The 72,089-nt window shown below is 47.0% G+C and overlaps 1 pseudogene; it reads left to right on the top strand.

Moving 5' to 3' along the window:
• The first annotated feature begins 33,312 nt into the window (after positions 1 to 33,312).
• LOC147730571 (NADH dehydrogenase [ubiquinone] 1 alpha subcomplex assembly factor 2-like) lies at positions 33,313 to 33,803 on the top strand (annotated as a pseudogene).
• Positions 33,804 to 72,089: the final 38,286 nt, after the last annotated feature.

Consider the following 72,089-nt stretch of genomic DNA (forward strand, 5'->3'; position numbering starts at 1 on the left):
ATTCCAGTCTGGCACCTGCTTCCTTTTCTGTAATTTGCTTTCTGTTGCAGTGCAATTTTTTTTTCCAGGACCTTTGTAGCCTACTTGTAGCTATTCTATGAGCCTGCTGTGAGGGTCAGAGCAGGGTCATACAATTGTTGCAACTAGCAACTGAACTGGGAATTTGCGGATTTTTTTTTGTGTTCGCAAGGATTTCTGCCAGTTCGCGAGGGTTTTGTACCAGTTCGCAATTGCGAACTTACATGTCGGCTCGCAACGGTCGCGATTATGTTGTTTCTACGTCTGGTTCATCATCACAGGTTCCCAGCACCCTCTGTTTCACCCCTGCCACCCTCAGTTTCACCCATGCCACCCTCTGGTACATCAATGCCACCCTCTGGTTCATCATCACTGTAGATTATGGGGGGAAAAAGCAAGCACACCTGCCCTGCTTCGACTGACATGAATTAATTTGGGGTTGATTTATTAATGTGTCACTGTTTTAAAATTCCAGTCTGGCACCTGCTTCCTTATCTGTAATTTGCTTTCTGTTGCAGTGCAATTTTTTTTTCCAGGACCTTTCTGGCCTACTTGTAGCTATTCTATGAGCCTGCTGTGAGGGTCAGAGCAGGGTCATACTATTGTTGCAACTAGCAACTGAACTCTGGAGGGGCCCCAGTCAGGAAGCACTACAGGGAATGGTTACTAATGATGAGTTTGAACTTTTGCACCTGCTGAATGCTTTCACTTTTGCAAAACTCGTTTTTCTGCAGAACAGCATTACAGCAAGCTTACTTGTGAAAGTTGATTTCTAATCCAAAAGTGATCCAAAGACAGTCAAAAGGCCTCAAATCCAAAAAAGTGCAGGCAAATGTCAACCTGAGGAGTTATTCTGATAAAAATCATCATTTTCAGAAGGTCTATGCTGCTTGCTAGTGGATTTCTTGTGCAGAATTGCAATTTTTGTAATTTCGCGAGTGCGAGATTGTTGCTGCCCGCCGCACCTACATGTTCGCAATTGCGAACTTACACCGCACGCCGCAAAATTGTATCACCAAGAAAAAAAATCCGCTGCGTGCGAATTTGCGGATTTTCGGTAAATTCGCGAGCGTTCGCGGATTGCGAATTTACTGAAAATCCGCAAAATCCGCGAGCGTAACGGATTTTCCGCCCATGCTTAGTAGAATTTCCCCATCCTGATAACAATCTCGGATGGTGTAAACCCCTGCATCCCTCCATGCTCCCATATAGCCTTGTGTAGAGGACCCCCCTCGCCTTCTCTTGGAAGGTCCAGCGCATACAGTGGTAGAACCGTGGCTCATTTTACGCATCCGTCCCAACATTGCAGAGCTACATCTATCAGTACTCTTTTATATAATTAGATCATATGCACCAAACAGTCTAGGGAGATCTCATACCTCTCTCCCATTTGCCTAAAGTGTTACGCCAGAGGCTCCATAGCCAAAGCAAAGAGCAGCAGAGACAGTGGCTATCCCTGCCTCGTACCCCTATATATGGGGTAGTATTCCAACAGCAGTCTGCCTGAATGTACCCCTGCCACCAGGCTCGAATTTATTTCAATAGGAAATCCCATCGAAGGGAGTCAAAGGCCTTTTCTAGATCCACAGCTACTACCACTGTGTTAGGGAACCATTCCATGTCCGGGTGAAACAACACTTGGTATAATCTTGTCAAATAGTTCGAGGTTGACCTAGTCAGTATGAACCCTTTCTGATCCCCATGCTCTATTGGCCGCAGGTTGGGCATTAAACTGGAAGCCAGGACCTTACTCAATATTTTAAAATCTAGGTTGAACATCGCCAATGGCCTAAAGTCTGCTCTTCTTGGTGTATCTGACATGATTTTTAGGTAGCGGGACCACAAGCGCTACTCTGGTAGACCTTGGTAATTACCCTCTCTGCAGGGAAGGTGCATATAATTTTTCCAATCGTGGGGCTAGGGTAGTTGCATAGGTACAGTGTAAATCTGCCAGGAGACCGTCCGGTCCCTGGGGTTTCCCTCTGGCCATCTCTTTAATTGCTGCGCTAATCTGATGTGCCTTAGTCTTTACCCCTATGTCCTTTTGCACCACTCGGTCTATCAGCCAGAACTCCAACCCTCTAAGATACATTGTTAAGTCAGTCTCCTGTATATTATAGGTTCTGCGTATAATGCTGCAAGTAATTTCTAAAAGAATCATTGATTTGCTTGGGTGAGAAGAATAGTTGTCCTCCTACTGTTAGTAGGGACGGGATCAGGGCCCCCCCTGTCTCTGGTCCGATCAGCCAAGCCAATAACCTCCCTGCTCCCCCCTACATGTTGTTCTTCCCGGTAGGTGCTACCTCTCTCAACCTCTCCCATGTTTCATTGTAAGTACTTTTCAGGTCTGATACAGTTTTCTTGGTCTCTGCGTCTTGTTCTATAGCTCTATCAGTTGCCTGTATCTGTGTTTCTATTGTCTGGACTTTGGGATTTATTTCTCTTTGGGCACCCACTGTCTGTCCCATGCATTTCCCCCTAATTACCACCTTAAAGGCAACCCATTCTATCATTAGGGTGCTAGCAGTATTGTGATTTGTCTCAAAGTATTGTTAGACTGCAGTAGAAAGCCCTTGTCTAAAACTATCGCCCTGGGTATAGTCTCCACAGCGGGATCGCTCTCTCTGAAGTGGGAGCAAATCGCAACAGGAGGGGGCTATGGTCAGATAGCAATCTCCCCAGTTTCTCAGAGTCCTGCATAGTAGCTGCTAGTTGTCGAGAGCAAAGAAACATGTCTAGTCTGGTATGGAGGTCATATAGTGGCAAGTAGTATGAGTAGTTCCAATTTTGGCCTGGATGTAGCCGTCACATATTCAGCAGCTCCCATTTGGACATCTGGTCACGCAGACCCCTGGCCGTCACAGCCGCTGTCGTACCTTTCAAGGGAGGCTTAGATCTATCCATAGCGGGGTTGATTACACAGTTCTAATTACCCTCTACGATTAACTTGCCTGCTGCTAGCTCTGAAAGAGGGCCAGACAAACGCTGAAAGACCTGCCTCTGATCCTTATTCGGGTCGTATATGCTTCCTATTGTGATCTTTCTCCCTCTCAGTCTCCCTTTCAATAGGACATAATGCCCCTCTTTGTCTAAGATTATATCTGCAGCCTGGAAGGGAGTTCCAGATCAGTGCTCTTTTGGCGTATGCTGAGTAAGTTGTCGCAAATAGCTGACCCCACTATCTGCATTTGAGACTATTGGCTTCTTCTGTGGTCAGGTGAGTTTCCTGCAGCATTACTATTTGAGCCCCCTTCACCTAAGGTAGCTTAAAATGTTATATCTTTTGGCGGGAGAGCCCATGCCCTTAATAATCCAGGAAATCAGCCTAACCTCTTCTGCTCCTGCCATTTGTAGTACCACATCACGTACCACCCTCCCTACTCCCCCACCCCCTCTTCAGCAAGTGAAAGAAGGATTCCATTAAGTCAAACAGCAAACTCAAATATTGCAAACCACACACCCAAGAGTGGACCGGCAACAGCCAGCTGCCCAAACCTCGAGCCAAACATTACCACTCTTAGAACGCCACCTTCAACTTCTGAGGGGAGACACTGGTGGGTGGCAGTTCATAGGGATATAGTGATCACCAGATGTTGTGGATAACAAGAAAAGAATCTGGAAAAAAGAATGGAAGAGTGTGTCGCTCCTGTCCCAATTCTTTCATTTGTACAGGAGGTCGGTTATTGAGTTCGTTGTAGGCGGAATTGGTTGAAGTCCCAGCCCTCAGTCACACGAAAGTTGTTCCCCAGCATATGATGTCATCTGCTGATCTTGGAGTAATGTCCGGCAGTTTTGTGTCTGTCCCTACATTAACTTCTGATTCCGACGACCTCTCAAGCTGTTCCGATGATGAGCCCGAGTGCTTTGCAGAGGCCTGTGATAACATCAATGATGCAACAGCTTGTAGAGCGGCTTTCCTGTCCTGTTGTGTCTGCGATATCATTGTTTTTTTCAGCACACTTGGTTTCTTGAGTTGTTTACGTTTTAGGCCCTCTTTGCGTTTCGGCCTTCGAGGGCCTCGCTGTGGTATAGTCAAGGGAGCCCCCTTCTAGTACGCCTCAAGCCAGGTCCAGGCTTCCTGGGGGCTTAGGTAGAAGTATGTAGAACTGTCTAGTATGATGCAAAGCTTCACCGGCAAGATCAATGAGTATTTTAGACCCTCTTCTTGTAGTGCCATTTTTACTTCAATGAAGGATGCTCGCGGTGCCTGTACTTGGGCCCTAAAGTCTTGGAATATTGATACCTTACAGTTTTTTAGGGTGTAGGGCCCATTATTTCTAGACTGTTGGAGTATAAAGTCTCTGTCTTTAAAGTGTAGCAGTTTGGCCACCGCCAGTCTCGGAGGGTGCTCTGGGGCAGGAGGTCGACCCGGTACTTGATGGGCTCTTTCAGTGACTAAGAACTTGGAGAGGAAGTCTGGTGGCAGTAATTCTTCCAGCCATGTTTCCAGGAACGCCGTCATGCCTGCCTCCTCAGTTCCTTCAGGAATGCCTCTTATCCATATGTTACTCCTTCTATTTCTACCTTCTGCATCTTCTACTCTATGTTCCAGTCCGGTCACTCTTGCTGTGAGTTCGTTCAAGTGGATTTCTCCTTGTTTCCACTCAGGTCCCAGTTCCCAATGTATTCTCCACTTCCTTTACTCGGTCGGCTAGTTACTGGTGTTCTGCGCGCAGTAGACCCAGCACCACTGATACTGACTCTATATTGTATTGGAGGGCCTCTCTAGTATCCGCTATGGCATCCAGAACTTTGTCTAGGTGTTGATGCAGCGCTAAGTCTGTGGTTGTCAGATCTCCACCATTGGCGCCCAGCGGGGTCGAAGAAGGGCTCCCTCGTGGACGGCTGGGTTGTTCCTGTCTTGCTCTTCTGTTTCGGCATGGCCTCTTGGGACTCACCAGGCTAGTATTTGGGATTTTGGTATTTTCGTGATTTGCAGAAGAGCTTTCTCTCCTGGATCACCGGTAGCTGCGTCTTCCCAGCGGTTCATTTGTAGCTCCGGTGGTGTTCGACCTCCCCACCGATCTGGTCCAGGGGCCCTTAGGCCTACTCCATTTGCAGTGTCTTCTCTCTGGTATATGGGCCTGGTCTTAGGGATGAGCTTTCTGTCAGCTTACTCGGGCTAGCCCAATGTCTCTCTCTGCTGGTCGTTATCTGCTGGTCCCCGCAATCGTGCCCTGTGGGCCTTCAGTCTCGTTGTGCCTGCAGCTCCGGCCTCTCTTGTTACTCTGCCCTTGCCTTCTTGCATTGTCACTTCCTTTCTTTTATGTAGCTTGGGGGCTCAGTGAGCCGCAATGTTCTTCATCCCCCTCAGGGGTCCAGACAGTTTGTTGTGAGGTGTTCCTTCCCCATTGCCTCAGTGGAGCAGCCCTCTGTGACTAAGGAGGCTTGTCTCGTGTCCCCGGTGCCCTAAGTTCACGCCTTCTCAAGTCCTCTGGAGGTCTCTTGTCCACTTGCCCTGTGTCCGCAGTACCACTGAGGGAGTCCCACCCTCTCAGGGTTGTTCCCTGCCCTCAGGACTCATTCAGGGGGATAAAGAGCCTTCGCTTTGTCCTAGGCCTTTCCCACCATCCCTACTTCTTCTGAATTTGAGGCCTTAGGACTCAGGGGATCCCCCGCTTTTCTCTGAAGGAGTGCATCAGTCAGGCTGCGGGCACCTGTCCTCCCATAACCTTGAGAGCAGGGATGTTCCAGCTGTCCAACCAAGTCTTGATGGCAGCCCTCCTCTGGGTCCACTGGCCCCCGCTCCTGAATGGGAACGTTGCTGTCTCCTACCTCGTGGTCTTCCGATGCGTTCCGCAGTCCCATATGGTGCGTGTCTCTTCTTCCGCGGCCTCTGCTTCTCTTGACTGGGTGTGAGTGTTTGATTGATTCAGATGCTCCATCCATCACCACCCCCTTTTGTGCCGCTTTTGGCCGCCATAAGTGTGGCAGGGCATGCTCAGACGTGAGTCCCTTGCTCACTTTGCCACTGGATTCAAGCAAGCCGGCTGGAATGCCAGAAACCGGTCCTCGGAAGCTTGTTTCCAGTCCAGGGAAGACATGGCTTGGCAGTTCGGGCTGGACTGTTCCCATGAGGCACAGGGTCAGACTGATTTGCATATAGCCATGTCTGAACTGGGGTGGCAGAGTGGGCTAAAGAACGGTGATGCATTAAACCCAGATCTCTTGACTGGGTGTGAGTGTTTGATTGATTCAGATGCTCCGTCCATCACCACCTCCTTTTGTACCGCTCTGCTTCTCAAAGCCCCAGTTCCTATTCAGGGATGCGTATTCCTTAGCTCCTTTCTTGGAGCCTTGTCACTGCCATCTTAGATACGGACTTGCACTGCGGCCCCACGTGGATTACTTTTCCTGTGGTGGCGTCTCTTCTGAAGGTCTCTGGCTCATCCACCCCACGTCTTCCACCCATAGCTGTCCTTCAGCTGGAGAGGCTCATGGAGTGTCCCAGTCATGTTCTGCGCAGCTCCGCTCACTCATTCCCTTCTCAGGCCACTGCTTTCACTTTCAATCTCTCCGTGACCTGCTGTGCTAACAGACTTGGCCGGTCCTTCGTTCTCTGTTTTTGCTCCCTCCGTTTCTGATTTCCAAATTCTTTCTGCTCATGACCAGGTGTAACACTTCGGGTAGTGAATTCCGCTCCCCGTGGCAGGCAATCCTACTCTGTGTCAGGGATATTTTCAGGATTGTTGTTGGGTCAGGACAGAGCTCAACGATTAGACGTTCACCATGATGCCGCTCCCGGCCTAGCCGCCATCATTGCACAGTGTTGACACGTTGGATTGCACATTACATCATATGTCCACTACCTGAAGAGTCAAATGAAAGCTGTACACATGTAGTTTAGCTATGTATCACATTTAGCAGATAAAGTTCCCTGAAAACATTGAGGTCCAAACATGTGGTAGATAAATACAGCACAAAACTCCATATAGCCATATGAACATCCCTAATCCTGCTTGGTACAGGCCCTAAGGCTGATGGCACCAGTGGTGTTTGCAATCTCATTTCACTATATAATCACTACTGACCAATTGGAACTGTTGTACAGTCACTGCATGCACTGTGAACTCTATGTCATGCCACAGGCAATAGGTCCACCATCACATGAGAGGCAGTAGGGAGGGCACATCACTTTTCCTACAAGCAAGGAAAGTAGCCTGTGTGATACAATTGTCACACAGATTTACTGAGAACATGAGATGATTATTCACTTCACTCAGGCAGGTGTCTGCTCAAAATAAGTAAAGAAGACGTGGACAGGAGTCTTTTGTGTTCCAGGTCAGAAAGGCAATAGGAACAGCACAGCAGCATGCACCTACCACCACAAGTACACTAACAATGACTCATCCTGTATGTGGCACATGGGCCACCGCCAATAAGAGTTGGTGAAATGGCTGTCTGTAACACTAACATTTGCCAGTTTACCTGAGGTGCTGCTGTTGGGCGCTCAGCTGCTTATCATGCTCAGGGAAGGCCATCACCAGTATATGGACCAACAGAAGGGGTCAGGTTCTGGTGTGAACCCCTTCCACTTTGGAAAGACTTCCACAGCTGGACCTCTGTGATCTTCCAGGTCCAGCACTGCAGGCCCTCCCACCTCCTTCCACAGTTGGCACTATGCTGGTTGGAGACCCTTTGGGTCCACGCATTCCAGGCAATAGCTCTCCAAATAATCTTCTAATGGGCGTTGACCTGTATGGATGCAATAGATTGTAACTGGAAGTGTGAGGATAACTGTCAGCGTCATACACATTTTGTTGATATCTAGAACAAGCATTCATCAAAAGTCAACATATTACAAGTGTCCATGTCACAAGCTAAGCACAACTAAAGCATAGATAAGCACTTTTGTAGTCATATGATGACTAACCTCAACCCTGATCATGACCTACACTGACTAAGGCAGCCCACTAACATCATGCAGGCGGGGCCATTTTACATCAAATATGATGTGAAGTACCATGACTCCAAGCAAACCATTTGGACCTTCTGCAAAGTAAACTATCTGTGCATGACTGTCCAAATACCTTTACTGCCAGGCCCATTGCATTGATGCATATGTTCCATAGAGGCGAGTAACATAGTACTCACAACATTCCAAGACTAAGGGCTGGCGTGTGTGACACTGAGAGCTACCTTTCTGGGGGATGTGTGAACAGGTGGATTGCTTATTGGAATATCCTAGTCATTCTAAATATGTGTGTGTGGTTTGTACTGCCATGAAAAGACACACTTTTTCCAAATGTGGCTCTGTACCATGGATGACAATCAACATACCATTGTATGTGCTGTGTGATAGAGAATATTTTTACCAAGCAGATGCTTCACATATCTAAATCTAATGAAAAGTAGCCCAATATCTACACTGTGCATGTATCAGATGTGCTAATGCCTGCACAGTGGAAGTAACACTATTAGAAAAGCATCAACAAACCCTTGCGAGTAAGGGTACCGTCATTAGGGACAGACACACATTGACACTGTAGGTCAATGGAAAGAAGAATCAAGTCAGGTCAGAGGGTCACCTAATATTATCCATGAAACAGCTATCAGGGCTACTAGTGGTACTGATGACTCTTTCTAGGTACATCCATGGATCGGCAGACTATAGGGGCATTATTACTCCCTGCAACAGTTCTTCCACCATAGTAACTCTGGCCCAGGCTGGGCTATGACCCAGACTGCCCTTATATCAATGTCAGGCCATGCTCTCTGAAGGTTTAGGCTACTTATCCTACATGAAGCTCACATTTCCATCAATTCAATACATAAAATTGAAACTTCCGCCCATCTTATATGTAAACATATGGTTGTGTGGCACTCTCAAGGGGTCTGTGGGGTAAAGCTACCACCCAGACAACTGTCTTACAAAGTCTGATGTGGGCAGAGTGATCTGTGTGATGGTTCTCTTGGCTAACAACATCATCAAATGCAAATTCTTTTAACAGCATACATGAGCCCTTGATAGATGTATTAATGGAACACTAGTAGAAACCACCCTTATCACTCATTCCAATGGTGGCCTTCTCTCCACAAAGTACAAGGTCTCATAATCCCTTACATGTGTGTCCTATGTAGGGGCCACAAAATACATGCAATCAATATAATGCTTACATTCTGACACTCAGAGGCAAATTGTAGCCTATGGGAATTGAAAGGAAGTAGTTTAATAGAATCAAATATGTATTTGACATCATTACCTGTTCATCTGGCGATCCATAGAGCTAAGCATACAGGGGTGGATCCTCTACCACTAGGGTATCCAGCTCCTCTGGAGTGAAGGAATTGATCCTCTCCCCTGCAGTGTGTGCCATGATTGCTACCAGAGGTGGTAAGCAGCCACTAATATGGAGAAGGTGTTGATAGCAGCAGTGTCAGGTGAGTTATTTTTCCAACCACTGCATACATGTACACCATGTACACGGTCATCAATGTCGGCATACAGAGCCATTAGACTATGGCTGTTACTATCCCCAACGGTGGCCTGTGGCTGTGTACGCCATACATGCGACTGTCCACCGCATGGTTGACTTCCACCGGAAGCGTACGTTTGACATGTCTTATATGCGAGGTTAGGCACCCACCATGTTAGAGGTTGAGAAAACTGTATTGGGGACAATTAAGTGTGTCACCATCACTGCAAATGAAGGCAAACATGTTTACATTTGAAATGGTCTTTTCCCAGGCCATGTCCAGTACAAAATCACATCTGTGTAGTGCCTACTGTGCACATGAGAAAAATGTACGCAGTGCACTGTATGCCGTGGTTACCGGTTTATCACATGAAATGTTATGCTATCATCATTATAGTGGCAATGTAATAATTCTGATTATGTGCACAGTTCTCTTACAGACCTGTGAAGGCCACCTCAGGGATGACTTGTGGATGTTCAAGATTTGGCAATGATGAGGTGGAATGTGTAATGCTTTTTGAAATCACTGATTTACAGACACATGATTTTTGCCTTATTCTTATACTTGACATATGTTTCTCTGCACACTGTGACTACTGTGACTAGCATCCATTTTTGTGTTACTCCTCACACAGGTATCCTGGTAGAGAAGGAGATGCCAGGCTCCAGTGTACTGCCCATTACCAGACCTTCAGACCAGGGAAGAGTGACACGTGATCCCAAAGTTTTGTCTTATACTACATCAATCTTACCACTTGTGAAAATCATGTCTGTGATGCATTTTCTGGCTGCAGGCTTTTTTTAATTCACTGTCCGTATTTCAGGTGTAATGTCACAACCTATGTTCACCCGGGTACTCCAAGTGGTGCTAGCAACACTTTTGAGACACGTGGACAGCTACATTCAGTTCCCCAGGCGTCACAATTTAGCCACTGTGAAGGAAGATTTGTTTGCTTTTGGTCACATACCACATGTGATTGGATCCATTGATGGCACACATATTGCCTTAGTGCCACTTCATACCAGGGAACAAGTGTACTGCAACTGAAGCACAATCATTCTATCAACATGCAAGTCATCTGCTTGGCGGATTTCTACATCTCAAACATCTGTGCCTGGTTCCCAGGATCTGCCCATGATTCCTAAATACTGCAGGACAGCACCATACCCCAGCTGATGTCACAACTACTACTGGAGAGGACCTGGCTTGTAGGTAAGTGTGATCTTTCCTACCATTTTGTGGGTGATATCAGGTAGTATGATTAGAAAGTGTGTACCTCATTGTTGCACTTATGTTTGTCTTCCATCTATGATTCTATCACGACTCGCTCCCTGCATTCTTGTGTCTGCCACCAGGGGGCTGAATTGTGGGCTCTCCAGTATTTTAATACGTTTTCAGACCCTCCTTTTCATGCATATATTGACTTCCAGTCATTTTGATTCTACTTGCAAATTGCCATCCATTCCCAATCCATGCCTGTTTTGTGGAAGCCAGCCTGTTAATGCCTGAAACTCCATTACCTAGAATTCCTTGCTCACTGTCTTATCTCCACCCCTGCAGGCCAATGATGGTGGAAGAATTCAGCTCACCTGTGCTGGCTGCTGTTAGCCTGCTCACACCTAATACATGTGATTACTGTGAACTCTTTTAAGCCCCAGCTCCATTAAGGCCAAGGTTTGTCATTGTAGCTAAGCACCAGTGAGACTGGCCCTTGTTTCCAGTGTTTCCTGAGCTTTTGATAACCTTGTTTCCAGTGACTCCTAAGCTTTAGTAATTCCCTATTCCCTACAGTGCCGCCTTGTTTTCTTGATGCCTGAACCTGCACTATTCTAGTATACCCTTGTAGCCTCCCCTTTTGTATATCCTTTTCCAGTCCCTGACCTTCTTCCCATTTACTTGGTTCCAATTCCTAGTTTGCTGTCTTTCTATTCCTGCTTTCTAGCTTTTAATTGCTTTGTATATTTGTTACTAACTTTCTGCCATGTGTGTCCTGTGATTTTCTTCCTTTCCTAATAAGCACTCCTCCCTGCTAGCTCCTTGTCTATCGTGCTTGTGTTTAGTTCTACCCCCTTGTGTTACTGCCTTGCGTGTTCCTGTTTGATCACCAGGATCCGTGGGCACAGCTAACAACGTAGGCAGTGTTTTTCTTGTTCACTGTGAGTATTGTCTTTGAGTTAGACTTATAACATCACCATAGCTATCAGCTCCACATACTCTTTGCATGCATATCCTGTATGTGAGTATTTGCAGTAAGTATCCGTAACAGCAATTGTGGTTGAGGAACTTACTGAGCTTCAGTCTTACCATGTGGAGCTCCTGAGTGCTTAACCCCACATTCCCTTTATTGTTAATGTTGTTTCTATAAATATGTCTTGCATATCCATCCACAGTAAAGTTTTTCTGAATGCTAAATCACATCTGAGGGCCTGTCCTTTCTGAGCCTTAACTCTTTTATTCTCTGAATAGAGCTTCCTCTTAGGATTCCCTTTCTCCTTTGACTCGCTGGGTGATCTTGGGCAGCTCTGTACCCAGTATTCTGCATACTTTGTCTTCCCTGGCACCAGTCATTGCCAGAGTCCCTGAAACATGCCAGTGTCCCAGACTGAGTCCTGACAGATAATCAGCGCATCCCAAATGGCCATGGTTGTTAGCTGGTTGAAAGTTTGCTTCAATGAGGCCCATTTGAGAATATACCCGCTATTGGAGTGGGCTTTTGGGCTCCTGAAAGGCAGATTCATTTATCAGGACAAGTCAGGGGGAGCCCTCCTCTACTCACCTGAGGCCTGCTGCATGTACCACAACATTGCCCTGCGACAGAACATCACTTACATCACATAGGATGCAGGCCATAAAGAGCCACTGGGCGAGGAACCAGCAGTGCCAAATGATGGTGATGATAGTGGTGAACAAGAATGAGCTGACGCATCAAGATATCATCCAAAACTACTTCTCCTGAGTGTAAGTATGGTGTGAAATGTGATAATTTTCACTATTATTGTAACTCTTGTAGTGATGTTAATGCTACTTACTAAGAATATTTGGGTCTGGAAATTTCTGGGGAAAGGTGTTTGTATTGTAAGTGTAGCTTTGTCCAGCTATAAATATTGTCTTGCACTGTGTTCTTTAGAAGTTGATAATGTGTTGTGTACCATATGTATAGTTTCGTAGATAATTCCTGTGTTGCTCTGTTTCAGATACCTACACTATGGCATCTTCATTTGGACATTTCAGAGATATCACACTGCAGGTATATAATGCTTTTCAGACGTACAAAGTGGACATGCATTGGTCCTAGGAATGTCTATCACAGAGTGTGGATATACAAAGTCGGTACCAAGACAGCTTGCACAGCGATAAGAAGGAAGTGTCTGGCTTCCACTGGACTGTGCTGTAGTGGTCCTAATGCTATATGTGTGCCATCATGTGATACAACACAATTTTTTCTGGGCCCAATTCATGCTAGTCTCCCTTTTCATTGGCTAATTCCTCATTGTGTATGAACTGTATGTAGTTTGTGACATTCCATAAGATGTAAGCAACACTAGATTGAAATCATCATGTGGTCATGTCTTATTTGGTATGTTTCTGACATCATGTCAGCCTATAATTTGAATAATGGAATAAAATTGTTATCAGACCCAATATATGTATGTATGTGTTGTTGTTCCTACCTCTCGGGTAGAGCGGGGAGTGCAGGGAAAAAACTCTGCTGCACATTGCAAAGCAGAGTTTTCTGCACTCTGCGAGCTCCGTGGAGTACAGAGTGCAGAAAACTCTGCGAACAGAGCGTAGTTCGCCGCCCAGGCCTAGTTGTAAGATGGTAGTGATCCTGAGTTGCAGATTGTTTACATACAACATATTCATGCTTCTAGAAGTCCCTAGTTTTGACATTGCAGAGTTCACATGGTAGTACATTTATATGGTGATATGTGGGAATTACAACAGGAGACAATAGTCAATAGTCAAGTTTATTTCCTGCATAGTTACTTACAACCATTGGAATATTAGTACATAAAATACAAAAATTAGAGCATAAAAACATCTGTGTATATTAAATTTCCAAAAGGTACAAGCGAGTACCTCCATTTTCACTCCTCTTTTTATTTTATTTTTAATTATGAATAGCAATCTTCAAATAAAACCAGAATAAAACCTATTGTTGAATGACTCTTTGGAAAATAAACAAACTTATAATTTTGGTCATGGTACATGTCCTTGTGTAGCTAGTTATATGTTGCAGTTCCGTTTTTCTTCTGACCAGCCATAAGCTTCTTTCCGCAGGTCGTCTTGTTTATGTTTCTCAGAATTTCTCCACTTGTGGCAAGGGTTTTCTCTTTGCAGCTGGTAATATCTTCTTACGAAGGACTAGTTTGGGGCTTGCTCCTATCAAGATGTACAGCAGTGCTGAGGCCTGGTTCAATTTTTGCAAAGTTGGACAATTTTTGTTCAGCTAGCAAAAGGAATTTTACCAGTCTACAGTTTAGTTGTATATTTTCTGAGTTTAAGCAGGCTAACACCGCTTGCCTCCTGGTGCGGATGCCTTCCTGTTTGAAAGGATATTTGAGAAACTGTTGCCGTGCTTGGTGCATTTCCTAGCATAAGCAGATAAGATGGACTATGTTGCCTTGTTTGGTTTTGCACAACCTGCACGGCTCTGATGCTTGTGACCTTAACCATGGTGGAAAATGTTGAGCACAAGGAAAGATTCCCATCCTGTGTCTCAAAAAGTTCATTTTTATGGACTTCGAGTAACCCTGATTAAAAAATGGTTGTGGGGCCAGTGATTTGTATGAATTAAGGGTCATCCAAGCGTGTGATCTGTTTGCGTAGCTTGCTTTGTCCTCCACCAGAGAGATTTGTTTTAAGGTTTTCCAGACCAGTTTTTTGAAATTGGTTTAGCCAATTTGCGCATCCCAGAGTTCTGTAAGTTTGGTGTGTTCTAAGGCTAGCTGTAGGTAGCTTCTGGCTTGGGAGCGCTCCCTATGCTGTATATCCTGCCACAGTAGATGGTTTAACGTGTTTGTGGTGGCACTTCTGATCCTGTACAAACAGATGATATAAGTACCATACCTGGCTAGATCTTGTCATAGGAGTCCAAACTCCAGCCTTATTTGAGCAGAGGGTGTATAGGGCGGGAGGCTGAACATAATTCTATAGGCTTTAATCTGACTATTGTCCATCTCCCTTGCATCTCTGCCCTGCATAGCCTCGCTGCCGTAAGCAATGGATGGAAGTAGTTTAGCCTGAGCTACCTTCAGAAGCGGAGTCAGGGTAGGCCCCATCAATTTGTTTGCAAGGTTTTTGAGCCTTAGGGCAATCAGTAGGCCTTTCCTTCTAACTTCCTCTTTCTGGTGCTAAAAAGACCCTTCCTTGTTGAATATAACTACAAGGTAATTGTATTCCTGAACCGGGTCAAGTTTTGTGCCTCCAAGGAGCCAGCTTTTATTGAGGTTCTTTTTATTGTTTATTGACATTGTTCTTGTCTTGCTCAAGTTAATTGTTAGATTATTTTCTGTGGCATAGTCCTGCATTTCCGTCAGTAGATGCTGAAGACCGACGTAAGTGTGGCTAAGCAGAACTACGTCATCTGCATACATGAGGTTGGAGAGTGATTTCCCTCCAATCCTCGGCGAGTGTGAGTTGCAGGCGTCAAGCGCCTTTGGAAGGTCTGCCATTTAAAGGTTAAACAGGGTTGGTGCAAGCACACAACCCTGTTTTAGTCCCTTTGTCGTGGGAACTTTCGTAGAAATATGGGTGCCGCCCCCCAACTTCACCTGCACCCAGGTGTCTGTATGTAGACGTTTCAGCATGTTCAGAGTTGGCTGTGGTATGCCCCAGTGTTATGTTATGTTATGTTAGAACTATATTTCTTGAGCGCACGGCTACCCAGAACGGGTGTCCCGGCGCTTTGGCAGAGAGTCCTGAACACAACCAAGAAAAACCCAGCGGCAGAAACACTGTAGGCCCACTGGTTAGGCGGAGAAGAGGAGCGTCTTGAGCTCCTTTCTAAAGGCCAGAAGATTGTTAGCCTTACGGAGTGACAGAGGGAGCTCATTCCACAACCTGGCCGCCATAAACTGGAAAGACCGGCCTCCCATCCGCACGCGTTTGATCACTGGTACCTCCACTTTAGCCAGGTCAGCAGATCTCAAACTCCTCCGGGGAACGTAGAGAGCAATCCGCTTCCTGAGGTAGGCTGGGCCAATGCAGTGGAGGGCTTTAAACGCCAACGTGAGGACCTTGAAACTAATTCTGCTAGGGATAGACAGCCAATGCAGCCTGCCGCGCAGTAGAGAGGCACTGGCTCTCCGTGGAAGGCCAAAGATGGCTCTGGCCGCCGAGTTTTGGACAACTTGCAATCTGGATACCAGATATTTAGGCAGACCAGAGAAAAGTGCGTTAGCGTAGTCTAAACGCGAGCCCACAAGTGCTTGCACGATGTTCTTGCGATATTGAAGGGAAAGCAGTGGGAGAAATTTCCTCACCATCTTCAAGATACCAAAACATTTCCCCGCCAGGCCCGTGATGTGGGGACGAAAAGAAAGACTGTCGTCAAATACCACACCCAGATTTTTTACTTGGGCAGATGGTTTCTCAGGGGGGAACATGTCGGAAGGCCACCACGATTTCCAGCCAGGGTCCTCAGCGCAGCCAAAAAAGAGCAACTCGGACTTATCCGAGTTACATTTCAGGTTCTGGTGCTGAAACCATGCAAAAACAGCACTCAGGCAGTCTCTGATTCTGTCGCCATTAAAAACCTCTCCCTTCCTGCAGGTAAACAGGAGCTGGGTGTCATCAGCGTATGAGATGACCCGGGCTCCAAATGCCTCCGCGACCTTCGCCAAAGGGGCCACATAAATGTTAAATATGGTGGGGCTCAGGATGGATCCTTGAGGCACCCCCACCTCTAGCGAAGGCATTTCCGCGGAGAACGGAGGAGCCCAGATCACCTGCCGACGGTCGGTTAAGAAGGATTGAAACCAGTCCAACACCGTCCCCCGCAGACCTACCTCCCTGAGTCTTAGGAGGAGGCCGGCGTGTGGGACGGTGTCGAATGCCGCCGACAGGTCCAGCAAGACCAACATAGCCTTTCCCCCAAGATCAAGCGTTTCCCTGATGGCGTCGGTCACCTCCACAAAAGCTGTCTCCGTACTGTAATTGGCACGGAAACCAGATTGGGAGTCATGCAGCAGTTTGTTCTTCTCTATAAAGGTGGTAAGAGTATGCTGAACATGTTTCTCCACCACCTTCGCCAGAGCAGGGAGGAGGGAGATTGGTCTATAGTTGGCCCACTGTAAAGGGTCGAGCAGAGGTTTCTTAATGAGCGGGAGAATAAGAGCATGCTTCCATTCTTTAGGGACCACTCCAGAACTCAGAGACATGTTGAGCAAGGGGTTCAGCAAGTTGTTAATAGCTGGTGCCACCGAGCTCAGGCATTTAGCCGGACACGCATCCAAGGGGGATCCAGATTTCAACCGGGAAAGCAGCTCCAGAGAGGACTCGCAGGATAGCGGGGGGAACGTCGAAAGAGTGGGCGCCAGCTCGGCTGCAGCGGATGGAAGGACCTTCAGATCACTTTCCACAGCTGCAGCCACTTCCAGGGACCCCACCCGATCGAAAGAGTCCTGAATCCTACGGATCTTGTCCACAAAGAAGTCAGCAAGCTGCTTGATCCACTCCTCAGTATGGGAGTGAACCCTAGCGGCCGCCACCGGCTCTACGAATTCCTTCACAATTCGGAATAGTTCCCGGCTCGTGTTATCAGCCTGGTCTATTCTATGCTCGAAATAGATCTTTTTAGCTTCGGCAATCTGTCTGTGATAGGATTTTATCGCACCCCTGTACTTCAGTTTCTCCTCAGGCGCATATCTGCGCCGCCAGAGCCTTTCAGATCTTTTGCAGTCCTGGCGCGCTTTTCGCAGAGTAGCGGTGAACCAAGGAGCGGAATCCTGGCAGGGGGCTGTCCTGACCGGTTTCCGAGGGGCAAGCTCCTCGAATCTTGTCCGAAGCCAGTCCTGGACTAGCGGCAGGTCGACTTCTAAGTTCCCAGTCGTAATGCAAGGATGTGCATGGAGTGCGTCAGCGAGCATATCAGCTGACACCAGGTGAAAGGCTCTAGCTTGATGAGACCCGTCCTTATGAGCTCTTTGACTCGTCTGGTGCTCAGCTAACAACACGAAATTAATTAAATAATGGTCGGACCATAGAACCGGCAAAGGGGAAGACACCTTAATTGGCACAGTGGAAAAGATTAAATCCAACGTATGCCCTTTCACGTGCGTTGGACTATCGATGAAAGAGGTCAGTCCGAGCATCTCGGTAATGTCCCGTAATTTAGATGCATCGGCGTCAGTTGTCGAGTCCATGTGCAGATTTAAGTCGCCCAGCAGTACACAGTGTGCCGAGCGCACACAGGGTACTGACAGTGCCACCTGTAAATCCTCGAAAAACGAGCCTAGAGGCCCTGGAGGTCTATAGATCAAAATTCCTGTGCAGGTATGTGAAGCCGACAGCTGGAGAATAAAGCCCAGAGCTTCACAACCAGCGATATTATCTACAGGATAAGAGGTGCAGACAAGGGACTTGTCAACAACTAAGGCCACCCCACCACCTCTGCCTCCAGTTCTATCCCTCCTTAAGATGGTGAAGTTGGGGGGAAGGGCACTAGCGATGTCAGGTTCCGAGCCAGCCCCCAACCAAGTCTCTGTCAAAAAAAGACAGGAGATTTTCGAGAGCGTAAGGAGGTCCCAAATTTCCATGGAATGACGCGCCAAGGATCTGGTATTTAACAAGGCACACTGACATTCCAAGGGGAGGGAGAGGGGAGCGCGAGATGGAGATGATATGGGACGCCAAGAACATCCAGGGCACCCTTTAGCCAGGTGTCGACCACCAGGGAAAAGACAATTACAACCGCTCTTGGGGGGACGGAGCGCACATAAAGCGGCCGCACTATACCTAATCATCCTACACACCTACCCAAGATGCCAGAGTCCCGCCTCGGCCGCCTCCGAGACGCTGACGAGCGCAGACGGGCAGGACTCTGGCACGACTCAGGCGCAGGGATGGCGCAACCGCTGCGCGTCACCGCTGCGCTAGTCTGGCGAGCTTTAAATAGCGTCGTCTCGGCGTCCCAGGTGACCTGGACGCTCAAAGATGGCGCTCGCACTACTCCCCCCTCCAAGATGGCGCTCAGCCCAAACCCTCCCGGTAACCCGGATCCGCCCAACAGCGGTGGAGTTCACCAAAGTTAGAGTGCAAGTAAGGGCCAGAAATGGTTTAGAGGCAGGGAAGCAGGCTAAAAAGTAAAAGAAACAAAATCCAAAAAACGAAGGTTTTTTTAAAAATACAGAGCAAACAAGCGCGCGACCAGCGCGGTCCTAAGCGAGGTGCCAAGAGAGATCTTGGCCACAGGAACCCAAAGCAGGCTCACCTTGCAGCTGGCTCGCCCTAAATAGCGTCGTCTCGGCGTCCCAGGTGACCTGGACGCTCAAAGATGGCGCTCGCACTACTCCCCCCTCCAAGATGGCGCTCAGCCCAAACCCTCCCGGTAACCCGGATCCGCCCAACAGCGGTGGAGTTCACCAAAGTTAGAGTGCAAGTAAGGGCCAGAAATGGTTTAGAGGCAGGGAAGCAGGCTAAAAAGTAAAAGAAACAAAATCCAAAAAACGAAGTTTTTTTTAAAAATACAGAGCAAACAAGCGCGCGACCAGCGCGGTCCTAAGCGAGGTGCCAAGAGAGATCTTGGCCACAGGAACCCAAAGCAGGCTCACCTTGCAGCTGGCTCGCCCTAAATAGCGTCGTCTCGGCGTCCCAGGTGACCTGGACGCTCAAAGATGGCGCTCGCACTACTCCCCCCTCCAAGATGGCGCTCAGCCCAAACCCTCCCGGTAACCCGGATCCGCCCAACAGCGGTGGAGTTCACCAAAGTTAGAGTGCAAGTAAGGGCCAGAAATGGTTTAGAGGCAGGGAAGCAGGCTAAAAAGTAAAAGAAACAAAATCCAAAAAACAAAGTTTTTTTAAAAAATACAGAGCAAACAAGCGCGCGACCAGCGCGGTCCTAAGCGAGGTGCCAAGAGAGATCTTGGCCACAGGAACCCAAAGCAGGCTCACCTTGCAGCTGGCTCGCCCTAAATAGCGTCGTCTCGGCGTCCCAGGTGACCTGGACGCTCAAAGATGGCGCTCGCACTACTCCCCCCTCCAAGATGGCGCTCAGCCCAAACCCTCCCGGTAACCCGGATCCGCCCAACAGCGGTGGAGTTCACCAAAGTTAGAGTGCAAGTAAGGGCCAGAAATGGTTTAGAGGCAGGGAAGCAGGCTAAAAAGTAAAAGAAACAAAATCCAAAAAACGAAGTTTTTTTTAAAAATACAGAGCAAACAAGCGCGCGACCAGCGCGGTCCTAAGCGAGGTGCCAAGAGAGATCTTGGCCACAGGAACCCAAAGCAGGCTCACCTTGCAGCTGGCTCGCCCTAAATAGCGTCGTCTCGGCGTCCCAGGTGACCTGGACGCTCAAAGATGGCGCTCGCACTACTCCCCCCTCCAAGATGGCGCTCAGCCCAAACCCTCCCGGTAACCCGGATCCGCCCAACAGCGGTGGAGTTCACCAAAGTTAGAGTGCAAGTAAGGGCCAGAAATGGTTTAGAGGCAGGGAAGCAGGCTAAAAAGTAAAAGAAACAAAATCCAAAAAACAAAGTTTTTTTAAAAATACAGAGCAAACAAGCGCGCGACCAGCGCGGTCCTAAGCGAGGTGCCAAGAGAGATCTTGGCCACAGGAACCCAAAGCAGGCTCACCTTGCAGCTGGCTCGCCCTAAATAGCGTCGTCTCGGCGTCCCAGGTGACCTGGACGCTCAAAGATGGCGCTCGCACTACTCCCCCCTCCAAGATGGAGCTCAGCCCAAACCCTCCCGGTAACCCGGATCCGCCCAACAGCGGTGGAGTTCACCAAAGTTAGAGTGCAAGTAAGGGCCAGAAATGGTTTAGAGGCAGGGAAGCAGGCTAAAAAGTAAAAGAAACAAAATCCAAAAAACGAAGGTTTTTTTAAAAATACAGAGCAAACAAGCGCGCGACCAGCGCGGTCCTAAGCGAGGTGCCAAGAGAGATCTTGGCCACAGGAACCCAAAGCAGGCTCACCTTGCAGCTGGCTCGCCCTAAATAGCGTCGTCTCGGCGTCCCAGTGTGCCAATTTGTCCCACAATCTGCTCCTTTCTACGTTATGGAAGGCAGCACTGAAGTCAATGTAACATAAATATAGAGGTAATTTTGAGGCTTTGGCTGCAACGATTATTAGAGAAATTGTGCGGATGTTTGTGGATGTGCCAGCCATTTCGCGAAAGCCTGTCTAGTTCAAGGGTATTATAGATTTCGCCTCCGCCCAGTTTGTCAGCTCCTCTAGTATGGTCCCTGCAAAGTATTTTGCTTCATTGTCTATTAGAGCCACTAGGTGGTCGTTGTTGGGCTCTGCCTTGTCACCTTTTTGTGGATTGGCACTATTGCTGAGCCCTTCCATGATTCCGGTAACCTATTTAGCCGTCTGACTTCCAGGAATAAGGGTTGCAAGATACCAGCCCAGTCTTCGCTCTTTGCTTTATACAGGGCCGGCGGTATTCCGTTCGGTCCCGGAGCCCCTTCTTTCCTCCCTTTGACAATCTGCTTTTTGATTAAGAGAGGCGGAGAGTGGTTATTAGTGCCTATTAATCCGTTTTCATTGTGTAGCTCCTCCGGATCCCTCGTCTCCGTGTTGGTGGCTCTCCCTGGTTCTTTGAGTGTCCAACTATTAGCCATTTGGATTCAGCGCTGTCTATTTGTCTATTGAAATGGGTAGTGAGGAATTTTACCCATATTGCTTCCGAAATGTTTGGTCCGATACCCTTGTTGTGTGTGGATAATGCTGTTCACAGTCTTCCAGAAGCGGGCGCTGTTTTTACTATTTACGTCGTAAAGAAGTGTTGCCCAAAAATACCTTTTCACGCTGCACACCCGTAGGTTTTATGGTGCTATTATAGAGAGACAGAATACAATCCCTAAGTGTAGGACTGCTTGAATAGCCACATTTTCAGGGACTTCCTGAAGACCAGAAGATTGTCACAATTCCTGAGTGATAAGGGGAGGGAGTTCCAGAGAGTGGCCGCCAGATAGGAGAAGCAGCTTCCTCCTTGCCTTTTTCTATTGAACGAGGGGATGGTAACTAGACTAAGATGGGCGGAACGTAAGTTGCGCTGGGGTTTATAGTTGGTTATCATGTTTCTTATAAATTTAGGGCTGTTTCCGTGCAGTGCTTTAAAAGCAGTGCAACCCGTCTTAAATGCGATCTTTGGGCCATCGGTAACCAATGTAGTTTTTCCATGCCAGGTCTGGCTGACTGCCATTTGGGTTGTTTCCATATAAGTCTGGCCGCCTGCTTTTGAACCATCTGGAGGCATTTTAGCAGTCCTGCTCGAAGGCCAAAATATAGGACATTCGAGAAATCCAAGCGAGAGAGTACCAGGGCTATTACTACCTGTACGAGTGCCGAATGGGTCAACAGGTGTGCGAGTTTCCTGATTTTTCGTAATTGGAAAAAGCTAGAGGATACAACGGCTCCCAACTGTCCTTTAAGTGACAAGTCGGCGCTAAGAATAACCCCTAAGCTTTTGACCGAGTGGGAAGCCGTGGGCGGGGAGCCCATATCGGTCGGCCAGAAATGTCGGCCCCAGCTGAGCTCACTTTTCCCGGGCAATACTAATTCTGTCTTGCCTGGGTTGAGTTTAAGATGGTTTGAATCCATCCACCTCTGTATGTGTGACATTGTTGCCTGCAACTCATCAACGGAGTCCGGGGAGTTCAAGGGAATTATCAGCTGCAGGTCGTCAGCTTAGTTGAAGATAGTAATTTTATGTTTTTTTAGGGAATGTAGCTTTACTTTTTAAAATAGTTTTTTGATATTTTCTACGAGCTGTGACGAACTCCTCCTTATCTTGCAAGTTGCATTTAGCTCTCCATTTCCTTTCTTTCTGGCATAATTCAAGTTTTAATTTCTTTAGGGCAGAGGTGAACCATTTATGGGCGTCCATGCCACGTGTGCGGGAGAATTTAACCGGGGGAGCAAGGGTATCGGTGGCCGCTCATAACCAATCCGTAATTTTTCCTTCAATGATATCTACATCCTTGCAGATTGTGGGTAACGTGGATTTCAGAGTGTCTATAAACGCTGGTGTGTTTACGGATTTCCATTTTCTAGTTACACCTCCCGCCTGGGGTAATGGTTTGATGTAACCATTAATGGTAGTTGTGAACTGAATTAAATAATGGTCAGACCAAATGCAGGGCGTAATGGAGGGAGGCGAGAGTGAAAGGTTGTGAGACCATATTTGGTCCAGGATGTGACCCTTTTCGTGAGTGGGAGAGTGTATATGCTGGGCCAGGTTAAGGTTCAGAAGCAGTTCCTGGAGTTTGGCAACCTGGGGGCCACCTGCGTCATTATTGAACTAGTAGTTCAAGTCCCCGACTAGGAGAACTTTCGGGAAGTTCACCACAAGGGTGCTCTCCCAGAGATATCGGAAATGTGGCCATCGCTTGAGGGGGACGGTAGATCAGTACAAGTACTAGAGCGCCGCTGTCCGTGTCGAGTTTAATGACTAAATTCTCAGCCTCCATTAGGGGGGAGAGCCACAAACTTATGGTTTTTGTGAATGATGGCTGCCACCCCACCACCTATTTGACCCGAAGGGCGGTTTGCTGCTATGATGTAATAATCTGAAGGGAGTGCTCCTAGAATATCAGGCAGTGAGTCCTGGGTTAGCCAGGTTTCCGTAATTAGTAATATATCAGGTTTTTCAGTGGCAAGTAGTAAAAAAATATTGAGTTGGTGTTTTACCAAGGAGCGGGTATTAGGATATACACAGCGAAGATCCAGTTGGGATTTAGTGGAGGGGTAGGTGATAGTGGGTGAGACATTACTAGGTTCCACACATAGGTGAGGTAGTGAAGGCCGAGAGATGCCGTTGCTAGAAATATGGCGGAGCGTATTGGGGGCCAAGGAAGGGCAGAGGTGTGTGGGGGGTCTTAGTGAATTTAGATCACTAGCCGAGTAGGTCAAATTTTGGCCATAATCCGTGGACCCTGGCCTCGGCTGAACGCGGACGGGCGCAGATGTGCTTGCCTTTGGCACGCCTTCAGCGCACCATCGGCGGGCCCGCTGCGTACGTCCGCCGCGCGTTAGCGTCATAGTGTAATTTATAGGCGCATAACTGGTTAGCCACTAGAGCGCCACACTGCAACTATGTCCGCTCTGCGGTGCTCAACCAGGAAGTGAAGCTGAGTGCCTCCCTCCACACAAACAGCACGATATTGCTGCGGTGGACCGGGGAAAGTGACAAAGCAAGCGCAAGCAAAGGTAAAACAATAGGATTTTAGAGTGACAATTTTAAAATAAACACACAGGTATTTTCAATTCAGCAGAGCTAGCGCGAGGAGATTGTGCTTACTATCCTCGAGCGCGTCGGCCCCGAACTGAGCTTTAATACCCTGCAGCTGGTTAACCATTAGAGCGCCACCCTGCCACTATGGCCGCTCTGAGGTGCTCAACCAGGACGTGAAGCTGAAGTTTCTCCCTCCACACAAACAGCACAAGATTGCTGCAGTGGACCGGGGAAAGCGACAAAGCAAACGCAAGCAAAGGTAAAACAGTAGGATTTTAGAGTGACATTTTTAAAATAAACACACAGGTATTTTCAATTCAGCAGAGCTAGCGCGAGGAGATGGTGCTTACTATCCTCGAGCGCGTCGGCCCCGAACTGAGCTTTAATACCCTGCAGCTGGTTAACCACTAGAGTGCTACCCTGCCACTATGGCCGCTCTGAGGTGCTCCACCAGGAAGTGAAGCTGAAGTGCCTCCCTCCACACAAACAGCACGAGATTGCTGCAGTGGACCGGGGAAAGTGACAAAGCAAGCGCGAGAAAAGGTAAAACAATAGGATTTTAGAGTGACAATTTTAAAATAAACACACAGGTATTTTTCAGGGACATTCTCTGGGGAACCTCTCAGCCTACGCAGAGTTGCATTTATTGATTTTTTTAAATGCTTCAGCAAGAGTCTTTGATTTTTCGAGGTTATGTTTTTTTTCCCAGCTTTCTGTGAAACATTTTTTGTGGTGAGGGGTTCTGCATAGCTATCTAAAAGCTTGGCAGTGAACTGTTCCCAGTGGTCTATTTTATCTTCGGGCCGTATGTTAATGTATCAAAGAGTTGAATGGCTGCTTCGGCCTTGGAGTTTATATTGTTTGTTGTGCATTTGATCCTTCTTAGGTTGGAGGTATAGGTAATGCCCAAAGTTACATCCATGCTGATTGCTCTTGCTCCCGTCGCTGTTATTTGGAATTCTTGGAGGCGGTGGTCACTATCGCCCTTGTCCCCCATTCTATACCCAGAAATATGTGGAAAGAGTGCAATACTTGCGAAGGTGTAGTCCAACATTGAGCTTGTTGTGGACGAATCGAAAAAGTCAACTGGTGGAGTATCATCCGGGAATCTACCATTTAAGGCTCCAAGATTTAGGTGTTCTAAGTCTGCAAGTAGCCGATTGTTGCAGCGCTTCTTCTTTCTGTACGGTGGATGACCCTGTATAGGGATGTTATAAATTCCATTTTGTATAGCTACCTCCTCTCCTTGTGGAGAACACATAAGATGTTGGTTTAGGTCCCCTGTCAAAATAAAGACCGGGTTTTCCATCACTGTAGCAAGCTTTGGTACTTGGTTTGTAAGTGCTAGCGAGTCTTTCGCCTTCCGTTTAGGGTGGACGTACGAGTTGATTAGACACACCTCTTTTATTCCCTCCTCAAGAGGGATTAAAGTTAAAACTGCAATTGATTCGTTGGTCATCAAGTCCATGAGAGTTGTTGAGGATATACTTGTTGTGGAGACATAGGTTGCCAGACCACCTGAGCTGTGGCCAAATCAGCCCGTCCTTGTTGCTGGAGTAGCAAAGCAGGTGTAGCCTTCAATTTGCTGAGGGGCCAGGAGCCAGGTTTCCTGTAGGAAAATTATGTCGAAAGTTGTTACATACTGCAGGAATTCTGGATCCTTGATTTTAGTTGCTAGGCCATTTATGTTCCACGAGCATAATCTAAAAAAGGATTCATTTGCTCTGCTGTGGCTTCTGTCACTCCAATCGTGTCAATGGTCCACTGTATGTAATGTGATGGTGCGCGATATTACTTCCTTATTGCAGCCATGGCTTGTTCTAGCAGCAGCCCATGGGACTATTTCTTGTTCTTCCCAGGTGCTGCTTGCACTCTGTCGGCGCGATACTCCCCGTGCTCCTCTAAGTACACAGTTTAATTGTATTTGGCATGTCTTTAGTTTAGGTGTGGCGTTACTTAATAATGGCAATGGATAAGCTGTTTTTTGGAAGGGGACAATGTCGATGCCCCAGCTTTGAAATGTGCCCAGTTCGGCCAAGATTGCTTCTGCGGTTTCGCTTGTCGACCACGTTGTTTTTGTGGCTTCTGGACATTGAGGATTGGTGGTAAGTATAAACTCTATAGAGAGTAAATCAGTTGTCCTTATGCCCGCAAGATTAGGTATTGATGCCGTTAGTCTTAAAATATTGCCTCGATTTAATGTGTCCTGATGGCCCTTGGAGGTGTATATGGAGGGTAGAATACGAGCGTATTTGCCGCAAGGTGCCTTTTTAGCTGCGGCTGCGGGTATGCTGTGCCCGACGAGTCCGATTAAAATATGCTGCTGACTGTTTCTTTGGACTATGTTTCCACTTTTTTGGGCTGTGTTTCAACATTGTTGGGCTGTGTTTCCTCTTTGTTGCATGGTGCCTTAGTCGTGGGGTCTCTAAGGATGGGCTTAAATGTTCTTGACATGGGGGAGGTTTGTGTTATTTCTTTCTCCCCATGTTGTGCCCCTGTGCTGGGAACCTCCAGCTGGTGCTGCTATTGGGTGAAGAAATAGGCCCTTTCGTATCTTTTAGCCATTGCCCCTGATTTGTCCCAGCTAATTTGTCTTCCCTGCTGCAGACTTCTCGACTTGGCTCATTGTATAAGCACATGGTGAAGTGTTTATGGTTATTATGAATTGGCTTTTGGGCCTCAGTGTACACTTCTCCCCTTGGTTCTTGTGGGTCGGCAGGTTTGTTAAGTGGAGCCCTTGGCTCTCCCCTCGTGTCCTGACATTGAATTTGCTGGTTGTTGTAGTCGCTGTCAAATTTTGTTAAGGGAAGAGTGGTGGTGCAGTCTTGTTTTTTCACTTCTTTGTTGACCGTGATAACCCTAGCTATGGTTCTTTGACCGTTATCTTCTCCCGTTTCCCCGTGTGCTATTATGGTGGAAGTCTGATTTGGAACTTCATCTTGGTCCGGGGAATTTTTGGAGGTGCTTGGCAACAGTTGTGATTGTTTTTCAGAGCTTAAATCAATTGGGTTACTATTGCCTTTACAGACTAGGTCTGAGAATATGGGAAAATAAGTTCTAGCTTTAATATGGGGCTTTTGGTTGCGCCCTTTCCTTTTCAACTGGCAGCGTTGCTTAGCGTTGAGTTTTAGTAATCCTCCAATTCCAGGACTGCCCTTTTCCTCAGTGACCACTTTGACGTTTCCTCTGTGCATATTGCTGGTTGTTTGATCGTTAGTTGTTCCCTCCAGGTGATAGCAGTTACCTTGGCATTTTGTGGATTTCCCTGCAGTTGCGCTTTTAATGTCCTTTACCAGGCCCCCTAGGATTGAAGGCAGGGTAGATAATTTATCAATGACCCGATCACAGTTGCATCTGAGTTGGGCACTGGATTGTGCGCTTGTTATTAAGCCATTCAAATTTCCCAATTTTTCATCGATTCCGGCAGTAAAGACTGCCAGTGTGTTCAGTAGTGATAATTGGATCTCCATTTATCGGATTGAAATTGCAATGTATTGACGGCCATTTGTATAGTGTTCAGTAGGGAGGCCCAAACGCCCGCATTTTGTTCATTTGTTTGGGCAGTCCTTTCTGCACCCTTTGTAATTTGTTCCTCAGCGGGTGTATTACCGAGGGGTTGTGTCATGGTGTACACCCTCTGGTTCTGTTCATGGTTTGGTGAGTAAGTTGCGAGCATGTCCTCCCATTCCTGTGTATTTAAGTAGGACATAAACACCCTCCCCTCTTTTTACTGGTTTGAAACCCATGACCATGCTCCAGAAACTGTTCCTCTGTTTTGTGTTAGTAGACACCCTTGGTCAAGGGGATATATAGTTGTGGGTGATTTGATTTTTTGTGAGTCCATTCTTTTGATGGGGGTGCTATGGCTGCTGGACAAAATGTTATCTAAAAGGCTAGAGTTGATTGTGCTGATTATTCAGCATCTGGTCTCCTTGAGACTTCTTTAGTGTCAGTCACAGCCTTAGTTGTTATGGTGGCCCTATCCACTTCCCTGGCATCTACTCTCCTCGAGACTTCTTTGATGTCACTCACAGCCTTAGTTTTTGTAGTGGCCCTATCCTTATCCTTGGCACCTGATTGTGATAGTGGTGCAGTGAAGTCTTGGGGTTTGTGATCTGGAGAAAAGATCTCTTGAGGGTTGCACTTATGGCTCACTTTTGTTGTGGAAGGTCCTGCGTTTCCGGATGCAGGGGGTAAAGATTCTGGAACTTGCGCACCCGGAGATTGTAGCATGATTTGTTGTTGCTGGCTTAGTTGATATGGTGCCCTGCCTTCGTTGTTGGTTTTGTTAGGCTCTGTGCTTGGAATGGAGACTTCGGCCTGCAGAGGTAGCAGCGGAGATTGCAGACCTTTTAAGGTTGCGGTCCTTGAGAAGAGGGCTGAACCTGGATCCCTTAGGAAGTTAAATTTAGTGTAGATCTTGGGTTGACTGGAGCTTGTAGCACTGCTGGATCCCGACCGTGCTATAGTCTCGCTCTGTCGCTGTTTTATTGTGGCTAATTTTGGTTCTGCACTTTTGTGGTTTTTCCTCTTACTTTTTTTCCCCTTGCCCTTAGTGGCAGAGCCTCTCTTGATTTGCCCGACCTCATTTGGCCTGTGTGAGGCAAGTCCACCGGTCTGCAGCCGCTCTTAGTGCAGCCTCAATCTGCAGCTGGTTTTCATTATCGTTCCCTTGCGCCCTAGCTAAGCTAGGGTCTTGCTGAGATGGAGAGGTAGGCTGATATAATGTGCTTTTGTATTGGAATAAGCTGAATGGTTAAAACAGTATTCAGAGGGCGAAGTATCGTATCCAGAGGACAAGGTAATCCAGTGTCCAAGTTTCCCTTCCCGTCTATGTGCAGCGTGTACTGCGTGCTGAAGGGTCTGAGGCCAAAGGGGGTGGGGTGTGGGTTAGTTTGTCGGATGGAGCTGGCTTAAACTGCCTTCCCCTTCCCCTTCCCGCACTCACCGCCTGGGTTCACCGACCGGGTCTGCCTGGGTCTGGTTGATGGTTAAAGTGACATTCTGCCCGCTGCACTTCCGACTGCGTTTGATTGTCCAAACAGCCCAAGGATCCTCAAAGTGGAGGCGCAAAGATGCAGGGGCATGGAGCACCCCAAGGGACTCAGGTTGTTCCTTGCTAGTTTCTCTGCCGTGGGATTTGGTGCTCTTTTGGACCAGCCTCAAAGACTCCGCCACCCGAACCTGCGGCTGCCACTTTTCTCAGTTTTCAGTCTGTTGTCAGACTGTCTGCAGGTCGCTTTTAGGGTCCTTTACTGTGTGGTTCTGGAGGGATTCCAGAGCCCCTTGCCTTGGCCCCAGGGGCAGCAGTCCCAGGGACCAGAGTCAGCAAGCCGCAAAGTCCCTGGCAGCCTCCAAACACCAGAGCCTTCAAAGCCCTTCTCAGCCTACCTGCCTCTGCCTCTATGTGCCCCAGGCCGCTTCTGTACGAAATGCTGGTAGAAGCAGACAACCAGGCAGCAGATAACAGATGCAGCTGCTGTCCCTGGACGTCATACTGCTGGCGTCTTTCACCTGGCGTCTTCCCGCTCCTAGCCAGTGGCTTCTATGGCTGCTGATCTGTGTTCCAGCGCCTGATTTTGTCGGTGGCGGTGTGGGTGTAGATCACGGAGGTTCCTGCACGCTTTCTCCGCTTTCGCCGTCTCACCGCCTGCTCGCGGTAATCAACGGTGTAGAGATGCTGCGAAGATGATATTCCTGATCTCTGCTGGCCGCCCCACCTCACCGCCGCGCCGTCTCTGCTCTCTTGCTCTCTCTCGCTCTCGCTCTCCCCGGTCGCCTGCAAAAGGAGACAATGATTTGGTGATCTGTGTTTTTAATGAAGTAAACGAACGAGGATGAGATCAATATTTACTAAAAATTACACAGTGTAATTCCTCGTTGTGTATGAACTGTATGTAGCTGTGGTCTCATCATTGTAGGTCAAAGTGCTTATGGCATATCACTGGCATTTGTTTGTGACATTCCATCAGATGCAAGCAACAATAGATTGAAATCATCATGTAGTCAGAAACTGTAGTACTGACATGTGTCTGTTTATTTGTTTATTTGATACAGGATACCTTTTGTGAGGTTGTCAATATGGCTCCAGCTCATGATGTAGAGCTAAATTAGTGTTGGCTATTGTGAAGGATACTTTCAGATGTATCCCATCCTTCCATTTTGTGAAAGTCTGTAATTGATTATGTTTTCACTGACACAGCATATCTGAGTCATGTCTTATTTGCTGTTTCTGACATCATGTAAGCCTATAAATTGAACAATGGAATAAGGATGTTATCAGACCCGCCACTTGTATGTATGTGTTGTTGTGACCAAGCTGGGGCGTAGTTTGCGGTATTTTGCTACGCGGAACCCAGCAAAGTTACAAAAAATGCTGCTAAGTTCCGCGAATGACGTAGTGCAGTGCGAATCGCAGTTTGTGCTGGTATTCCTGCCGCTCGGGTAGAGCAGGGAGTGCAGGGAAAAAACTCTGCTGCACATCGCTAAGCAAAGTTTTCTGCACTCCGCGAGCTCCGTGGAGTGCAGAGTGCAGAAAACTCTGCGAACTGAACGAAGTTCACTGCCCAGGCCTAGTTGTGACAGGGTAGGGATCCTGAGTTGAAGATTGTTTACATACAACATAATCATGCTTCCAATAGTTCCTAGTTTTGACATTGCACAGTTCACATGCTATTAGATTCATATGGCTATATGTGAAAATTACAATAGGACACAATCATTTGGAGATCTGTGTTTTCAATGAAGTGAACAAACAAGGATTAGATCAATATTTTACTAAAAATTACACTGTTTAAACAAAATGTGAAGTCCTCAATCATGCTGGATGTAGCTATTGGAGTACAGTCTAAATTGTCAGGAGTCCAAAGTCTAACATACTCCCATTAGATATGGAAAAGTGGTCAGGAATAGTTAACAAAATGAATGTGTTGCGAAACACAGAAGTGCATTAGGGGTGAGGTTTCTTCCTGGTGGTGGTGAGTGTCTTACCATCCCCACCTCCTGGATTGTTATGAGGACATTCCCTCACTTTGCCAGAGGGGGGATCCGCAATTGCTAAGACAGGGGCGCATGTGAGCATGTTGTCCTATGAAAGGGTCTCCCTCCCTGTTGCAGTGGCAGATGTTGATGTCCTGGATGTTCTTTGACCACAGTAAAGGGTAGTTGCAAGTGGAAAAACCCTGCAGTGTGTGGTAATGTTCCGGAGCACCCCAACCAGGGAGACATTTTGGTGGTGATGCCGGCCATCTCACAGTGCATGCTGGCCTCATCGGTGTGTATGCTGGCAACCTCCTGGTAAGTGTCCCCCTGCAGCTCCTTCTTTTCCAGGATTTCAGTCAGCACCTGGTACATGACACTTTGGGAGGCCTGGTAGACTCCCAGGACTTGGTCGATGGCAGCCTGGGTGTCTGTGGCACCAGTGGGCCACTCTGCAGGCCCACAATTACCCTCCCATCCTTCCTACCCCCGCAGACCTTTGGACTTGGCACAGACTGCACCATCTCACTGGGTCCTTGTTTGTCAGGGACTGGGGTGGTGATATCCAGCTCAGAATCCAAGACTGGGGTGCAGAGGATGGTACTGACTGTGCTAGGTGCACAGACAGGAGGATGCAGTGGTTGGCTGTGTTGGGTCCTGTGGTGAGAGGGGTTACTGTGGGCACAGTGATCCCCAGTGTTGCTGTCTGCCCATACTAACAAGATGGGCCAGGACCTTCATCCAGTCCACCTCTTCAGGAACTTTATGAACACTGAGAGCTTCATCCTGGGATGGAGAAAAATCTGTTTGGTTTCCAACCTCTGAGCATGTGTTGTGGCGGAAGGACTTGTTGAAAAATAGAGAACATTGTTATTGGTGGAAATGTGGCACCTACAGCCACATTGTTTGTGTAAAAGTGAATGGGGACCTAAAATAGAACAAAATACATAGAGATTGGAGTTGAAGCTGGTTACTATACATTTGAAGATTCAATAAACAAAGTAGATGTATTCAGCTCATTACATGTACAGATATGTGGCATTTCGGCTTTAGGGATAGATGTTTTGGGCCCGATTCACAGAACTAACTTAAGACAAAAGCCTAAACTTACTACCATTTGGGTATTCACAGAAGGCACTGACTCATTTTGGTATTCACAGAAGGCACTTACTCATTTCGGTATTCACAGAAGTTAGGAGTACTAACTTTAGGACTCCTAAATGCCTTCTGTGGATACCGAAAGTCTTAAAGTCAGGATTTTTCTCAGTTTAGGAGTAATAAAGTAAGGACTCCTAACTTAAGGATTCCTAAATGTCTTCTGTGAATACCGAAAGTCTTAAAGTTAGGATTTTTCTCAGTGTAGGAGTCCTAAAGTTAGGACTCCTAACTTTACTACTCCTAGTCACTGTTGCATTGTTTTTTTTTGCGAGCATGCCTTGACAGCCTACTGCTGTTGGGTAACTGCCTTTTTTTAACTGCCACTGGGAGATTACCAGTATAACTGTGTAGTCCTATTACGCTCAGTCATTATACCACGTTCACGATGGACGCAGCACCAACATTGCGGACTGCATGGTTCTCAGCAGTCCGAGCACCATTGCCGCATTGGTCGCCGTTTCAGACAGCAAAACTCATAATACGCTGGGCGGTAGACTGCCAGTGCAGCAGTGTTGTTGACGAAGTGGATGCTGCATTCGGGCAGTCCAACCACCAAACTCATTATCAGCCCCTCAATTATTTTTGATTCATGGGATTCTTGTGGTGAGGGAGCTGCCTATGCAGATAAAACCACACACACAAATACAACTGGAGCATTCCAAGGCCCTAAAGCATGACTGTACCAACAGAGAGGAGTTACCGGTTGGGGTAAGATTAAGTTACTTTGCCCAGATATGGGAAGAAAACATTAGATATCAATAAACAGAGCAAATTGAAGGAATGGGACATCAACTGGAATTTAAATCTCACTCCTCTTGCCAGGGAAATAAAATCGTAATTACTCCTCTTCCATCAAACCTTCCAAAAAAGAGGCATTGTTAAATGCAGTGGAGAAGTCACAGTTGAAAGGGGCAATTGTTCAAGAACTAGAAAAAGAGAGACTTGGCTTCTTTTTATGGTTAAAAAGTCTTCAGGCAGATTAAGAGCAGCTCTGGATTTGAGAAGCCCAAACAAGTTATTAACAAAGCCACAGTTCCAGATAGTCTATTTACATCTTCTTATATCTCAGGGAGATTTTTTTTAACTGCAATTGATCTTCAAGATACATGTTTTCAAGCCCCATTTAAATAAAGCCTTACATGTTTTTCAGGGTTGTTGTGGGACTGATTCATTACCAATTTAAAGCATCCCCTAATGTCATCAATTCAGACGTGATTTTTCATTTTTCTGACAACTTTTCAAAAACATTCGTGCAATGAATACAAATAAGTGTGACAATGAGTCCCTTCTACTAATTCCCCTCATGCTGAAGTATTTATCGCTTTCTGGAAATTTTGGGCCAAATGTTTCTTTTAAAATGCTTCATTATTGCTGTGAACGTTTGGACTCTCAAAGAGCATGTTGGCACCGACCACCTAGACCGGAAGACATGAACGGGTCAAACTATCCAGAAAGGTCGAGCAGTAGAAATGGTGCTGTCCACCGTCCGCGGTGCACTCCCACGAAGCGGAGGCCAAGCTCTCAGAGTGCGATGCCTTGATCCCAGGAGGGAGGAAAGACCCGCCCACGATCGAAGAAATTCTGCAGAACGAACAGTACAGAAAACAGGTGAAAGCAAAGAGCGAGGGCGCGTCATCAAAGGGTAGGACGATACCGGAGTGAGACTCCAAGAAGCGGCTGTGTCTGAACCAACGCACACACACCAGAATCAAGTAAGTCACACGCTGGTAACTACGGAAAGAATGAAACTTCACAAGAGCCCACAAGCACCGCCAGTGCCTTTGAGCCTGTGTCCCCCTGGGCACCGCCGTGGGGTAGGAGCTCTGAGGAATAAATATTAAAGTCCAGCTACGTGCGATCAAGCTGCCTTCGAATAAATATTTCCTCTGGCAAAGCTTCGAAACTCAAGGGCATAAGAGACATTTTCAATGAACAGTTAAGTTAAACTGATCAACTAAAAACATTTCTAGGCGAATAATAAATACCTCAATTTAAATATTAACTGACGTTGTACAGAGGAAATACTTGTGACAGTGGAAGAACCTAGAAATACTGAAGGCTGCTATGGCCCCCAATGTTGTTATTACAATCAAATGTGAGTGCCGAATGCTCTCAAATTAGAAAAAAATTGTTTGTTGAAATCGGAATTGACGTGTTATTTGTGGATAATTGGCTTGTTCAGAGGTTGTCTTTAAAGTTGTACCTTGTGTGATGTAAAAAATAAAAGCCAATCTTTTTGGCTAAGTGAAAAAAACGACTTCATGAACAAAGCAAGGCATTTAAAGCTATGTTAGCTTTTTAGTTGCATGTAAGAACATTTGTTTTAGTTTGACAAGAGCATGCGCAACACATTTTAATGCACTTCAGTTTATTTTTTTCCTGTTCATCCTCATACTGGCGCTCCCTGCAAAAGATTAAAGAATTACCATGGAATTTTAAGGAAGATGCAAATATGACAAATAGGTCATGTTCGCATTCTAGGCTAATGATATGATTTTATATATATTTGACCGTGTTCATTTGGTTTCACCCAAATGGAGATTATGGAAGGATATCTATAAAGCTTACCAGATCCAGAGACCCATAAGATTTTGCAGGAGTGATGGTTAGTGATATAACCTTTTCCCTTGTAAGGTAATCTTTCTCCAGGTTATGCAACTGAAATGGAAGAAACTAACAACCAGGAAGTAGTGATGTGATGCAAAGCAACTGAAAGGATGGGGCATGGAATAAAATAAGATAATTAAATTCTGCAAATCATTCACTATAATTAGAATCTCAACTGATATAAGGATACAGTGAGGGAATGACTATCCTGGTTTAAGTTGATGAATGCTATTATTAGCAACCAAACTATTATCATAAGTGGTGAAAAAAGCCTTCAGGTATAGGCTATAATTTTATTTGTTTTATTTGTCGAAAGAAATATCCGTGAAAATTGTGTCTTGGTTTTATGTGATAAAAAGAATAAAGCTTAGCACATTTTAGGCTACATTCTCCTTGCATGCTGCAACTAAAGGAAGTAATGATCTTTTCCATCTCTTGCCAACTGTGACCGCCTATGTAGAAATATAAAGGCCTGTGGTAGGGTTAGGTCTCCTCTACAGCTACCTCATTACTCAGTTGGTCAGGGAGGTTTGTGAAGTGTTGTAATGCCCACATGCATGAAGGTAATTAGGAGTCGCAAACTGTGCGAATCGGTAAAATCGGCCGTTTGCGATTCCTAAATATCTTTTTTGTATGCATCAAACATTTTTGGGAAAATCGCTATTTTTAGCGAATTCCAAAAATGCGATTGCTTTTAAGGAATCGCAAATTTGCGATTCCTTAAAAGCAATGCATGATTGCTTTTTAAATTGCGAATTCGCAATTAGGGGGTGCAAATTACCACGAGGGTGAACCTCGTGGTAATTTGCGAAAAAGTGTTAAAATGCTAAAAATTGCATTTTTAACACTGTAATGTTACATATTGTAATTGTAATTGTGTTTGTTAATGGACATGTGTGTGTGTAACATGCACTTAAAAATGCATTTCAGGGGTGCAAGGGGGGTCATTTGGACCCCCCCGCACCCATGGAATGCATTAACATTTTGCGAATCGCTAATAGAAATTCGCAAAATGTCAATGCCTTCCCACTGATTCCTATGGGCCTTTTGGCCCAAAGAAATCAATGGGAATTGCGAAATTGCAATTTAGAATTTGCATAATCCTTGCGATTCGGTAAAAATTGCGATTTTCACAGAATCGCAAAAATTATGCGAATACATTGATGCATCCCATTTTGCGATTCCTTATTTGCGATTCCCTATTTTTCGCAAATAAGGAATCGCAAAATGTCCCGATGATGCATGTGGCCATTAATTCTTTCAATGCAAAGGAGATATATTAAGTGTCTGGCTGTTTAAAGAAGTAGACCTAACCGTCAATAAATCAATCTTTATTTGTATTGCGTAGTACTGACCCCCCTTGGGGTATCTGGGCACTGAAGGTGCTGTGTCTCTGTCGGAAACCCCGGTCTTGAGTTTCTTTCTGAAGTCCACCTTGGGCGGAGGCTGTTTGGAGGTGGAGGGGAAGGTCGTTCCAGGCTGTGATGACGAGTCGACGCAGGAGAATGAGCAATTGAGAAATTATATACCTGGACTCTGTCTATGTGTTGCCAACTCTCTGTACTTCGATTTGGACTAGTTCATTCTTGAAAACTAAAAAATAAATGTATAGTACGAACTATGCACTCAATTAAATGTTTTTTAAATTCTAAATAAAATGTCTGTGCTGTCTTGGCGTGTCCTGTGCATCAAGAACACAGTTTAAACTGGAACAATGTTGCTGAGAGCATATGCATATCACTCCTAAGATGCACTGTAGTTCATGCCACCTATTGGCTCAATCTCTTGTGAAACAGTCCCATGAAAATAAAATGTCACTTTTTTTCAAAGATGCTTTTAATGAAATATATTATCATTATCATTTGAGTTCCATCACTTCAGGTCTGCAATACATTCCCTCGTAGAATTCTATAATCCATCAGTATTTCTGTGGTTACATCATTCTTAATATTCCATTAATAAACAACCCAATGCATTTCGATGTCACCAACCCTTCATCCGGGTATGCTGCAACAAGTCAAAAACAAATAACATTGTCCTGCAATCTCTATTACATGTAAAACCCTGCTATAACATCAGTGATGTATCTTCTACATATGTTTTCCATAAGTTTCATAGTTCAGCTCAACTCAAAATCTTCACTGTATGTTTCAATGGGTCGCAATAAGGCGTTCTGGATACGCTGGAGTCTTTTCTGAAGTTTGGCTGTGGTTCCGGCGTAGAGGGTGTTTCCGTAGTCCAGTCAGCTGGTGACGAGTGCCTGGGTGACTGTCTTCCTGGTTTCGGTGGGGAGCCAACAGAAGATCTTACGGAGCATGCGCAGGGTGTTGAAGCATGATGACGAGATGGCGTTGACTTGTCTGCTCATCGAGAGGGAGGAGTCCAGCATGAAGCCCAAGTTGTGTGCATGGTCCGTTGGTTTGGGGGTGGTGCCCAGGGCAGGGAGCCACCAGAAGTCGTCCCAGGCGGAGGGCGATGATCCCAGGATGAGGACTTCCGTTTTGTCTGAGTTAAGTTTCAGGTGGCTGTTCTTCATCCATTCGGTGAGGTCTTTCATCCCTTCGTGAAGGCTGGTTCTAGCGGTGGCGGGGTCGTTGGTGAGGGAGAGGATTAACTGGGTGTCGTCGGCGTAGGAGATGATGTTGAGGTTGTGTTTGCGTGCAATGGCTGCGAGGGGGCTCATGTAGACATTGAAGAGGGTAGGGCTGAGTGATGACCCTTGTGGTATGCCGCAGACGACTTCGGTGGCCTCGGATCTGAATGGGGGAGGCGGACTCTCTGGGTTCTTCCGGCGAGGAACAAGATGATCCACTTCAGTGCCTTCTCTCGGATTCCGATGTTGCTGAGGCGCTGTACTAGGGTGCGGTGGAAGACAGTGTCGAACGCCGCAGAGAGGTCTAGGAGGATGAGGGCCGCTGTTTCCCCGTTGTCGAGCAGGGATCTGATGTCGTCAGTGGCTGCGATGAGGGCGGTCTCGGTGCTGCCGGAAACCGGACTGCGAAGGGTCGAGAGATCCGTTCGTCTCGAGGAAGGCGGCAAGCTGTCTGTTGACGGTCTTTTCAATGACTTTGGCAGGAAAAGGGAGGAGCGAGATGGGGCGGTAGTTCTTGAGGTCGGTGGGGTCCGCTGTAGGTTTTTTCAGGAGGGCGCTGAGCTCGGCGTGCTTCCAGGTCTCTGGGAAGGTGGCGGTGTTGAAGGAGGTGTTGATGATGTCCCGGAGATGGGCTGCGATGATGGAGTCGGCCTTGTTGAAGATGTGGTGGGGCAAGGGTCGGTTGGTGATCCGGAGTGGATGGTGTTCATCGTGCGGGTGGTGTCTTCCATGCTGATCGGGGTCCATGCGCAGAGGTTGGTGGTGGGGGGCGTTGGTTCGGTGGTTGGGTACGTGGTTTGTGCGCCGAAGCTGTTGTGTATATCGGCGATCTTGCGGTGGAAGAACAAGGCGAGTGAGTCACAGAGGTCTTGTGAGGGAGTGATGTTGTTGTTTCCGGCGCTGGGGTTGGAGAACTCTTTGATGATGCTGAAGAGTTCCTTGCTTTTTTGGGCGTTGCTGTCCAGTCCTTCTTTGAATGCTGTCTTCTTGGTGGTGCGGATCAGCTAGTGGTGTTTGCGGGTGGCGTGCTTGAGGGCCGTCATGTTGTCTGTGATCTGGTTGTGGCGCCAGACTTTCTCGAGTGTGCGGCAGTTCTTCTTGGAGGTCTTGAGTTCTTCGGTGAACCAGGGGGCTTTCTTGCTTCCAGGTCTGCTGGGAGGGTCCTTCAGTGGTGCGAGGTCATCTGCGCAGTGGGTGAGCCACTGTGATAGGTTGCTGGCTGCTTCGTTGGGGACCGTTGTGCTGGTGGGAGGGTTCTGGCGGAGGGAGGTGGTGAGCTGCTCGGCGGTCATCTTGTTCCAGCTCCTGCGAGGAACCTGTAGCGGGTGGTGGTGGGTTGTGGTTTTTCTGAAGCTGAAGTGGATGCAGCTGTGGTCAGTCCAATGGAGTTCGGTGTAGTGGCTGAAGGAGATGTGCTTGCTGGAGGAGAAGACGGGTTTAAGCGTGTGGCCGGCATAGTGGGTGGGGGTGTTCACCAGTTGCTTGAGTCCGAGGTTGGCGAGGTTGTCCAGCAGGGTGGCAGTGTTGCGGTCCTTGTTGTTCTCCAGGTGGAAGTTGAGGTCCCCTAGGAGGATGCAGTCGGCAGAGGGGAGGGCGTGCGGGCTGATGAAGTTGGCGATGTCTTCGCTGAATTGGGTACGTGGTCCCGGGGGTCTGTAGATGAGGGTGCCTCTAAGGGTGGTCTTGGGGTCGGTGTGTATCTGGAAGTGGAGGTGTTCGGCGGCGGTGAAGGTGTCGTCGGGGTTGGTCGTGATGCGGATGGTGTTCTTGTGTACGATGGCGATGCCACCTCCTGTCTGGTTGATGCGGTCCTTCCGGGTGATCTTTTATCCGTCCGGGATGGCTATGGCGATGTCAGGCGCTGAGGAGGCGCTTATCCAGGTTTCTGTGAGGAAGGCGACGTCTGGTGATGTTGTGTCGAGCAGGTTCCAGAGTTCGACGGCGTGTCTGCGGACGGAGCGGTTGTTGAGCAGGATGCACTTGAGTTGGTTGTTGCTGGTCCTCGGTTTGGCGGGCACGGTGCAGGTTCGGAGGCAGGTGAATTGGCAAGCTTGGCAGGTGAAGGGTCCGTGGGTACGTCTCGGGGTGGCTCGGTAGCAGGGAGAGTTCCGGCCGGCGTTGAGTGCGAGGGGGTTGCGGCGTCATCAGGTCGTCGGGTGCGCTGGCATCGACGTGGACCAGGGGTCCTGGCACTGGGCGCGTTCCAGGCACGGACGGACGTAGACGGGCTTGCCTTTGGCGTGCCTACGGCGCACAATCGGTGCGCCCACTGTGCGTGACCGCTGCGCGTACGCGCGGTCTCCATTTAAGGTGAAGTGGGAGGGAGGATCAGCTGGGAGGCGAGAGCGGGGCGGCCTGTAGGGGCACAGAAATAAAAGGGGGCGGGCCGCGATGGAGCAGCGGCGGGAACCGGGGAGCGGAGGGGGGTCACACCAGGGGAACCAGCGGTAGAATCGCAAAACCTACTGAAAAGTAGACAGAAAAAAGAGAATTACAGTGCTAAAACAAAACAAAAACAGAACAGAGGCACAGGAGGGCAAAACAGAAGGAAGAACGAGCAACAGCAGCGAGGGGGCACCGAGGTCAAGGGTGGACCTGAGGTGCTGGGGCACAGACTCAACTACAGCTGGTGGGCCGTGCGGCGCGGGGGTGTCCTGAGGTCAGGCCACACTCACCTGCGCCGCGCTGTCTCCATTTAAGGCCAAGTGGGAGGGAGGATCAGCTCGGAGGCGGGAGCGGGGCGGCCAGTTGGGGCACAGAAATAAAAGGGGGCGGGCTCATGGATCCTTGGGACAGAATGGAGACCAGGTTAGAAGTGACCCCATTTAAAAAATTTTCCTGCAAGAGGATTACCTAGCAAAAAACAAAACGTCCCAAACCTGCACATAGTCAATCAATTAATCAATCAAACAGGGCGTATAAAGCGTGGCTAATTTCCTGTGAGGTTATCCAGGGGTTGAGAATCCTGCTGCTAAGTGAAGGTCAGTTGAAAAACCAGGTCTTGAAGCCTTTCCTGAATTCCAGCACAGAAGGAGAGGTACAGAAGTGAAGAGGAGGTCGTTCTAGGACTTCACCATGAGGGAGGAGAAGGAAATATTTCCACTTTTGCTTTGGTGGATGTGTGGGGTGTGAGCGAGGGAGAGTGAGGCAGAGAGCGGATGTGTGGAGGGTCATTGGAAGTTTAGGCAGTGAGACTCCAAGAAGCGGCTGAGTCTGAACCAACGCACACACACCAGAATCAAGTAAGTCACACGCTGGTAACTACGGAAAGAATGAAACTTCACAAGAGCCAAAGAGCACCGCCAGTGCCTTTGAGCCTGTGTCCCCCTGGGCACCGCGGTGGGGCAGGAGCTCTGAGGAATAAATATTAAAGTCCAGCTACGTGCGAACAAGCTGCCTTCGAATAAATATTACCTCTGGCAAAGCTTCGAAACTCAAGGGCATAAGAGACATTTTCAATGAACAGTTAAGTTAAACTGATCAACTAAAAACATTTCTAGGCGAATAATAAATGCCTCAATTTAAATATTAACTGACGTTGTACAGAGGAAATACTTGTGACAGTGGAAGAACCTAGAAATACTGAAGGCTGCTATGGCCCCCAATGTTGTTATTACAATCAAATGTGAGTGCCGAATGCTCTCAAATTAGAAAAAAATTGTTTGTTGAAATCGGAATTGACGTGTTATTTGTTAATAATTGGCTTGTTCAGAGGTTGTCTTTAAAGTTGTACCTTGTGTGATGTAAAAAATAAAAGCCAATCTTTTTGGCTAAGTGAAAAAAACGACTTCATGAACAAAGCAAGGCATTTAAAGCTATGTTAGCTTTTTAGTTGCATGTAAGAACATTTGTTTTAGTTTGACAAGAGCATGCGCAACACATTTTAATGCACTTCAGTTTATTTTTTTCCTGTTCATCCTCATACTGGCGCTCCCTGCAAAAGATTAAAGAATTACCATGGAATTTTAAGGAAGATGCAAATATGACAAATAGGTCATGTTCGCATTCTAGGCTAATGATATGATTTTATATATATTTGACCGTGTTCATTTGGTTTCACCCAAATGGAGATTATGGAAGGATATCTATAAAGCTTACCAGATCCAGAGACCCATAAGATTTTGCAGGAGTGATGGTTAGTGATATAACCTTTTCCCTTGTAAGGTAATCTTTCTCCAGGTTATGCAACTGAAATGGAAGAAACTAACAACCAGGAAGTAGTGATGTGATGCAAAGCAACTGAAAGGATGGGGCATGGAATAAAATAAGATAATTAAATTCTGCAAATCATTCACTATAATTAGAATCTCAACTGATATAAGGATACAGTGAGGGAATGACTATCCTGGTTTAAGTTGATGAATGCTATTATTAGCAACCAAACTATTATCATAAGTGGTGAAAAAAGCCTTCAGGTATAGGCTATAATTTTATTTGTTTTATTTGTCGAAAGAAATATCCGTGAAAATTGTGTCTTGGTTTTATGTGATAAAAAGAATAAAGCTTAGCACATTTTAGGCTACATTCTCCTTGCATGCTGCAACTAAAGGAAGTAATGATCTTTTCCATCTCTTGCCAACTGTGACCGCCTATGTAGAAATATAAAGGCCTGTGGTAGGGTTAGGTCTCCTCCACAGCTACCTCATTACTCAGTTGGTCAGGGAGGTTTGTGAAGTGTTGTAATGCCCACATGCATGAAGGTAATTAGGAGTCGCAAACTGTGCGAATCGGTAAAATCGGCCATTTGCGATTCCTAAATATCTTTTTTGTATGCATCAAACATTTTTGGGAAAATCGCTATTTTTAGCGAATTCCAAAAATGCGATTGCTTTTAAGGAATCGCAAATTTGCGATTCCTTAAAAGCAATGCATGATTGCTTTTTAAATTGCGAATTCGCAATTAGGGGGTGCAAATTACCACGAGGGTGAACCTCGTGGTAATTTGCGAAAAAGTGTTAAAATGCTCAAAATTGCATTTTTAACACTGTAATGTTACATACACACATGTCCTTAGGACATGTGTGTGTGTAACATGCACTTAAAAATGCATTTCAGGGGTGCAAGGGGGGTCATTTGGACCCCCCGCACCCATGGAATGCATTAACATTTTGCGAATCGCTAATAGAAATTCGCAAAATGTCAATGCCTTCCCACTGATTCCTATGGGCCTTTTGGCCCAAAGAAATCAATGGGAATTGCGAAATTGCAATTTAGAATTTGCATAATCCTTGCGATTCGGTAAAAATTGCGATTTTCACAGAATCGCAAAAATTATGCGAATAAATTGATGCATCCCATTTTGCGATTCCTTATTTGCGATTCCCTATTTTTCGCAAATAGGGAATCGCAAAATGTCCCGATGATGCATGTGGCCATTAATTCTTTCAATGCAAAGGAGATATATTAAGTGTCTGGCTGTTTAAAGAAGTAGACCTAACCGTCAATAAATCAATCTTTATTTGTATTGCGCAGTACTGACCCCCCTTGGGGTATCTGGGCACTGAAGGTGCTGTGTCTCTGTCGGGAACCCCGGTCTTGAGTTTCTTTCTGAAGTCCACCTTGGGCGGAGGCTGTTTGGAGGTGGAGGGGAAGGTCGTTCCAGGCTGTGATGACGAGTCGACGCAGGAGAATGAGCAATTGAGAAATTATATACCTGGACTCTGTCTATGTGTTGTCAACTCTCTGTACTTCGATTTGGACTAGTTCATTCTTGAAAACTAAAAAATAAATGTATAGTACGAACTATGCACTCAATTAAATGTTTTTTAAACTCTAAATAAAATGTCTGTGCTGTCTTGGCGTGTCCTGTGAATCAAGAACACAGTTTAAACTGCAACAATTTTGCTGAGAGCATATGCATATCACTCCTAAGATGCACTGTAGTTCATGCCACCTATTGGCTCAATCTCTTGTGAAACAGTCCCATGAAAATAAAATGTCACTTTTTTTCAAAGATGCTTTTAATGAAATATATTATCATTATCATTTGAGTTCCATCACTTCAGGTCTGCAATACATTCCCTCGTAGAATTCTATAATCCATCAGTATTTCTGTGGTTACATCATTCTTAATATTCCATTAATAAACAACCCAATGCATTTCGATGTCACCAACCCTTCATCCGGGTATGCTGCAACAAGTCAAAAACAAATAACATTGTCCTGCAATCTCTATTATATGTAAAACCCTGCTATAACATCAGTGATGTATCTTCCACATATGTTTTCCATAAGTTTCATAGTTCAGCTCAACTCAAAATCTTCACTGTATGTTTCAATGGGTCGCAATAAGGCGTTCTGGATACGCTGGAGTCTTTTCTGAAGTTTGGCTGTGGTTCCGGCGTAGAGGGTGTTTCCGTAGTCCAGTTGGCTGGTGACGAGTGCCTGGGTGACTGTCTTCCTGGTTTCGGTGGGGAGCCAACAGAAGATCTTACGGAGCATGCGCAGGGTGTTGAAGCATGATGACGAGATGGCGTTGACTTGTCTGCTCATCGAGAGGGAGGAGTCCAGGATGAAGCCCAGGTTGTGTGCATGGTTCGTTGGTTTGGGGGTGGTGCCCAGGGCAGGGAGCCACCAGGAGTCGTCCCAGGCGGAGGGCGATGATCCCAGGATGAGGACTTCCGTTTTGTCTGAGTTAAGTTTCAGGTGGCTGTTCTTCATCCATTCGGTGAGGTCTTTCATCCCTTCGTGAAGGCTGGTTCTAGCGGTGGCGGGGTCGTTGGTGAGGGAGAGGATTAACTGGGTGTCGTCGGCGTAGGAGATGATGTTGAGGTTGTGTTTGCGTGCAATGGCTGCGAGGGGGCTCATGTAGACATTGAAGAGGGTAGGGCTGAGTGATGACCCTTGTGGTATGCCGCAGACGACTTCGGTGGCCTCGGATCTGAATGGGGGGAGGCGGACTCTCTGGGTTCTTCCGGCGAGGAACAAGATGATCCACTCCAGTGCCTTCTCTCGGATTCCGATGTTGCTGAGGCGCTGTACTAGGGTGCGGTGGAAGACAGTGTCGAACGCCGCAGAGAGGTCTAGGAGGATGAGGGCCGCTGTTTCCCCGTTGTCGAGCAGGGATCTGATGTCGTCAGTGGCTGCGATGAGGGCGGTCTCGGTGCTGCCGGAAACCGGACTGCGAAGGGTCGAGGGATCCGTTCGTCTCGAGGAAGGCGGCAAGCTGTCTGTTGACGGTCTTTTCAATGACTTTGGCAGGAAAAGGGAGGAGCAAGATGGGGCGGTAGTTCTTGAGGTCGGTGGGGTCCGCTGTAGGTTTCTTCAGGAGGGCGCTGAGCTCGGCGTGCTTCCAGGTCTCTGGGAAGGTGGCGGTGTTGAAGGAGGTGTTGATGATGTCCCGGAGATGGGCTGCGATGATGGAGTCGGCCTTGTTGAAGATGTGGTGGGGCAGGGGTCGGTTGGTGATCCGGAGTGGATGGTGTTCATCGTGCGGGTGGTGTCTTCCATGCTGATCGGGGTCCATGCGCTGAGGTTGGTGGTGGGGGGCGCTGGTTCGGTGGTTGGGTGCGTGGTTTGTGCACCAAAGCTGTTGTGTATATCGGCGATCTTGCGGTGGAAGAACAAGGCGAGTGAGTCACAGAGGTCTTGTGAGGGAGTGATGTCGTTGTTTCCGGCGCTGGGGTTGGAGAACTCTTTGACGATGCTGAAGAGTTCCTTGCTTTTGTGGGCGTTGTTGTCCAGTCCTTCTTTGAATGCTGTCTTCTTGGTGGTGCGGATCAGCTAGTGGTGTTTGCGGGTAGCGTGCTTGAGGGCCGTCATGTTGTCTGTGATCTGGTTGTGGCGCCAGACTTTCTCGAGTGTGAGGCAGTTCTTCTTGGAGGTCTTGAGTTCTTCGGTGAACCAGGGGGCTTTCTTGCTTCCAGGTCTCCTAAGAGGGTCCTTCAGTGGTGCGAGGTCATCTGCGCAGTGGGTGAGCCACTGTGAGAGGTTGCTGGCTGCTTCGTTGGGGACCGTTGTGCTGGTGGGAGGGTTCTGGCGGAGGGAGGTGGTGAGCTGCTCGGCGGTCATCTTGTTCCAGCTCCTGCGAGGAACCTGTAGCGGGTGGTGGTGGGTTGTGGTTTTTCTGAAGCTGAAGTGGATGCAGCTGTGGTCAGTCCAATGGAGTTCGGTGTAGTGGCTGAAGGAGATGTGCTTTCTGGAGGAGAAGACGGGTTTAAGCGTGTGGCCGGCATAGTGGGTGGGGGTGTTCACCAGTTGCTTGAGTCCGAGGTTGGAGAGGTTGTCCAGCAGGGTGGCAGTGTTGCGGTCCTTGTTGTTCTCCAGGTGGAAGTTGAGGTCCCCTAGGAGGATGCAGTCGGCAGAGGGGAGGGCGTGCGGGCTGATGAAGTTGGCGATGTCTTCGCTGAATTGGGTACGTGGTCCCGGGGGTCTGTAGATGAGGGTGCCTCTAAGGGTGGTCTTGGGGTCGGTATGTATCTGGAAGTGGAGGTGTTCGGCGGCGGTGAAGGTGTCGTCGGGGTTGGTCGTGATGCGGATGGTGTTCTTGTGTACGATGGCGATGCCACCTCCTGTCTGGTTGATGCGGTCCTTCCGGGTGATCTTTTATCCGTCCAGGATGGCTATGGCGATGTCAGGCGCTGAGGAGGCGTTTATCCAGGTTTCTGTGAGGAAGGCGACGTCTGGTGATGTTGTGTCGAGCAGGTTCCAGAGTTCGACGGCGTGTCTGCGGACGGAGCGGTTGTTGAGCAGGATGCACTTGAGTTGGTTGTTGCTGGTCCTCGGTTTGGCGGGCACGGTGCAGGTTCGGAGGCAGGTGAATTGGCAAGCTTGGCAGGTGAAGGGTCCGTGGGTACGTCTCGGGGTGGCTCGGTAGCAGGGAGGGTTCCGGCCGGCGTTGAGTGCGAGGGGGTTGCGGCGTCATCGGGTCGTCGGGTGCGCTGGCATCGACGTGGACCAGGGGTCCTGGCACTGGGTGCGTTCCAGGCACGGACTGGCGTAGACGGGCTTGCCTTTGGCGTGCCTACGGCGCACAATCGGTGCGCCCACTGCGCGTGACCGCTGCGCGTACGCGCGGTCTCCATTTAAGGCGAAGTGGGAGGGAGGATCAGCTGGGAGGTGGGAGCGGGGCGGCCAGTAGGGGCACAGAAATAAAAGGGGGCGGGGCCGCGATGGAGCAGCGGCGGGAACCGGGGAGCGGAGGGGGGTCACACCAGGGGAACCAGCGGCAGAATCGCAAAACCTACTGAAAAGTAGACAAAAAAAAGAGAATTACAGTGCTAAAACAAAACAAAAACAGAACAGAGGCACAGGAGGGCAAAACGGAAGGAAGAACGAGCAACAGCAGCGAGGGGGCACCGAGGTCAAGGGTGGACCTGAGGTGCTGGGGCACAGACTCGACTACAGCTGGTGGGCCGTGCGGCGCGGGGGTGTCCTGAGGTCAGGCCACACTCACCTGCGCCGCGCTGTCTCCATTTAAGGCCAAGTTGGAGGGAGGATCAGCTCGGAGGTGGGAGCGGGGCGGCCAGTGGGGGCACAGAAATAAAAGGGGGCGGGCTCATGGATCCTGGGGACAGAATGGAGACCAGGTTAGAAGTGACCCCATTTAAAAAATGTTCCTGCAAGAGGATTACCTAGCAAAAAACAAAACGTCCCAAACCTGCACATGGTCAATCAATTAATCAATCAAACAGGGTGTATAAAGCGTGGCTAATTTCCTGTGAGGTTATCCAGGGGTTGAGAATCCTGCTGCTAAGTGAGGGTCAGTTGAAAAACCAGGTCTTGAAGCCTTTCCTGAATTCCAGCACAGAAGGAGAGGTACAGAAGTGAAGAGGAGGTCGTTCTAGGACTTCACCATGAGGTAGGAGAAGGAGATACTTCCACTTTTGCTTTGGTGGATGTGTGGGGTGTGAGCGAGGGAGAGTGAGGCAGAGAGCGGATGTGTGGAGGGTCATTGGAAGTTTAGGCAGTGCTTAATGTATGCTGGTCTTCTGTTATGCAGGGCTTTGGAGGTGTAAATAAGCATCTTGAATTGACATCTCTTCTGAATGGGAAGCCAGTGCAGCTTCTTAAGGTGGGTGGTGATGTGGGTCCACTTTGGGAGGTCGAGGTCTAGCTGCTGAGATCTGTATTTTCTGCAGTCCATACAGGTGGTGTGAGGTGATTCCTGCATTGAGTGCCTTCCTGTTGTCCAGATGACTGGTAACTATGGTTTGAGTGAGTGTTTGTCTGGTATTGACGGGGAGCCATTTAAAAATCTTAACGAGCATGCCATAAGTGTGGAAGCAGGTGGTGATGACTGCATAGATACAGCATTTCATGGTGAGCTTGCTTTCCAAGATGATGTCAAGGTTGTGGGCACGGTCTGTTGGAGTGGATGTGGGTCCGAGTTTGGAAACCCACCAGAAGTCGTTCCATGGAGAGTTGTTGTTTCCACTTTCATTTAGTCTGTATTGCGTTTTAGACATCTCTCTTTCATTGAGTTGGTGATGCTCGTTAGGCAACTCTAGAAGTTATGCGACACATACAAAGTCACTTGAGGGATTTATTAGGTCATCACAAACCTACTTTTTAGAAGAAACATGTAAGTCACACCTGGGTAGGAACAATGCCACCCCGGCGGACTCAAACAATGGGAGCCAGTCTTCCCCTGGCAGATCTTATAAATCTACAAAAAAAATACAGGACCAAATGTTTTGTCCTGACAATAGATTTATAAGAACTCCCAAGGGAAGAAGAGCTTCCCTTGGTTGAATCCGCCGGGGTGGCATTACTCCTACCCTGGTGTTAGAGGTCATCACAAAAAGATGCATTCCTAGATAAGTTGAGGGTGAGCTGACTTCTCAAATATCTTTTTATTTCCCAGACTCCTACACATACATTTCTCTAAATATTAGGTTTGTGATGGCCTAATAAATCCCTCAGGTGACTTTGTATGTGCCGCATAATTTTGGGGGAAACACTTGTGGTGCTACCTCCTCTACTCTCCCCTGAGGCATCAACTGTAGAAGTTAGCCATTGTGGTGGAGGTTTTTTTTTATAGCAAGCAGATGAGCTTGCTATCAGCCAGTGACTGAAGGGGTTGATGGAAAGCTGACTCTTCTGTACTATAGGTGTGTATGTGCATGTCCATTGCTAACATGAGATTTCCAACAAACAGCTACAGCTGTTTAAAAGTGAGACCAAAAAACACGGTACAGTTGACGTTCTGCTGTAAAAAGTAGATCATAGCCAGTATATAAAGGGAAGGGTCACAGGAATGAATCACCTAAGGCTTCTGTCAACAATAAAACAAGTCTGCTCAATGAGTTGTGGAAAATGAACGGTTATTGTTGGCTTCAATCATTTTAATAAAATGCTCACCATCTTTATTTCACATTTTTAAGGTATGATGTTGGATTGAGCGCTGTTGCAGGGATTCTGCTCAGGAACAGAACTATGCTTGTGACCATAGAAAAGCAAAATGCAAGGGACTGAGTAAACATAAAACCTCAGTATCTATGAGCCTGAGTCCGACTAGCTATAGTGCCTAAATTCCCTCCTAATCTTGACAGAGAGACAGGTGATTTGGCACCCCAGAACACAACATACTCAACCCTTTCAGGGTTCTCGGCAACAGGACACATCCATTCACTGTCTCACTGTTATTTGTCCACAATAAGATAGAAAAGAGAAACAAAGTTCATTCACAATGCTTATTTAAACTATTGTGCTCTAAGATGCAATATTTGTGTCACAATTAGTAAACAGATACAGGTCAATAAAATCATCAACATGGTTAATAAACCATATGTAATAAAGAGCCATGCCATGTTATCTGACAGATCTACCCAAACCCTCCCCCAGTACTGAAGGTAAGCGGTCATATATTATGAATCTCTGGGTTCAGTGGCGGACCCTGTACCTTAGCATACATAGGTGGGTGCTCTCCATCTCAGCTGAGGCAGTGCTCTTGTCTCATGACCTTTGCCCTGTGAGTCTGTTTTTTTTCCATAACCCCTGTCCCTAGTTAAATGACGAGATATGTGTATTCAAAACAGCAGCTGCATTTTACCATTATTTCACAAAGCAAGCATGATATTTTGTAACCTTTAAAACCAAAGCGACCCACAACGTGCATGATTGGGCTAACTTAGGGAAAATGACAATTGGCCATGTGAGAAACACACAACAGTGCAATAGCACAATAGATGGTACCTAACAGACAAGATTCCATGGGTGGTTACATAAAGAAGTGAGGTTGATAACGTTGGGGATGTTTAGTAAGGACAATGAGCAAGAGAGAACATACATTTATGTAATACATCTATAAAATAACCCACATCATACATTAAATGGCCCAGATTCAGGAGTCTGTACTAGGTTGGGAGTGGATATAATGATCAGGCCTCATATTTGCTCCCCGTCTTTGTGATCCCAGCTTCAGTCCCTTCCCAGCCCCTGATGGTGTCCACCATTAACGCCACACAATGATTTAATAACCGAAGACTGCAAAACCCTTTACACTGTGCATAATATTCTCTAGTAACATGCCTGGCATTTGCCTCACACCAACTCTATGATATGCTTACTACACTGAGCTGAATTTCAAAATGTGTGTTTTTTGGCAGGATTTTCTTAATGCAGTTCATTCCACTGCGGATTATTTTGCAAATCAGCATTAAATCTGTAACATAGGAGGTTGTTGATTGACAAATCAATTTAGGGCTCTATTCAGTTACACATTGTTGCTTTCTGCTTCATTTCACGAGAAGGCGCAATTGGGGAGCTTTCAGTTAAACTTTCTTTTCCAAATTATATGGATGTTATAGCCAGTTTATATTCTGCAGAGAGGATCATTTGGAAGAGTTCCTTGGCTGCATTAAGGGGAAACTTTCAAAATGCTGTCCCTGAAAGGAACAACATTGTGTTCATGAGGTCCACTGCTGCACATTAAGAGGAGCCCATCTTGCAGAAGTGGGATGAAAAAGAGGAACTATTAGAAGAGGACAATTTGCTATACCTCTGTAATGAAGTTTCTCATGGCCACCAAGACAGTTTCTTTTAACATTTCCAGTACACCGTGTTCTTGTACAAAACAATTTCAACCATCTATTTCACCTATGAGCCATCCATATTTAAGGTTTTATTACAAATAGACTATAGTTAAGAGACTCTTATGATACAACTGAAGAGCAATACAAGGCCAGCCTTAATCAGAATATGCTCCTGCTGATTTGGGGTTAATGGGAAACATTGCCTAAGGCAGGAACATTTAATGTACTCTTTTTATTGGCTTTTTACAGTACAAGTGAGGTAAGATTTAAAGTAAAAGCTGTGATGTACTTTAATTTCTCAAGATTTTGCAATTGAAACATCAGAGCGCAATACCTTGGATAGTGTGGTTTACTCCTCCAGTTGGTAGTGACTAGTAAGAACTGAGTCCTTGTCATGCCATCACTACCTTGCATTATGATATTATGTTAGCCTGTTTAATGTGAATAACTAGAAAAATAGATCAGCAGATTAAATCCACTAGTCCAAGTATTGTGACAAATAAAGCAATTTAACAGTTTTAAACTTTGCCGACTTATAAGATACCATCAGTGAATTGAGACTCACTTTGTTTTTGTACCATTCATGTGAATGTGCGAATCATCCCCTGCCTAAAAAACAATAGGAGTAGTGGTATTTCACCAATCACCAGAGGCATTCAGAGCTTTCCCTCATCTCTCATGTCTCTTCACAGTGCCAGACTAGAGTCAAGCTCATCACTGACTTCTTTCCCCACTGAGTCTTACAAGCCCGTTCCCTGTGCCTTTGTTTCGCTAGATAGTAGGTAAGAAAAAAAGGACTCTCCTTCGTCCATTCCTATTTATCACTAATTAGATGATGAGCATTTGGTTATTTGTTCCACCAACAAGAGTTTCATTTTGGGTTATTATTGCTGCTCATCAGCATCAAATTGATCGTGCTTCCGAACCACAATGATTGCATTGGTGGTTACATAAAGCAGTGACGTTTCTCATGGCCACCAAGACAGTTTCTTTTAACATTTCCAGTACACTCTGTTCTTGTACAAAACAATTTCAACCATCTATTTCACCTATGAGTCATTCATATTTAAGGTTTTTTTACAAATAGACCATAGTCAAAAGACTCTTATGATGCAACTGAAGAGCAATACTTGGCCAGTCTTAATCAGAATATGCTCCTGCTGCTTTGAAGTTAATGGGAAACATTGCCTAAGGCAGGAACATTTAATGTTCTCTTTTTATTGGGTTTTTACAGTACAAGTGAGTTAAGATTTAAAGTAAAAGCTGTGATGTCATTTAATTTCTCAAGATTTTGCAATTGAAACATCAGAGCACAACACCTTGGATAGTGTGATTTACTCCTCCAGTTGGTAGTGACTAGTAAGAACTGAGTCCTTGTCATGCCATCACTACCTTGCATTACAATATTATGTAAGCCTGTTTAATGTGAATAACTAAAAAAATAGATCAGCAGATTAATGCACTAGTCCAAGTATTGTGACAAATAAAGTAATTTAACAGTTTTAAACTTTGCCGACTTATAAGATACATTTAGTGAATTGAGACACACTTTGTTGCTGTACCATTCATGTGAATGTGCGAATCATCCCCCGCCTGAAAAACAATAGGAGTAGTGCTATTTCACCAACCACCAGAGGCATTCAGAGCTTTCCCTCATCTCTTATGTCTCTACACAGTGCCAGACTAGAGTCAAGCTCATCACTGACTTCTTTCCCCACTGAGTCTTACAAGTCCGTTCCCTTTGCCTTGGTTTCGCTAGATAGTAGGTAAGAGAAAAAGGACTCTCCTTCGTCCATTCCTATTTATCACTAATTAGATGATGAGCATTTGGTTATTTGTTCCACCAACGAGTGTCTCATTCTGGGTTATTATTGCTGCTCATCAGCATCAAATTGATCTTGCTTCCAAACCACAATGATTGCATTGGTGGTTACATAAAGCAGTGACTTTTCTCATGGCCATCAAGACATTTCCAGTACACCGTGTTCTTGTACAAAACAATTTCAACCATCTATTTCACCTATGAGTCATTCATATTTAATGTTTTTTTTTATAAATAGACAATAGTCAAGAGACTCTTATGATGCAACTGAAGAGCATTACAAGGCCAGCCTTAACCAGAATATGCTCCTGCTGATTTGGGGTTAATGGGAAACATTGCCTAAGGCAGGAACATTTAATGTACTCTTTTTATTGGCTTTTTACAGTACAAGTGAGGTAAGATTTAAAGTAAAAGCTGTGATGTACTTTAATTTCTCAAGATTTTGCAATTGAAACATCAGAGCGCAATACCTTGGATAGTGTGATTTACTCCTCCAGTTGGTAGTGACTAGTAAGAACTGAGTCCTTGTCATGCCATCACTACCTTGCATTACAATATTATGTAAGCCTGTTTAATGTGAATAACTAGAAAAATAGATCAGCAGATTAAATCCACTAGTCCAAGTATTGTGACAAATAAAGCAATTTAACAGTTTTAAACTTTGCCGACTTATAAGATACCATCAGTGAATTGAGACTCACTTTGTTTTTGTACCATTCATGTGAATGTGCGAATCATCCCCTGCCTAAAAAACAATAGGAGTAGTGGTATTTCACCAATCACCAGAGGCATTCAGAGCTTTCCCTCATCTCTCATGTCTCTTCACAGTGCCAGACTAGAGTCAAGCTCATCACTGACTTCTTTCCCCACTGAGTCTTACAAGCCCGTTCCCTGTGCCTTTGTTTCGCTAGATAGTTGGTAGTGACTAGTAAGAACATACAGGCACATGCATCAAGCGATTTGGGAATCGCAAACGGTGCGAATCGCAAAATTCGGCCGTTTGCGATTCCCAAATCACTATTTGGGATGCATCAACTTAAAAGTGAATAAATCGCTATTTTAGCGATTTTTTCAAGTGCGATTGCTTTTAAGGAATCGCAAATTAGCGATTCCTCAAAAGCAATGCATGAAACTAAAAAAAATTGCGAATTCGCAATTAGAGAGAAAAAATTACCATGAGGTTGGACCTCATGGTAATTTTGCGAAATGTTAGAAAAATGCAATTTTTTGCATTTTTTTAACTTTCATGTTGTGCACACACATGCCCTTAGGGCATGTGTGTACACAACATATGTGCATTGTTTGATTTCAGGGGTGCAACAGGGTGTCCTTTGGACACCCCTGCACCCTTGAAATCGCAATCTCAATTTGCGATTAGCTAATTGCGAATCGCAAATTGAGATTGTCTTCACATTCATTCCTATGGGCCTCTAGGCCCATAGGAATGAATGGGAAGGGATTCCTTAATTGCGATTCGCAAAATGCTAATCGCAATTAAGGAATTATAAGAAATCGCAATTTATTTAGCGATTTCTTGATGCATAGGCATTTGCAATTCCTTAATTGCGATTCCTTAAAAATCGCAATTAAGGAATCGCAAATGCTGAGTTTGATGCATGTACCTGTTAGTCCTTGTCATGCCATCACTGCCTTGCATTACAATATTATGTTAGCCTGTTTAATGTGAATAATTAGAAAAATAGATCAGCAGAATAATGCACTTGTCCAAGTATTGTGAAAAATAAAGCAATTTAACAGTTTTAAACTATGCCAACTTATAAGATACATTTAGTGAATTGAGACTCACTTTGTTGCTGTACAATTCATGTGATTGTGCGAATCATCCCCGCCTGAAAAACAATAGGAGCAGTGGTATTTCACCAACCACCAGAGGCATTCAGAGCTTTCCCTCATCTCTCATGTCTCTTCACAGTGCCAGACTAGAGTCAAGCTCATCACTGACTTCTTTCCCCACTGAGTCTTACAAGCCCGTTCCCTGTGCCTTGGTTTCGCTATATAGTAGGTAAGAAAAAAAGGACTCTCCTTCGTCCATTCCTATTTATCACTAATTAGATGATGAGCATTTGGTTATTTGTTCCACCAACAAGAGTTTCATTTTGGGTTATTATTGCTGCTCATCAGCATCAAATTGATCTTGCTTCCAAACCACAATGATTGCATTGGTTGTTTACATAAAGTAAAGCAGTGAGGTTGAGGATGTTGAGAATGTTTAGTAAGGACAATGAGCAAGAGAGAACATACATTTATATAATACATCTATAAAATAACCCACATCATACATAAAATGGCCCTGATTCAGAAAGCAGCACTTGGGTGGGAGTGGATAATGTTCTGCAGACTGTGTACACTTTGCATAATGTTTTCTAGTAACATGCATGGCCTTTGCATCACACTGACTCTATGATATGCTTACTACACTGAGCTGAATTTCAAAATGTGTGTTTTTGGCAAGATTTTCTCGGTGCAGTTCATTCCACTGCAGATTATTTTGCAATTCAGCATTAAATCTGTAACATAGGAGGTGTTGATTGACAAATCAATTGAGGGCTCTGTTCAGTTACATGTTGTTGCTTTCTGCTTCATTTCACAAGAAGGCGCAATTGGGGAGCTTTCAGTTAAACATTTTTTTCCAAATTATATAGATGTTTCAGCCAGTTTATATTCTGCAGCAAGCAACATTTGGAACAGTTCCTTGGCTGCATTCAGGAAAACTTTCTAAATGCTGTTCCTGAAAGGAATAACATTGTGCTCATGAGATATAGTGCCACAGATTAAGAGATCCCAACTTTCAGAAGTGGGATGAAACAGAGGAACTATTAGAAGAGGACAATTTGCTATACATCTGTAATGAAGTTTCTCATTGTCGCAAAGACATTTTCTTTTGATATTTCCAGTAGTCTGCGTCCTTGTATAAAACAATTTCAACCATCTATTTCACCCATGAGTCATTCATATTTAAGGCTTTATTATAAATAAACTATGGTCAAGAGGCTCTTATGATGCAACTAAAGAACAATGCAAGGCCACCCTTAACCAGAATATGCTTCTGCTGATTTGGGGTTAATGGTAAACATTGCCTAAGGCGGGAACATTTAATGTACTCTTTTTATTGGCTTTTTTACAGTACAAAATACCTTGGATAGTGTGATTTACTCCTACAGTTGGCAGTGACTACTAAGAACTGAGTCCATGTCATGCCATCACTACCTTGCAATACAATATTATGTAAGCCTGTTTAATGTGAACAACTAGAAAAATAGAGCAGCAGATTATTACACTTGTCCAAGACTTGTAAAAAATACAGCAACTTAACAGTTTTAAACTTTCCCTACTTATAAGGTACCCTTGGTGAACTAATACTCACTTTGTTGCAGTCACCAATCATGTAATTGTGCGAATCATCCTCCGCCTGAAAAACAATAGGAGTAGTGGTATTTCACCAAGGACTTGAGGCATTAAGAGCTTTACCTCATCTCTCATGTCTCTTCACAGTGCCAGACTAGAGTCAAGCTCATCACAGACTTCTTTCCCACTGATTATAACAAGCCCGTTCCCTGTGCCTTGGTTTTGCTAGTTAGTAAGTTAGAAACAAAGGACTCTCCTTTGTCCATTCATATGCATCACTAATTAGATGACGAGCATTTGGTTATTTGTACCACCAACGAGTGTCTCATTCTGGGTTATTATTGCTGCTCATCAGCATCAAATTGATCTTGCTTCCAAATCACAATGATTGTTCTTGAGCGCAACTACAAATTGAATTTGAACTTGTGGAAAACAAATCACCTTCATAGCCTTGTTTATCCCGTGTATAACCTTGTCTTTAACATATGTAGCCTTGTCTAATATTTACCACACTGCTGGAATTTCAAATACTGATGGTTCATTGACCCATAAATAATGTGAATTAGCCTAGAAAACCCATTTGGCCACCAGGGATATATGTCACTGCTGCCACGAGAGCTGACCTCGCCCCCCTTAACATTCTTTTTTTTGAGAACTCTAGTCCGGTGACTCTTATCCTGATGAGTTCCAAAAAGTAACTAAGGGGTTGTTAGACCTGGCAACATTGGCGTGGGTCTCCCTTCCTCTCTACTCTCGGAAAATCACCCCGACCACCATGGTAGCTGGAATAAACCACCCGCCTGTTCAGCGGCAAAACCGGCGGTCCGATTAGGATCAACCGCCCAAAAAATCTGATCGCATCGAAACAAGGCAACAAGTGGACGGAGTAGGTGGAAATCCATCCGCTGTGGTCGAATTCGCAGCGGAAACACACCAAACCATCTCCAGGCCAGCGGAGAGACCACACGGAAAATAAGGATTCCCCCGCTGTGACTGCATTCCGTTCCGCTGTTTGCGACCGCTACAGACGCAAACAGTGATAAATGGGAGAGCCTGTGGAAGGACTGTTGCATAGCCACTGCTGCGGACGATCCATGACAAATATGGCGGTCATCCAAAAAAAAAAAACAACAAGGCCACCAAGTGCACACAGCAAACTAGCCCTGCCCCCAAAAACATCTAACAATGACGCACCCCCATGGCAACTTCAAAAATAAAAATCCCAGGACAACCCACACAACAGACCTGACAGCAAAACTCCATTTTGACACACCACATAGATGAGTATAAAACCAGCCCCTTCCCTGACCAGAATCCTTTGCACTACTCCAGCACTGAAGGAACCAAACCCTGCAGCACATTGGATAGGCAAAAACACCACACATCTCACCTGCACAACAATACACACACATATACCACCTACACCACCCCACTACCCTCACAACTGCACCTCAACACATTAGCACATCACACACCATTGCACCACAGAAAATGCCCAAATCCACTGACAATGATTTGTCAGTCATGGTAGATGAGATAATCAGCATAGAACCACAAGATTTTGGTCACCTGGTCCAACTGACACCATTAGCCACAAGAGCACAAATGTGGGCAAGGATAGTCGACACGGTCAATGCAGTAGGGAACACCCCGAGCGCCAGAAAAGAAATCATGAAGCGGTGGCATGGCCTGAAGAGGGCTGTGAAAGAAAAGAGGAATAAGAACCGAAAGCTGGCTCAGAGGACTGGTGGGGGCCCTCCCATCCCAGAAAAAACATTCACTGCATAGGAGAAGAAGGTGCTTGCCATACGCCATCCAGAGAGTCTTACAGGAATAGCCGGGAGAGAGCAAGTTGGTAAGGACAAACAAATGTATATCATTACACTGCCATGTATTGTCTTACACAACTCCAAAGCTACACCTCCTAGGCCCAATCCCATTCATCTGCACAACCATACCCAACACAGGTCTCACAGATGTAACATTCACCCCATCTTATGCCCCCCAAATATAGCCAGCTACATTTCCAGCGTTGTATGTGTACAGCCAGCTAGCACTACAACTCCCAGCAGTCTCCCTTATCCCACCCCTGAGTAGGATGGAACACTCTCTGCCACCCACATGCATGTGGCAGCCATTGCACTGTTCATTTCAAACTAACAGGTAGGTAGCCATCTTCCTAGGTTGTGCTGCTTGGGGGTGGAAGGCCAGCACTACTACTCCCAACAGTCCCCCTTGTCCCACCCCTGAGCAGGATGGAACACTCCCTCCCTCCTGAATACATGTGGCAGCCGTTGTAGTTCACCAACCAAACTTACAGGTAGGTAGCCATATTCACAGGGAGGGCTCTCTGGGGGTGGGAGGCCTGCACTCAAACCCCAACCAGGCACCCTTGTTCCCCAGCTCAGCAAGATGGAGTACACCCCACCCACCCAGAAGCATGTGGCAGACATTGCATTGTTTACCCTCATCTAACAGTAGGTAGCCATCTTCCCAGGGAAGGATGTGTGTGTGTGGGAGGCCAGCACTATAACTCCCAACAGACCCCCTGGTCCCACCGCTGAGCGGTATCGAGCACTCCCTCCCACCCAGATGCATGTGGCAGCCATTGCATTTTTCACTTCAAACTAACAGGTAGGCAGCCATCTTCCCAGGTTGTGCTGTTTGGGGGTAGGAGGCCAGAACTACAACTCCCAACAGGCCCCCTTGTCCTACCCCTGAGCAGGATGGAGCACTCCCTCCCACCCAGAAGCATGTGGCAGCCATTGCATTGTTCACCCTCATCTAAGAGGTAGGTAGCCATCTTTCCAAGTTGTGCTGTTTGTGGGTGGGAGGCCTGCAATTCTACTCCCACCATGCCCCCTCGTTCCCTAGCTTAGCAAGATGGAGCACTCCTCACCCACCCTGAAGCATATGGCAGCCATTGTACTGTACACCTTCACCCAACAGGTAGGTAGCCATCTTCCCAGGGAGGGGTGTGTGTGTGGGAGGCCAGCACTACAACTCCGAACAGTCCCCCTTACCCACCCCTGAGCAGGATGGAGCACTCCCTCCCACAGAGAATTATGTGGCAGCTATTGCATTGTACACTTCAAACTAACAGGTAGGTAGCCATCTTATGCTCGCTTGTCCCACCCCATAGCAGGATGGAGCACTCAACCTCACACCCAGAGAGATGTGTGACAAATTCCACCCAATGTGCCAACAGAACAGACAAGTAGACAGTGCATGCACCCTGCCATTCCTCTCAAAAATCATAGAGCCAAATGACAACACCAGCCCCCACATCCCACCAATATTTACACAGATACAATTGCCACTTACAGTGTGCAGACAGCTAAGCGTATGTATCTGTTACAGAAACAGAAGTGTGACTCAAGAAATCCCATCTCAAAGCAAATCAGGGCACAAACATGCACATCACTGAATGCTATCTGTAAGTTACATGGGGGCTGACCTTAAAGGACCATATGAAAACAAACCAAGCATTGTCTGTCGAACCAATAAATCTAAGCCCATGACACAAAGATATGCAAGAGATGACACTGCCCAGTACATGCGCAAATGTAACACCTGCCAGGTAGAGTAACCAGCAAAGATGCCTCACATCAAGTTGTATTGCCGACTGTTGTCAGAAGACAACATGTCCTCGTAATCACAGAATCTACACATGGTGCATGGTATCCATCGGCATATCACGCCATGGACATTTTATGTATATACCTTGAAATCACTGTGCAGACGTACAATGTGTGAAATAGTTAACTGTGTGTTGCATAACCAGTTAATAAGATACATCGATCACAAACCTTTAGGGGTGTACATAAATGACCATTTCCCCTCTGTCCCACAGGTGACCAACAACTGACTGCAGAGGACAATAACATCAACGTGTAGGGCCAGTCTCCATCCCCGGGACATGGACTCTCGGATGAGGACTCCCTGGATTTTGAGGATGAGGAGCTTGAAGCCTGCCCATCTGGTGGCCAGGGCACAATAGGTCACAGGACCCCACTGTCTGCCCCACCACATCTGTAGCAACAACATCTATGCTGACCCCTGCTGTAAAGACCTGTGCGGCCTCCCCCACCACCACCACCAGTGCTGCCTGCAACACCCTCCCTGCCCCAAAGGATACTACTCCACCCCACCAACTGAGGAGGGCAGGGAGAGTAGGCAGGTACCTACAGTGGTGAGGCAAAATGTTCGTAGCAGCAGGGCAGGTGGGAGGGCAATATCAGTCGAAGCCCTGGACAACATCAACAGAGTCCTTGGGGCCAATGAATGAGCCTAGGGACAAACGGGCCGGGCTGAGGAAGATTCACGTGAGCTCCGCCTGCTGCTGAGGTCCATCGACACCCACATGGGACAAATTGTGGACCTCTTGGGCCAGCTAGAGATGGTTCTGAGGGACAGGCCTTGCGGCACAACCAACACCCCCACCTCCCTCCAGTCGCCCGCAGGATGACAGTTCCACATACTCTCCTGCAGGCACGGAGAAGGGGGACTCCTCAGACCCCACAGGCCCCTCAGCGGAGGCCCCCCTACAAAACAACAAAGGGGCCGTTCAAAGAAATCTGAGGTAGGAATGCTTGGCAAAGCACCTGCCAAATGCCAGTCAAGGAGCCAGCCATGATGGCAACCCTCTTCACCATTGCATTGACTTTGTTGACTGTCCTTCCCCACACTGCCTGGGTAATGACTTACACACACATGTCATAGTGTCTGCTCTGTATTTATTACAGGATGTGTAGTCTTCATCATGATTACAATGTACCTGGGGTGCAGATTGTTCGTAGGCAAGGGGAGGCTGAAGGGACCTAGGAAAACACAACAGAAAAATATTCACTAGTCAGGTGGTGGCATCACAGTCATCACACAACACTTGCCATCAGGGTACTCCAATCTGCACACATTACAATGAGCAACAGTACCAACCTGAAATTCCAGTATCTGAGCCAAACTACTCTGTCCCAGGAACATTGGCACCTAGCACTGAGTCAACAACAGGCTGCAGTCACAAAGGTCCCATACATATGGGAGCTAGGAGGGGGGGAGGTGTGGCCCTCCTATATGACTCACGCCTATTGGGGGAAAGGTTTCTGACGGAAAACTTGGCTGGCGCGGAAGTGATGGGTGTCAAGCTGAAATTAGGGACTGACTGCCTGATTATCTTGTTAGTATATCGTCCCCTGTGGACTTCGCCTGAATTCCCTGACTTGTTTATAAGACTGGTCGAGGATATTCGTTCAAGAAATGATAAGGTAGTGATAATGGGTGATCTCAATTATCATTGGAAGAAGGTCCAAAAAGACGGTCAGGCGGTACAGTTTGAGGAAGCGTTAACCTCATTGGATCTGGCTCAACAATTAAAGGGTCCAACTCATGCCAAGGGACACACCTTGGACCTGGTGTGGACGACAGTTCCTGCTCAGGGTATGGCAACGGCCCAGCCATGTGTATGGTCCGATCACCATCTGGTGAGAGGCAAGTTATTAATGGACAGACAAAGAACAACAACTATAGGAGGGTGGAAGGCAGTTAGGAAGTGGAATAAAATTGATGGAGACAAAATGGTACATCTACTTCGTACCACCCCCTTTCCTAACAACCGGCCAGACAATCCAGAGCTCCTTTGTGGGGAACTCATGGATAAACTCATGAAGGCTATGGACAGAGTAGCACCAATCTTTAGGGTGAACCTAAGGGATAGAAGACGAGGGGCCCCATGGTACAATGAAGCATTTGGAGCAAAGAAACGTGGGTTACGTAAATTGGAAAGAGTATGGCGTAAGGATTACAGTCCTGACTCTCGGAGCAGATATATACTGGCTCTCGCTAGCTATAAGCAAGCGAATATAGCTAGGAAGTCCGAGTTTTATGAGGAGAGGATCACCACTGCTACGAATCTCCAGAAAGAAGTCTTCCGAGTCCTTACGGAGCTCAGGAAAAACAAGGAACAGTCTCCGGATTTTAGTCAGGAAGATTGTCAAAAATTTCAGGACTTTTTTACCAACAAAATTGTCGACCTGGTCACTGAAATTATGGCGACCTCGCAAATTGACTGCCCACCGGTGGTCATTCCAGCTAGAACGCCAGTTACAACTTTACTTTCCACCTTACCCTCGATTACAAAGGAGAGTTTGCTTTCTCTCATGGGGCGGGTCAAGTCGGGCTCCAGGTCGGATCCATGTCCACCTGAAGTGTTTAAACTCCCTGGTATAGAAGAAGATGTGCTGAGTCTTCTAAATCTTTCTCTACAGGTTGGCCAAGTGCCCTCCTTTTTTAAGGAAGCTCGGCTGATCCCCCTGTTAAAAAAACCGGGGGCGGACACGAATTGTCTGAAAAATTTCAGACCAATTTCCCAGTTACCGTTCCTGGCGAAAGTACTGGAGCAGCACGTTCTCACCACTCTGTCGGAACACCTGGAAAGCAACATGCTGTTAGAGCCGAATCAAGCAGGTTACCGTGCTAACCATAGCACGGAGCTGGTTATGCTGTCTATTGTAGATGAGCTTAGGAACAGAGCAGACAAGAAAACCCCGGGGGCCCTGGTGCTGCTGGACCTCTCTGCGGCGTTTGATACCGTGTGTCATGAACAACTACTGTCGCGGATGAGGGAATTCGGCATTCAGGGCACAGCACATGCATGGTTCACATCCTTTCTTCAAGGGAGGATGCAGAGAGTGCAATTAGGTGACATGCTTTCTACAGCAACTTCGATCACTTGCGGAGTTCCGCAAGGGTCTGCTCTGTCACCCCTATTGTTCAATATATATCTGCAGCCTTTGATTCTAATGCTTAATCAAATGGACTGTCAGGTATATAACTACGCGGATGACACCCAGATTATCACCCAATTGGATGATAGCCAGGATGCTTTTGCCAGATTGCAAAACATTCTGAGAAGTACAGCTAACTGGATGTCCGGGAACTCCCTAAAAATCAATCCGGACAAAACCGAGGTGTTGCCAATTACCATCGCTGGCAACCCTTGGAGTGATTGTTTCTGGCCTGGGGAGTTGGGTATGCCTCCGGAACCGGCGGCAGTGGTCAAGAGCCTGGGCATCCAGGTAGACAGTAAGCTGTCCATGAAAAAGCAAGTTACAGCTGTGGTGGGCAGTTGTGTCGGCCTCCTCCGACAACTTAGGAAAGTCTCCTCGTTGCTTTCTTTTTCCACTTTGAGGAGTGCGGTCTCTGCGATGATTCTAGCCAGGTTGGACTATGGCAACTCGTTGTACATAGGACTACCACAAAAACTTCTAAATAGAATGCAGACTGTCATGAATGACGCCGCCAGACTCATTTTAAAAAAGCCGAGGAATACCCATGCATCCCCCCTCTTGCGGGAATTACATTGGTTGCCAGTTAAACAGAGGCTAATGTTTAAGGGGCTCTGCATTGTTCACAAAGCCCTTTATGGCAGGGCACCTACCTATTTGAAATCACGCTTGACACTCTACAAACCAGGGAGGGTGCTCAGATCTGCTGAATCCATCTTTCTTGTTCAGCCACGCTGTAGAGTGACCACAGTGGGTGGGCATGCTTTTTCATACACACTGCCAGCTATGTGGAACAAATTGCCGCTGGAACTTCGAAATGAGACAAATTTAATGTCCTTCCGTAAGAAATTAAAAACTGTGCTTTTCCAGCAAGCGTGGGGCGGCCTTTAAATTGCAACCAGATGTACCCTATGTATTGCCTAGGGGACCCTGACAAAGCGCTTAGAGACCTCTGGGTTATAGTGCGCTATATAAATCAAATAAATAAATAAATAATAAATAAATTAATACACCTTTCCAACAACAACGACATCAGCAGACAATGGCTCTGTGTACATTGTCACTCACCTTTAAGTGAAGTAGCAGTTGATGGTCTGTTGACGCAGGTCGATACCTTCCTCCTCTCTACTATCCTCGGCACTGGACATGGGTTGGTTTGCAGGCGGGGGCCTAGGCTGCAAATCAGCATCTAGGAGCAGAGGGATCTCCTTGTACAATGCCAGGTTGTGTAGCATGCAGCATGCAACTACAATCTGACATACCTTTTTGGGGGAGTACATTAGTGCACCTCCAGTCTTGTCCAGGCAGCAGAAACGTGACTTCAGGAGACCAAAAGTACACTCCATCACACAACTTGTCCTCCCATGGGCATCATTGTAGCAGACTTCAGCCGGGGTCCTGGGATTCCGCAGTGGGCTCAGCAACCAAGGACGATTGGGATATGCAGAAACACCTAGGTGGGAGATACACAGAGCCACTTTGTAATGTAACTCTGGCAGAGGACAGCATATCACACACACAACACGCTACATACTCACCCTAATCCATGAATGCTCCGGAAGCAGATTATCCATCAGCTGTGGCACAATGCTGTTACGCATAATGTACGAGTCATGGGCCGAGCCAGGGAATTTGGCACAGATGTGTAAGATGATCATATCCGCCTAGCAAACCACTTGCACATTGATGGAATGGAAATGCTTCTTGTTCCTGTAGATGTGCTCACATGCCTGTCATGGCACCAGCCAACATGTATGTAGTAAATGGCACCAACAACATAGGGGTTTTGGCCAAGTGCATAGAAATCTCCCTTCACAACGGCCAATTCATGCCTCCTGGGGAAATTGATATATCTGTCCTTGTAGATCATCATTACAGACAGGACATCACATAGCACCATGCTGAACATAGGTTGCAACATCCCACCTGTGCTGGACACTGTGTACTGGAATGATCAAGAAGCAAAAAAATGCAGGGCCACCATCAACTTAGACATTGTAGTGAAAGCACTCGAATATGTCCTGCGAGACTGCAGGTGGGGCTCCAACAGAGCACATAGGTCTTGTAGGGTGGGTCGATCCAGATGGAATTTCCGTATGGCCTTCTCATCCTTTATGTCTGCCAGCAGTGTGTAGAAACAATACACATTAGGCCACCTCCTGGGTGAGATGTAAGGGGACACATGCTCATGCAATCCATCAGGAGATGTGTCCGACATCTTAGGTTTTGACTGACACAACGCCAACAATGACTGCCACCACAGTTAAGCTCACAGTCCAACTTATATGTAGGGGCACCTTCTGCTACACCATCTATACACCTGTCCACTTTTCACACAGCTCGCACCTCCCAAACAATATCTGAGTACGTGAATGCCCAAAGGGATATGTCCACATCTTGCATGGGCAGCCCTGAGAGTAGTTCTGACAGCATATGTGTGAAACAGCAACACTTCTGTCTCATGCCTAGCTGCTGTACCTTCCACACCTTCTTGCGTAAGATGAACAGGGCACAGATCAACAACACAATGAGCCCAGTCTGTGCGTAAACAACAAGTCTGTGCATGAGCCATGAAAAGTAGACAGTCAAATATGTACATTGTGTAATCAGACATTCATCACTGTGAGTTGCTCTGCTGTTTCACACATTAACATGTGTACCCATTGGAGAGTCCATCACAACACTGTTCTGTGTACATGCCCAGCAATATCACAAGTGACATGTGAGGGAGTACATGCCAATGTTTAAAATCATATACACAAACATGGCATGTGTAGTCTGCAGTGGGATTGATATTACATTGCCATTGTGTGCACAATCATGAGCCATTGATCACGTGGCCACTGTGCACTGTTGAGAAAGCCCATTGGCCATTGACACAGCGTCATGTGTCCATAGGTGCTGTCAAAGTGCTCCGCCATCAAAATCACTTTCACCGGCTCAAATGTATGGCAGCCATATCATGGTAGCTACAGCCTGGCCCCTGCGGTGTATCAATGCCAATGCCAAAGCCACACTAGCGGTTGTGATAGTGATATGTGTGTTGCCAAATGTTGATTGGCATGATCCGCCACCCAAATGACGGTCATTCTTAGCAATGTATGGCAGCCATATCCCGGTAGCTACCGCCCGGCCCCTGTAGTTTGTCACCGCCATGGCCCATGCCCTTACAGCCAATGGGAACCTCAATCACGGTAGATTAATGCAATTTAGAAAATCGCAGTAGGCGTGGTCCGCCACCGTGAAGCCGGTCAATGAATGCATCTGAAAACTGCTGACCTGGAACATCAATTGCAGCAGCTTAGAACCACTGAAACTACCCCAGGCGGCTACATATGTGTGGGAGAGAGCCTCACATTTCCACAACTTCCAGAGCCTGCTGCCTGACATCCCTCACCACCAACTACTGCTGCTGCTGTTTCCAGAGCCTGCTGCCCGACACCCCTCACTACCAACTGCTGCTGACTCTAGAGCCTGCTGCCTGACACCCCTCGCCACCAACTGTTGTTGCTGCTGTCTACAGATTCTGCTGTCTGACACCCCTCATCACCAACTGCTGCTGCTGCTTCTGTCTCCAGGGCCTGCTGCCCGACACCTCTCACTACCAACTGCTGTTATTTCCGGAGCCTGCTGCCTGACACCCCTCACCACCAACTGCTGCTACTGCTGTCTCCCGAGCCTGCTACCTGACACCCCTCAACACCAACTGCTGCTGTTCTTGTCTCCTGGACCCAGTGATGGCAAGTCCTTCCACCACTGAGGAGCTGGAGGTCCTGGTGGATGAGGTGCTCACACAGTATGGGAGGCTATATGGTGCTCCAAATATTGTGGTGTTTCAGAGTGGAAGTGAGAGTTCAGGGGGTGCACACATGACGTTGATCTGCTGCAGTATGTGCCTGATAGTGTGGGGTTGTCTCATGCACTGCATAGCATGCTGTCTCTAGGGGAAAAAATGGATATGTAGCCTATTTTACACATTTTCCTGCCTGCACATCAAAATTGGAGGGCCATGTATTGTCTTGTCAGTCATACAGTGATGCAGCAAGTTGGCAATGCAGGAGTCAGGACAGAAGTTGACTGTGTGAATGGATGTGTGGGTTCCTGATGTTCTTCGCAGGCTCATCTGTGGCCTTAGCAAGGGTTTACATCCAGAGGGTACTGATGGAATTGTGTCTGACTCAAAATGTCCATCATGTATAGGTCAGCACTACGCTCAGGACTTTAATACCAGAGGGTGACACTCTTGGTGGTAATTCACCAATGACACCGCAGATTGTCATACTTTTGTGCAGAGCCCCTTCCATTTCTACCAACATGTGTACTGACTGGCATATGTAGGCACTGTTTACGCTGTCAATTTGTCCCTTCGTGTGACATTTCGGATGGCCCATGTTGGACCTCAGTGTGAGCCCACCTGGCCTGCACAGTCACTGCCGAATCTGACAAGGACACATAACTGAATGTACAGAGTGTAACATGTGTGTTGTGTGCTAGACTATCAATCAAATCTCAGCCCTGTAGATTGCACACAACAGACCTTTGTGAGAAGGGTGTGGGATTGTAAGACCATGTCCCTCAATGTGACCTCCATGACACAGTGAGCCATTCCCAGGGCAATGAGATTGATGGCTACTCAGTGTTGGACACAGTGAGTCTGCCCCTAAACATATTTTGAAATGTAATGTATGTCTTGCCACCCTCAAACTGGATCGTAGATTTGGGCAGCCTACATATATCTTTCTGTGCTGGCATCCTGCATGTGTATGAGATGGACAGTTACTATGTCCACCCTCATACCTGTATGCATTTTTGTATCATTCTCCCATGCTAATGTACTATGTGGGATGCCATATTGTCTCTGCGAGACATATCTGTGAAGTTGTGCTGAGTTAGTATCATGCTCCTGTACTGGAAGATAGTGGTCCATAACACTTTGTAACTGATTTTTGACCCTCTTGTCTCCCATGCCTGCAGCTCAATGTCCACCAGCGTGAGTCCGTGTGGAGGGCCATTGTATGCAAGGTGCGGGGTCTGGGTGTCTCCAACCGACGGCACACACACCGTCACAAAAGGTGGGATGACATCTGCCGGCTGAGCAAAAATGTGGCAGAGATGATCCCACGGACTGGCAGGTTGGTGCGCAGGAGCATGACACCACTAATGGCCCACATCTTAGCTGTGACGCAACCAGAGCTGGATGCACGTTTGAAGGAGCATCGCCAGCAAGCTGGGGGTCAGTTTTATGGGAAGGGGGACTTTGGTTGTGAGCGGCTGCATGTGTTCACATTCTGGGCCAGTGCTGGGCTCTGTGATGTTGGTAGTGTGATGCAATGGCTTGTAAATCGCCTCTGGATTGGGTGCAGCTGTAATGCATTTGCCCTACCTGTACTTTCTCATGTAATTTGAGTAATGGCCTTTGACATTGCATTCTGAGTCGTGGCCTTCTGGCATCATCTGCATTGGGGTAGTCAGGGACATCCCATGGAAGCATTGCCTGATGTCAGAATTGTGAGGACTACACATATGACACCAATGTGCAACTGTAGTTGTGCCCCAAAGTACGACATGGTGGATGGCATGAGCTCATGGCCATTGTGGATTGTTATGTTGGAGTATGTATCTGTGTTGTCTAATTCTGCTGCCTCCAGATGTGACAGTGGAAACATGTTGGGAGGTACATCTTTCCCCCCCTCAGGGCCCTAGGTGTGCTCATAGATGTCTGTGTATCTGGTTACATGGAGCCACCGCAAGGCTATTTGGCTGTGTGGTCGTCAAATGGCTCAGTTATGCCACATTTGCATAACACGCAAAATTCGACTTTAGAATTGAGGTTGCACAATGTTACCGCACAAGGTGTTGTGCAACATGGGGGTATCATCATCTTGAGTCATGCCTTGCTTGCATATGATAGTTTTGTAATGCCACTGAACTAACCCTACATCTCTGTCTCACGTAGCATCTCCTGTGGGCACAGAAGGACAGGGGACGGACACCCGTGGTGAGGCATCAAGCACAACTGCTACACACAAGCACAGTGACACTGATGTGACCAGTGCCTCGGAGGGGGACAGGAGTCTTAATGAGGAATCACAGCCAGAGACATCAACCTCAATGCCAGCGGTGACACACACATCTATGTCGGCGGGCACAGAGAATGGGAACTCTGCCTCCTCTTCCACCACACAGCATCCAGTGTCCACCCTCCCACCTATTTCCACTAGTGCTTCCCGTGTTTGCACCAGTAAGAAGGGAAAGTAGTGTGGCTCACTGGTTAGAGGCGGCAGACCCGAGAGCAGAGGACGGCCCGGGACCAGGGTTCGATTCCCGGCGCGGCAGGTTTCTGGACCAGGGTCAGCGGACTCGATATTTCTCTCACCCCGGTGCCCACTCTGATCAGCGATCACACTCGGCAACTCTGGGCATTAGCTTGCCTCATCTTCACTAACGGCCCCACCAGACCGCCGGGGATGCCTCGTCTCACCCTGGAGATACCCATTAAGGGACCATCTCTCAGGGAAGCCAGGAAGGGTTTCGCAGCGGTCGAAGCGCCTTGGGACCCTACGGGTAAGTAGTGCGCTATATAAATGCCAATACATTTACATTTACATTTCCCAGGCACCGCTGCCCCCGCCCCGTCTCCCCTGCTGCCATCAGTGTTGAGTCTGTGGACCTTTTGTGCCAGTTTTGTGTGGGCCAGACAATTCCCATCAACTCCTTCCTAGACCAGGACAAAAAGTTGCTTTCATGGAGGGCATTTATTCAGACGTGGGTGGGCTACACCGGACTGTCAAGTCTTTGTCATCTAAAGCGACGGCATGCCATTTGACTGACACAATCTCAGAGCCCAGCTCCAGTCCCTTTGGCCACCCCCCTGCCAGTGGCTATATCTAACGATAGTGACCACACACCACAGACCTCAAGGTCAAGATACAGCACACGCAGCACACAATAGCAGCAGGCAAAACAATCCAGGGCGCAGACACCATCCCCCCAAAAAACTAAAGCCACCCCAGAGCGCAAAGGCAAAAGGCCTTCAGGCTACACCAATGGGCATAAATCCAAGTAGCAGGCCTAAAGCTCACATGCCTGAGAGGGATCCCAAGCCATGGACTCTCCTGTCCCACAGCATCTTGCAAATACAAGCAGACAGTTGCCGTGCCCGCTGAGAAGCTGGTGCCTGCTAAGAGTCCACATAAAAAGAGCTAGCTCCAAGACAGATTCACCCACAACCTCAACTCCCATCCACACTCCTGTGAAGCAGGGAAAGGAGGGCCCTGTGAAGCAGGGAAAGGAGGGCCCTGTAGGGGGTACACCTGGTAAACCGGGGATGGAGGGGCAAAGGCAAGTCCAGGCCAAGCGTATCGCTGGATCCAGCATGTGTACAGAGGGAGGGCCACCGGATGCATCTGATGCAGCTTTGGTGGAGAGTGTACCTGTTGTGTCCGCCCCACCTCCCGCTCCTACCAAGACAGGCCCCAGGAATTTGAAAGGACCCCTTCACATTCTCCCTCCCACACTGTATCACGGGGCAGCATGACTCCACTTCCACGTGCCACCACACCGCCCGGTCTAAGCAGCCCTCTGGCTTCCAAAGCCACTTACGCCTCTACCTCAGCTGGGCCTCTCTCACCCATGTCCAGTCCTCCAACAGTACCCCACACTTAGCAACCTCCCAGTCCGACTGACAGCCAAGTCTGAGTAAAAGTCCCCCTCACACTCCTGTCTCTCCCACAGCTTTGCTTAGACTGCCCATTGTTATCCCCCTAACTGTGTTGCTGACCATGGCAAGGTACAGTCTCACCCATTCCCTGTGCAGTATCTCATGTACCTACTCTGTACCTTGGACTGGCCACTGGCCTTGATGTTCACTGTTGTTTGCCCATTCACTGTGCAGGATCTCATGTATCTACTCTGCACCTTGGACTGGCCACCGGCCTTGATGTTCACTGCTGTTTACCCATTCCCTGTGCAGGATCACATGTACCTATTCTGGACCTTGGGCTGGCCACTGGCCTTGATGTTCACTGCTGTTTGCCCATTCCCTGTGCAGGATCTCATATTCCTATTCTGCACCTTGGACTGGCCACTGGCCTTGATGTTCACTGCTGTTTGCCCATTCCCTGTGCAGGATCTCATGTACCTACTCTGCACCTTGTGCTGGCTACTGGCCTTGCTGTTGTCTACTTTTGGTGCCTATTTGTGTAATATGTGAATAAAGACATACTCCTGTTGTCTGCTTTGTCGGTGTCCTTGCTAAATGAAGGGTTGTTTGTGTGGGTATGGTTTAATGTGACCCATGCTCAGTATGCCAATGGCTTGTTTAACTTCTTCTGGGTTTTGCAGAGGTGACAGGCACTTCACTTCTTCTTCACTCTGAGGCTTGGGGGTGCAATGATGGTAGTTGGTGATGAACTACTCTTATCATAATCATTCTTTGGTCAGGTGAGCTATATTGTACACATGTCATGTTTGTATGCACTGCCAGCACAAAATAGGATTCTATCCACAGGATTGCAGGCAGGCTGGCCAGGGCCATCATGTCTGTGAGGTATTTCTTGATGTGTGAACAGCAGTGTTAGTGTTTTCTCATCTTGTGATGGCCAGTCATCCTAGTCACATGGGTAAGTTTCTATGTGTGCACTTGGGTGGTCAAGAAGTGTGCAGTGTGAAGGGGTGACTTTGTCAGTAGTGTTGATGTGTGTGTGCCCCTACAATGTCAACTGCACACTTGTCACCTAGGAGTTGAGTACCTGCTATTAGGATTAGTCAGCCCTGTGCTTGTGATTGTTTGCACATGTGAGAGTTGTAGGTTGTGCACTGTACAGTGTGTTGGTGTGTCCTTGCACTTCTGGGGGACACCTACTTGTTGTTGGTGGCAATTGTGAGTATGCAGAGTGTGTGACTGGCAAGTCAGTGTTGTATTTTGTTGATCAGCCATGCGTCTTGCTACTGTTTGTGCTCACTGTGCAGACCTGCTCAGCCACACTGACATTGTGGGTGTGTTTTCTCATGCATTGCTGTCACTTGAGCCATGTTTTGCTTCAGTATGGCATGTGGGATGGGGAGTTATAACATCCCCTATCTGTGCTTCTGATGCCTACCCATTGTGAGTGAGCACTCCATTTATTTGTGTATGGTGCACTCCAGACATATCCACTACTGACGTACACAGCACTTCACTCTCATGTCACCTACGCGCTTGGGTTGCCAGTGTGTGTGCCTCTCTACCACTTTATTTGTTACACTATGCTTTGTGGTGCTGATCTGTGCACAGGACCAATGTGCCACTCGGGACAGTTTCCCAATTGGTTATATGTGATTTTCTTGTACTGTTGTTCAGTCATGGATGCTCATAGGCAGTTCAACTGTTTGTGCTGCACAGTCCTCTGGTCATGTTTTTTTCACCTGGGTGTCCCAGACTTGTGCATCTGCGGTTGATGGGTGAGCTGTATTTGTGTCCGCTGAAGAACTTCTTCACTTCCTGAGTGTGATATTGTCTGTGTGCTATGGTGATTTGTGCTGTGGGGGTTAATGGTGTGGCACTCATATCTGTGTGGAACTGGTATGTTTGGTGTGCATACACTGCTTGTCGTGCATGCATGTTACCTTTCCCTTTCCTGGAGTGCATCCCCTGATGTTCAGCTGTGTTTGCAATGTAATGGATTGACATGTGCATCTGTTGTGTGTTTGATGTGGTTGTGTGCAGTGTTTGGCCTGTGTTGTCTCTTGCAGCTGACAGATGCTCTGTGTGTGATGTTCTATTTGCATGTCAGTGTTTGTGTTTTGTGTGTGCATTGTGATTCATTCAGATGTGTGTTGCCAATGTAGTGTGCATTACTTGTGTGCCTGTCACATGCACTTAGGTGTATTCTTGTTCCTGGGTTTGTTTTGAGTGAATCCTTGAGGTGTTCTCCTCTTATATTTCACCTGTCACTTGTCAGGATTATGCCTGTGGTACACCATGACACCGTATTGA

The sequence above is a fragment of the Lissotriton vulgaris genome, chromosome 2_1 (assembly GCF_964263255.1).
Source record: "Lissotriton vulgaris chromosome 2_1, aLisVul1.2, whole genome shotgun sequence".
Classification (NCBI taxonomy): domain Eukaryota; kingdom Metazoa; phylum Chordata; class Amphibia; order Caudata; family Salamandridae; genus Lissotriton; species Lissotriton vulgaris.